The sequence below is a fragment of the Aythya ferina genome (assembly GCF_964211825.1).
Source record: "Aythya ferina genome assembly, chromosome: 4".
Taxonomy (NCBI): Eukaryota; Metazoa; Chordata; class Aves; order Anseriformes; family Anatidae; genus Aythya; species Aythya ferina.
Window position 1 is genome coordinate 7991220 of NC_140300.1, and position 72089 is coordinate 8063308.

Sequence of the window (72089 nt, forward strand, 5' to 3'; positions counted from 1 at the left end):
TAGGTCCACTTTGCCCACAAGGATGGTGACAAATTTTCCACTGATTAAAAACATCTCTGTTTTGTCCCTTTTCCATCCTAAACTGAACACATTTTGTCTTGTTTGTGCCAAGAAGCAAAGCAGCATTAGAGTTGTATAAAACTTGAATAGGTGACCGCATGGAGAATTCAGCTACTGTGGGAATAAGTCAAGGACACGAGGGCAAACCCTTAGTAAACACTAGACCACAAGCACTGGATGTTCTTGTCTGCAGCATCATTTGAGGGCTGCCTGGAAGTTCTCTTCAAGACCAGATTTGCTGTCCTTATGAAGAGTGCACCTCGAGGCCACAGACTAAATAGGGAGGTGGACACTTCTGAGAAGATGCTTGGGCAAGCTTAAAGCTTCGTCTGCTGTTCTCCAGCCTTGCTGCCTCTGAAACCATTTCAATACATAAGGGCAATGAGCTGAGAGCATTCTCTACTTGCACCCAGACATCACAGGCTCTGTATATCTCATCAATGACTGTTTTGTCCTGCTATATGAACTAATCTGTGAAGAACACAGGAGAAAGATTTTCTATGGCCCAGCTCCTGTAGGCAGGTAGAAGGCACTATGGCACATCACTAGCTCAGTGGCTGCATGGACATCTCACAGTGGAAATCATGGTGTGTGCATTCAGGCATCTGAGTCTTTTGCTGCAAATTCATCTCAAGAGGCTGGGTCATCCCGAAGTCCCCCAAACGTGACTTTGGACTGGAGCATTTAGTACAACTGTTGAAAAAGCAAGAAATTTTGTTAAGCAGATGCCATTTGGCCCTTGCCTTCAGCCAACTGGGTTACAAAAGTACCATGTTCATGAGCCAGCTGCTGCAACTGGCTCAGAGAGAAGTGGTGGTGGTATCAGACACCCCACAGTCTCTGATTGGGCATCTGGGTTGAAAAACTAAATATCTAATGGAACATAAATTAAATAGATCTTCTAAATAAGGTCCCAGTCCAGCTTCCAACTTGTCATGAAATTTCCATGGTCTTAAAAGGAAGAAAATGAATAAACCAAACACCCAGCATGAAGCCTATGCAGACTGCAGGTTAATTTTGCCCTAAGTAGCACTTTGGAGTTGTGTAGACCTTGCTCCATCGGATATACGTGTTTTGCCATAACCAAAGTAAAAAGAAGTACTGACTTCTAAAAAAAACAGTTAGAAAACAAATTCAGTGATTTGTATTTGTCAGATGAAAGAGGGGGGAGCGTGTGTGGTGAGAGCTCGGTGCTGTTGTGCTTGGCCTCCTACTAAAGAAATTATTTTTTTTTTTGCAAGTGTTGAATGTGTTTTTGGTACTGTTCACGAGGCTGGCACTTCACACAAGTGTGTGTAGCCCTCTTCTGTTTCAAATTTGCCAAATTTTGGGTATGGTAAAAAGTTTTTTTTCTTTCTCTCAAATATTTTGCTTCCTCTTGGGCTTAGGAAAATAATTAAAAGAGGAATTCTCTCTGTCACTCTTTGCAAGGGCATGATATGTTTTCTGCTCTCTCATCAGTTACTGTGCTAATTTTTTGGAAAGGCTTCCCTTATTCTTCTTGTAAGTAGAAGGTGTTGGTAGCCAAAACAAACACAGAAAGAAGCCAAGGAAAGAATAAGATATAACTACTCGTACAAATGATCCAAAAAGGGAAATCTCCAAAAACTACTGTAAGTGCTATAAGATTTCAGATGGTGAACTCATCCAAAATTAATGGTTAGCAAAAAATTCAGTTCTTAAACACCAGTAGGATAAAAAGAACAGCTTCTAACAGTAATAAAATAAAATAATTAAAATAAAATAAAATATATTATTCTTTTAGTGTGGAAGTACTGTTTTGTGGTTGAGGCACTGGGCTTGGATTCAGGAGACCAAGGTTTAGTGCTTCTCTCTCCAGAGAGACCCCATGTAAGTCCCATTATATCTTCATTCTTTCTCTAAAAACAGTGCTAGCACTTCTTTCTTAACTATTTATTTCCCTCAGATAACCACTGTGAGCTCACCATTATTATATTTGTATGGCACCTTAAACTAGAGGCCTTGATCTTATTTTGAGTTTTCCAAAAAAGGGTGGAAACACTTTTTTTTTTTTTTTTTCAATTAGATACAGTATTTTTTAATAGAAAATCATCTTCGCTGAAAGTTTTTGTTTATGACCCCCAAATTACACTTTTGTAAAAATTCAGAAGACGTATATTACATTGCGAAAGTATCATGAAATCTCAGGATCTATCTGAATTTATATTTTTTCTCACATGCAGTTTTCCACAAGAAAGGAGCTGAACTGCCATAATGTTCTATAACTATTTTATAAATTTCATCTTGTTATAAATTACCTCTTAAGAAAGTTGATTAGTGCCAAATGTAGCGTTAAGTCAGAGGGAATATATGCTTCCTCTGTAAAAAAAAGTGACCTTTTAATTTTGCTCTTCATGGTGTCACTTTTATTTACAGAGAAAGAAGAAAGAATAAAACCAACACAACATGTACTCCTATTTTTGCATGCAAGGGACAGAGACCTAAGAAAATCCTATTGTACACGAACCACGAAACATTCAGCCTGAATAAACAGAGCTTCCAATCTGTTGATGACACACACATGAAACTGGGACTATGTATTGTATTGCATGATAATATTTATGAAAGCAAGTGTAGTCTGAATAAACTCAGTCCGTCCCGTAGACTGAGAATGAAGCAGCATTTCAACGGGAAAACATGAGCAGGGTTTTCTGACACACCCCAGGTTGAGCGGTGCATTGGTGGGGCGATGGCGTGTGTTGACATTTTCCTTTAACAGGTCACCAGTTGGCTGAAACCAAACACAGAAAGCATTAACCTCCAGAGAACTGCTCTGTGAAAGTTAGCTGAGCTGGATTTGCCTTTTCACAACAATTTCAGCCACCGGTCCTACTGCCCTGTCTCTATCCCACCTGAGTTTTCAGATGGATGCTTGGGAAAATCCACTGGGCAGTACAGATTTTATCAACTCCTTTATAAACAGCTCTGACATTGTCCTTGACAAAATCACTTTCTTTTAAAAATATATTATACTTTGGATGCTGTTCTGGCAGGTCACATACAAATTCCTGCTAAGAAGAAGATCTGAAGAGTAAATAAGCTTCCTAGACAGGATGGATGGAGAACAGAGGAGTTATTTATTCACCTTTCAGTCAGAGTTAATGCTGTAAAAAGCAGGCTCTGGAGGGGTATCCCCAGGTCCGTGTGGCCAGGCAGTGGGAGGACACCAGGAAACCTGTCTGCCCTCTGCTAACCTGACCCACCTTTCCCCACCCGGCTGGCCTGGCTGACCTCCTGCTGTTACCACAAACTTGGACTTGGATCCGTCTCTATTTTTTTTTTTTTTAAATATGTGGCAGTTTGTTTTTAAATAGGAACTGATGAAAGCTGTTGCTGTTCTTATTTTCCTTTCTATGAACTGAAGTGATGACAACAGTTTCTAGTAAATTATAACATAGGCAGTCAGTTCCAGAGTTCCAGATTAGTTTTGAAGTTGAACTTTTTTTCTTTTTCTTTTTCTTTTTTTTTTTTTTTCTTCATTTGGGAGGGTACAAAATACAGCCAGACAAGATTTAATTAAATACTTGTATTTCATAACTGTAATTTATCTAGCTCAGTATGTCCTTTCCCATGGGTTTGTTTGGATATGAGGAATTTTTAGATTTCAGACTGCCAGGCCTGGAAAGTTCTGTGTGTCCACGGGACAGGTAGAAAACAAGGAGTAGCTATGCTTGCATGCCCACACTGCCCTCTTCAAGGGTGTTCAAGACCCTCCTTGTTGCTCTTCTCCCTCACTCAAAGTAACCACCTCGAGGGATGCGAGGATCATTTCTAGGCCATTTAGCATCTGGTCTCTCCCTTAGCCTGCCAAGACTGTATGTTTACCAACCGAAACAAGCCAACATATTTTCATTGTATCTCTTACTACTGTGGCTCAGAAATAATTCCATATGGTTGCAGTCTTGCTACAGCTCTTTATGGGCTGGATCTGGAGCTTGCTGGTGTCAGTGGAGAAAGTCCCAGTGATTTCAGTGAGCTTTGGAACAGACTTGTGTACTTGAGTAAACAAGAGTTAGAAAAGGTTATATGTGGTACGTTATCTTTGATCCTGTTAGTTAAGATGTCACTGCTCATCACATTTACAACCCAGCTCTTTGTTCCTCCCTACCTATGAGTCCTAACCTGGTGGTGGTAGCTCCTAAATGTAGCCTCCTGGCATGACTGGTGCTTGGTGCTGCTGTCTTTGTGGGGTGCATTGCTACACCTGGGTCTGCAGCTTTCTGAGACCTGAAGTGGGTTAGTTAAGAGCTGGATCCAGACCTTCTCCCACCCCTTTCACATGCCTACCCCTTTATTGGAGAGTGGCTGAAATATGGAACATCTCCCTTCCGTGGAATATTACTACACTTTCCTAACTAGCAGAATAGCACTTGCAGTTCATCATTCATCCGTAACAACCACATTAGCTGCTCTTGCCTTTCTCCAGATCAGCTTCAGAAAAGTGCAGTTTTCCTGCCAGCCATCCCACAAATGCCTAAGACATGTATGTCCATACATACTTTCCTATCTAATACTTTCTGTATGAAATTCATTCGAAGAATTCATTTGTCTGGCAGCCTGGAAAATGCCAGTTTTCCTGTGCGTAATGAGGATAAATGAAGAGTTACGTCTTGCTTGTCATTTCTGTTGAGTGGTCAGCATGGAAGGAGATTGCTATTGCTTGTCCAGTCCCCTGTGGACCAGTGCCTTCCGCACAAGGAAGAGCTGGCAACATGCCCTGAGGCCACATAGAGGGGAATCACGCAACTCTTCTTCTCCAGAGATGATTCCTCTGGGAGAAGATGGGGGCCCATGGGCACAGTGTTGAGGGAAAACTCTATTGCAGGGGATAAGTAGAGGACTTTAGTGTTCATGACCTTTTACCTGGCAGCCCTCTTCAACCCGCAGTCCTAAATAAATTAATTGCCTGGAAAAGATATGAAACAGGATGGAGTTCCTCAAAGGGACTCTCCTCTCGGCTGCTGCAGGACCTGCTGACTGCACACATTCTGTCCTCTCTCCTGCCTGGCTCCTAGTTATCTCCTTCCCTCCTCAAAAGATTACAAGTTTGCTTTTGCGAAATTTCTGAGCCTTGCACTTGGGGACTGAAGGATGTTTCATGAATAGAAACAGAGTGAGTGACTTTCCCTATAACAGATGATACTGGATATCAACAGGCAAAGAAAAAAATGTAGGGAGACTGCCATAGACATAATCAAAGTATGGCTGCGATTTTCAAGGGGAAAAAGATAACGAGAGGTTTGTCTGTGCTGAGATTTTCTTTCTTTTTTGTCCAGGAAAATTTTTGATATCAGGAGCTGTAGATAGGACATGCGGTTGGAATGGGGCATCTATTCCAGATGTTAGAGGCTGGTCTTGCTTGTTACTCAGCCCTTACAAGAAAGCACCAAATACCTTCAAACCATGTTGACATTAATGGAAACCAAAGGAACTCAGCACCTCGTGGGGCTAGATCTTTAATGGCAGGACAAGGACAAATGGAAAGGACATTGGTGTCGCAAAGTTACACATCCTGATTTTAAACACTTATGTGCTTTGCTTCAAGAGTGTTTTGTATGGAATAATTTGAGCCTGGGGTTGATCAAAGGCTTGGAGAGTCAAGGGGCAAGGTACATCACAGCTCAATTTATAGTGCTGTTGGGTGTTATAAAAGTGTTTTGTACTGTTGGGCTTGCTCTCCAGAGAAGCTGTGGGCTCCTGGCTCCTGTTGAAGATGACAACCACTTTCTAAAAGTCATGGTCTTTGCATTTTTTAAGAAATCTTTTCCCCCCAACTTTCTTTATTTTCCTGATGTTTCATTTTAGAGAAAGACCTTGATTCAAAACCAACAAGATTTGACCCTATCTCTGTACAGGATCAATACAGGCTCCCACGATTGATATTGCAAAGAATGGGTCCACTTTTTGCACTGTGTGACTGAAGATGGGCTAAAAACTGTGGCAAGGCCACAAGGTTTTGAGGTAAGACACATCTTATTTCTTCTTTCTAGGGCTGTACTGCAGTTTTAGTGAAGGGAAATGTAAAAATATTGCTTGGATCCTGTTGCACAGCAATTCATAGCAATTTACAATATTAATTTATGGAAGAGATTATTATATGACCTGCTTTATAAAAGTTCACTATTAGTTCAATGTTTAATGCTTACAGACTTGGCAGAGTTTCATGCAAACTGGATGCTGAACACCCAGTGAACTTCACTTGTGAACACAGTGTATGGAGGTTAGGGGTCTTGTAGACAGAGGCCACCACCCAGTTGTGTGTCAGCTAATGAGCCCACTTGTCAGAAGGAATGAAAGGATCCTGTGCAAGGGTTTAGAAAGGCTAATAACAGTAAAAAATATATCTTCATAGTATCAGTTCTGTGCCTGAAACATAGAGAAAAAAGAAGAGGAGAATCTGCCAAGCACAGGGAGGATAATGTTGTCACACTCTGAACTTGTGTCATTGCCCCCTAAAGAGGACTGAAGGGCTTCCTCATAGGTGCTTCTGATGGGCTGTGAGTAGAAAATTGTGGATGGTCAATTGATCATAACGCAAAGAAACTATCAGAAAGCTAAGGGGGAGGCTGACTTGGAAAGAAACACTTCCGTTGTTTTGTCTTCCCCTTTTGTTTGGCTGGATTTTATGGCACAATGATTGACTGCAGGCTCTTTTTTGCTAAGATGTTTATATTGGAATGGCGCTATCACTGTCATGTCCCAGTTATTGTCTATAGCTTGTTTTGATCTTAAAGAAGCCCAGAACAAATTGAATACTTCATAGACCTATAGCTCATGCATGTAGCTGTGGTTGCAAGGGGAGAGCTCCAAACCATTGGCTTATGTTTAAAATAGACTGTTTGCACAAGCATCCCCCAAAATTGTGGACAAATTGTGCCTATTTCATATTTATAAGTATTAGCAAGCACAGAGTCTGCTCTGCATCTCTGCACTGAAGCCCGACCATGTCTCAAGAGGACCTTTTTTTATGAGGGTACGGACAATAGTGTTACACTCTGGGGAATGCACATTACTTCCTTAGGGCATGAAAGAAAGAGGGACACTTTTGCTGGTGGGAATTCAGAGCGCTAACTTAGGTTTTATCTTGAGTTACCCTTCTGCTGTTTCCTTTAAATATAAAAGGGGACCAGTTTCTGAATTCAGATGTTCAAATTAGGCATATAAAGTTAAAAGGTGTGACCACTCCCAACTCATTTCCTTGTCTCTTGCATTCAGTCTTGAGAGGAAAATCTTTGTAATGGATGTTTAAGGAGTAATAACGTTAATTTACAGGATTCTTTGGGAGGCTATTACTCAAACTTGCTCCAGAGATTTGGCCACCCATGGGAACTGTCCTTTCTGCTGTAAAACATCACCCCTTGCCAAGTACCTTCCTGCATGTGACCCTGGCAATACCTTGGGCATGCTCTTCAGGTGGTGCACCCAAATGGAACCTAGAAATGCAAATGGAAACCCAAATGGAAGCCTGCATGGAACTTCACAGCTGAGAGCACACACTTTTCTGTAGGGATTATGTCCTTTTTTTTCCTAGCCCTGATGATCAATAGGAAAAGAGACATCTCCTGGTAAAAAGATACCCAGACAGAGCTGGAAATCACTGCAAAAGCATCGCATTTTTGAATGGATCAAAATGGTCTGTCTTCAGGGGTTCATATATATGCTTATTTTAAACTCTTGTGGCCTTGAATTATGAAATGGAGGTGGGTTTTACTCTATTTCCTACATTTCTGGTTTGATTTTTTTTTTCCTGAGTTGCTGGCAGTGATAACGACCTTGTTTATAACAAAACTGGAGTGGGGATAGAAAAGTGAGGTTAGGTTGTTTGGCCACTTTGAGCATGGTTTCACTTATTTCAGAAGATAAGCAAACATTAACGATTGTTAACACTTACATGCGCCCAGACCTTATACATACACAGACACAAAAGCTATTAATAAATATATTTCTTAATGTTACCGAATTGTTCTTGTGGTAAAAATTTGGGTGGCTTCCAGCTTTTCATAACTAGGGCAGGCTTAGCTAATTGGGATGAAATGAAAACCATCCTCAAGCTTCCATGAAAAATGTTGAGATAAAAAGAAAGATCTGTTCAATATTTCCCCCCTCCTTATTTTTCATTTTCTCTTGCCTTTGCTCTGGTCACTAGCCAAATCTTAAATATATATGCATATCCAGACTATTCGGTTATAATTAATGATAACAAACATTTTGGGAGGGATATTAAACCTAGAATTGCAGGATTTATAGTACTCTTTCTAAACATTAGAAGCCAGACCTCTGTCCTTCTGTCTCTGCTGTGGCTTTAGGTCTACCTCTGAATCAGCTCTTTCAAGCACTCAGAGATGATTCAGAGGTAGAATACTAAACTGCATGAATGCCAACCCAGTAAGTTCTTGTTTCTAAATGAAAATGAGGAAGAATTGAATAGCAATAATATTCCTCTAATTCAGGTCTTGATGCTTTTAGTCTGGAAGAGGTAGGTCTGCAGGTCCTGGTTCTGGTGTGTGCATACAATTGATCAGCATTGCTTGCCCAAGTTTGAGGAAGATCAGGCATCAGTGACAGCGTATACAAGACAGAGCTGATAAGCAGATGGAGAGTAATGTTTTTTTCCCAACTACCAGTATCTGGGGTATTTAGGTTGCTAGAAGATCTATGGACAAGCTGTGCTCCACTTAAATCCTGTTTAGGCTTGAGCATCAGCTGAGATGTAGTAACTGTCAGGGTGTGTGCCCATGGCTAATGTGAGAGAATCAACTTATCTTAGACTCCTTCCACTGTGGACTGAGCTAAACTGCAATAATTCACATTTTCTGGGTGAGCATAGCCTACCTCAGCTACCACAGCTAAGCCGATCTGCTGCTAAATCAGAGGAACGTGCTTCAGTGTCTGTGCCTGCAGTAATACCAGCATCCTTTGGACCTAATCTTGTGATCCAACTGGAAACACTTGGTCCTGTTGAGCTCTGACAAGCACCATCATCTCCTCAGTGCCTGGCAGAATCAGAGCTTTCATAATCTTTGAAGAGCTCTGGTGGTTAGAGATGAAGCAGGTCTGCATATGCACATAGCTACAAAGACCCAAATGCCTTTTACAGTAAATTATTCAATCTCTTTCCTTCCCCCAAAAGTTCAGCACCCTGTGATTTATACCAGCTCAGAGGAAACACATCTATCTGGCTGAACTGCAGATTACCCTATATCCTATCCAGACATTTTGGGCAAATGCAACATACCAACGAGTTGTATCTGCATCAGGCTGAGTAATACTTCCTCACAACACAACTTCCTTTGTTCAACCAAGATAAACAGTGGAAGAGCATCCTGTTGGGCCACTGGGATGAGAGGCTTCAGTTCTTATTTATTTTAAAAATATTTAGATTTAGTAAATACCTACAGCAAGTAGGAAGTGCATAGTTTACCCAAGCAGCCCATCACATGCCTGTGCTTGCCAGCAGTATGTTGTTCAGTCACTAGATGTCTCTGTGGGCTACCAACCTTGGGGTCTCTGGTAAGCAAAGACGAAGCTGGGACTTGGGCAGGATATAAAGCCTCTCTGGGTGTGGGTCTGCCTGCCAGGCACAGTTGTTTGTGCTTAATAAATCATTTGGGAAGGTCTGTGTTCCTTCAATAGCGTTGGTCCCTGTTGTATAATCCCATCAGCCGTATGATTCAACAGGTAGCGCTTACTATATGCGGCTTTATGTTTATAAAGCATGTAAAGAACAAGGAGAAATCCAGTTTCAGGTGTGTCTCTGAGAATTTGGATAACAAGTATCGCAGGAAGAAAATCAGGCAGAGAGCACATGTAGAGACTGAGCCAGTTCCTTAGGGAGGCTGGAGAACAAAGAGGGCCACAACCCAATGTACCCAAGTCCTCTGTATGGGAACACCACCCAGCGATGCAATGAGAAGATGATTGCACCAGAAATCTCACAGCAAAACCCAGGCATTGAGATCTTCAAGTAAGTCATGACATTTTGCTTCGTCAGCTGGGAAATGTTATACAGAGAAGAAAAACAAAATGCCAGCTCTCATTGCATGTCTGGGGACGTCTCTGAGGAGAGGTGAAGGATGTAAAGCATGAATTCATGCATGTCTTTCCTTCTGAGAGAGTGTGAGGAAAGAAACAAGCATTTCACTTCCTCTGGGAAGAAGTAGAAAGAAAAAAATCATAGATGAGAAAAGTACAGTCTAGAAAATTGTAGGTGAAAGCTCCTTTGAGCCACAGCGGGAAGATGCAGGGTAGGCAGAGCTGTGATTCACTACAGTCACAATATTGCAACTTGCTGGTGCCACAGGATGTGTGTATGTGTATACACATGTTAAAATTATATCCCTCTTAACTCTTGTAAGCGAGTGTTTGCATTTCTAGATAGGCAGATAACTAGATGCTTGGATGTTTGCATCTATTTCTGGCTTTCCTGGGGTAATCAAGTGTATTGCAACAGCACAAAGGTTTAAAAGGCCTTTGATAGGAAAGTAAGGCGAGCACTCAGTAGCAGAAGAACAGATAGACAGCAAAACAAGATACAAGAATAGAAATTAGATATAATCCAGACTGGTGGCAAAGGGACTGTCCCATTTCCATCAGAGCAGTGTGTGGCCTTTGAAGAATGTAAAGAGAAAAAAAATCAGCTCCCAAGATTACCATGGAGTAATCAATGTCGTATTAATTATACTTGACACTTCAGAGCCAAACGAGGCAACTATTTAATTAAAAGCACAGCATCACCTTAATGAGAACAACCCACACTTGTCACATCACAGGAGGGTTTATAGCCTCCCTCCCCACCCTCTATTCTTTGAATCCAAGTTCAAATTCAAGGGAAAGTTTGCCCATGGATTATGTCCAGATGTGTCTGATGTTTTAACTCTTGTTTTTAGCAGTTCCCTCTGCAGGAAAGATTTGTGCTGTTCCTGAGCAGGCTCTGGTTTTCTGTGACAGAAAGCCTTAGAGTTTTCTAGGGGCTGTGAAGCAAGCCTTAGGCTGGAACGCGGTGACAGTGTCACTTCCAAATTCTGCTGAAATGGACCATATCAAAAGGTCCCATCCAGACCATCAATTCATATTAATTGCCCTCTGTCCAATTACAGTTTGAAGCTCTTTGGCTCTACAACTGGAATTGACAGGACACTACTTTGAATAAGGTAAATCTCCCTGGATTTAGGCCATCTGGTCCAAGATGAAGCCCTGCCAGGAGGGTCTGAATGGTATTCCTAACAGTATTTGGGGCACTGAAGAATCTCCATGGGCGTCCTAGTTATGAGGATGGATGCCTTAGCTACGGCAGCTCAACTTTTATGGGTCTCAGAAGTACTTCCAGAATCCATGGTGGTCCATGAACGTGTAGGGGGACGTCAACCTCCATGATGCCACTGATATCACGGACATAGGACACAGAACATGGACATAGGACAACTCTGGAGTTATGTCTCTAATTACTCCTTCAGCATGTGTCCCACCAGTGCTAAGGAGGTCTCCTGTGCTCTTTTTTTTTAATTATTTTTATTTTATTTTATTTTATTTTATTTTATTTTATTTTATTTTATTTTATTTTATTTTATTTTATTTTATTTTATTTTATTTTATTTTATTTTATTTTTTTCTACCCATGTTTCCCAAGAAACTCTTCTACAGTCACAGGTTCAGAAACTACTATTTTTGATATCTACCATTCATCCAGGAGAACTTCAAAACCAGCAGAGATCATTTTCCCAATCTATTATGTATGTTATGTTGCTGGCAGTTGCCAGGAGCAGCAGTAAGAGAGAAATTTTGCAGCACACACCTATCAAAAGCCTGGAGCATGCATGGCTTTGGGTGACATTAATACACCAATGGGGTTTTATCCTCTGGTAAATCTGGTCCATGGGAACATAGTTTTCGGGACTGGAAGGGTTCCAGAAGAGGTAAACTCCAGCTGACAGAGGCAACAGACATGTATAATCTGGTCATAAATATATCAAATCCCTTTAATTATTTTTTTCTCCAGTTGCCCCTGTTAGGATGTTAGGATGTCTGGTTAGGGACTTTAACTTGTACCTTACATTAGTTCTTACATTAACTTCCAGTCAACAGTTCCTTCTTTGCTACCATTTTTGGGTTAAATATTTGAAGTGTTCACTCTTTCTCTACTAACACGATGTTCTTTGCTTTGAGTTACAGCAGAGACATGGCTGAAGATGAGGGAAGGGTTTAGGAGCTGTGGCTTACTGGATAATATATGAGTGTTCCTTCTATTGGAAACCTTTTCTCTTGATCTTAGTTTTACTTGTTGATTGCAGGTTGATGACCTCCAGCAGCCTTGGCTAATGCAACTGGCTGAGGGAAGAATGTTAAGAGAATGAGTTTAAAATTACAAAATTGTCCACTTAGCTTGAATATTGATACTGTCTTTGATATTTTATAGGATTTTCCTTGCAAGATCTACAGAACTCAATGTCAGTGAGTCAGGGTCTTGGTCAAACTTGCGTAAATATAGTGTAGTTTGCTGGGTTCATTATTTTCCCCAGGAGTCTGGAAATGTCTGATTTTCTTCTAGTGGTCTGGACGAAATCTTGTCTGGCAACTCTGGTATTTTATCTTCCTTAAGTTTTTGACCTGAGAGTCATTTCACTGGTAGCACAGATTCTCTTTGGAATTGTTTTCTTTAAAAATTCAATTACAATTCCTCCTTTTGATGAAAGGAAGTGAATCATTAACAGGCAACTCTCCAAAGTTTCCTAGAGTTTGTCCCAAACCAGCAGTGCTGCCCTCTCTTCGGTGGACTGCATCTTAAGCAAATCCTAACATAATTACTAGACATCCTGGGATTTAGCTTGTAGGACAATATATGTATATTTCTTATTATTGGCCATTCAAAAAAAAATCAAAGGCATTAGTAACCACATGATGTATCCCAAAGACCTCATCAAGAGTAAATTACCAGATGTCTGAGAAGCCTTGCTGAGTGGACATTTTGAATTTGTGGGGAACCTGAAAAGTATCACAATAGGTGGCAAATACACTGCTGTTGCTACAGTACTGTGAGGTTCAAGCCAATACCACATGCATTTCGACAGAATCTTGCCTTAAGCTCCTGTATCTTTGCTGTCATAACATCTCTCTCCTGAGATGGTGTTGTCCCTCTTACAGCTGGATAACTCCACAGCCGATCTCCAGAGGACGCTTTGTATTCCCCAGCAAAATGGAAACCACAGTCCTTGCATTACTGAGGGGGTCTAGGACAGTGACTTTAAGTTATGAGGGCTTATCCTATTGGTTGGGAATAAGCTTGTTAGGACAACCTACAACCATGGGATTGAAATCTCTTTTGGGATTAATGTCCTTTAACACCAGCTGTATGTTGGCATTTACACAAACCTCAGCTTACTGCAAATATGGTCTTAGCTGTCCTTTAAACACATAAGAAAGAGACATTGGATTTAGGGTACTGGAAAGGCTCATTTTGGATCTGGGATATACAAGTTCTGGTATGGAACCAGGGGTTTCAATTTTCTCTTTGTAAAAGTAAGACATCCAGTGCAAAAATTCTTAATATAAAATTGTCAGTATAAGATTCTTAGACCAAAAGACTAAGTGCCAAGTTGAAGTTCAAGTGGTTGTTCAGGCCTCTTATCCTGGTGCAGGCTTGTCTCTGGATCCTTGGATGGAAGTTGAATAATTTAATATATGACAGTGTAACTACATCCAGTTGTAATCTCTTTAATTTTAAAAGAAAGTATCATAACACCTTCAATGTTCAACTCTGTAGAAGAAAATCTAAAGGAAAAAGTCATTTATAATCACAGCTGTTAGCTGGCTTTTCTTCTGAAGCATGACAGCTTCTGTTTTCCTGATGTTAAAGGCAGTTTTCCCAGTAGGTCTTTGGGCTAGGCTAAAAGACATATGCAAAACTGACAGAAGAAAAATCTCCTGTGTTCTCTAAAGTATTAACAAAACAGACTTAACAGACTTAGATTTTTTTTTTTTTAAGCTTCTAATAATTTTGTTGCATCTTTCCTGTGGCAAGGACACAGGGGAGAATATTTTAAGCAGTAACTAACTGGAAGTGCATGCACCTGTGCAAAGACAGCACATGTTTGCTTGTGCCAACTGGATAATTAAGCACACATCTGCTTCTGCAGTTATCTGCGTTGTACATGCAGACGCTTTTTTGGGAGGAGAAATGGAAGCGCCAGCCATGCAGGTGTGTGGTGCAAGTTTTATGACTGTTTCTGGAGATGTGCTCCTACTCTCAGCAATATGCAGCCCACATGGGAGTAGGACACTGTGAACAAACAAACCTGTAGTCCCCTTTGGAGGTATTTACAAACTGATGGAAGCTCCCCCCCCGCCTTTGTTATGGGTCTCAGAGCTATATAACCTCACTCACATCACTGTCTTGAGCATAGAAGTGGGTTAACCTCTGCTACATGCCTCCCAAAGCTGCTTCACATCTTCATGTAAAGACAGGGAGATGTGGTCATAAGAACTGAGGGTCCTTGACAAATGCTGTCCAGCTGTCATCAAGCATGACTTACCTCTCCATCATTAATGCTACAGCTGACATCAATATCTTGCAGCTGGGGAAGGTAGGAAAACTTCCTCAGGAGAGGTGAGAACTAGCTGGGAATTTGTTATTCCTAATGTCCTGCTTCCCACTGCTCTCCCAGTTTGAAGAGGGAGTGGGGTAAGAAGCAGTGCAGTCAGCTGTCATTTTGCTGAGGTGGCACAGGCAGATGTTATGTTTTTGTTTGAATCAGAAAAGGGGAAAAACTAAAAGATGCAATTCTTTTCTAGGTTTTCACCAACTAGGACAGGGTTCAGTGATTTTCTGTGTTCATCCTTGCTGTTTCATGCAGGCATACATCTCCATCTGAACCACTAAATGCACAGGTGTCTTCAGGAGCACAGAGAACATGGTGGCTAGTAACACAGCAATGCTGACCATACTGAAAAACCCCACCAGGGCAAAAACTGTACCAAGAATCATATTTTTCAGCTATAATTATTAGAAAATATCTGTGTGCTGTGGTTTTATTTTACACAGTTGACTTTTGTTGTTGTTGTTGCAAGGTTCCCATGCCTAAAAATTTCCTAGATGGAATGCTTCTGCTTTTGGTTTGACAATTAAATTCTGTACATTTTCTTCTAATTTCTAAAAAGCCACACTGCTCCACTGAAGTGTCTTTTTATTTGTGTCCACTAGAAGCCTGTAAATGGGTGCTCAGCAAGAGTTTTGGTGCAACCAAGGGAGAAGTAAAGTCATTAAGGCACCATCAAAGTTTTTCTTTCAAGTGAAGACACCATGACTGACATTTCCTCACTATTTTATTGTAGGGATGCTTAAAACACTGAACAAAATGTAAAAAATATTTGTGCTGATATATAAACCCTGATAGGTCAGAAGCAGGTAGCCATGAGCCTCAGAATCCTGCTTTAAAAATATATATATTTTAATTTTAATTGCTGTTCTGTGTCAGGACAACAATCTTATCATCATGCTGGAAAAAAAACTCTTCCCATGGAGCAGATTTCCCAGGCAGCTTGAGCAGAGCTCCTGACAGTATTGCCTTCTCTCCCCGCAAAGCCACTTGTAGTGCTACTCATTGCCTAATGCTTCTCTGTCATTAAGGTACTTTCAATGGAATGAAATTGTTAGCATTTAATCCTAAAGGCTCCCCACAACTCTAACCTACTGTGTTTATCATGTTTGGCTCCATTCCTCAGATACAAGGATCTTCTTAGCAGTCTTTTGGAGAGCAAATGGGAAACCTTAGGAAAGAATCTTCTGGTATCCATGGCAAAGTCCTCCTTAGCACAGTATCTGCACAGCAAAGGTAGTGATTTACTAATGTAGTAGACTGACTGATAATCTACAGATACTTTCTGTTAGTGGTGGAGACTGTAGGAAGGAGAAACACCCAACTGCTGCAAATAATTGTTCAAGCAAAGACTCCTGGTGGAGATGTTTCTGATGCACATAAAACATGGGAAACTGTGAGAAAGACGTAGACAGTTTCTTAGCTGAAACGGAAAATTCCTTACACAGAAAATGTGTGAAAATTCTTAGGGATGCAGAGAAGGATTAACTTGGAATGTTACCTTCATCACTGTAAAATATCTGTGGTACTGGATTCCCAAGCTCTTTTTCCCTCTTCTCCCAGTAAAGTCAGCCTTCTGCTTTCTGAAGCGTGTCATTTTCTAGATTCAGAAAATATGTATGTACTGGCATATCCTTTTAATTAACCTAAATTTACATAATTTCATATTACCAACTACTGAGGCATTCAAAAAATCCCACAGTCTTATTTTCTGGAATTTTGGGCCTGTTTCTCATTTGTACTGGGGATGCTTGCTATCATCTGACAGTGTGAGGGCGTTGAAAAGGAGTGGGCAAGTAATTCATGCTTGTCATTCTGTGAAATACTACCTGGAAGGTGGGAAAAATCCTTCTCCTGAGGGGTTTCCTGTTACTATCCATGCTGTACCAGTTTCTAGAAGTCCAGGTCCTTTACGGGGTTTTGACTGTGGTATGAGTTGTGTAAATGAAGCACCATTGGAAATGAAGGGCTCAGAAGGCTTTGCCTTTCTCCCCTTGGTCTTTCTTATGCCAGAGTGGGGGATAAATTACTTTTGGCTTTTAGCAGCTACTCTGAATTTTTTCATTTCCCTCACCACTTACCTAAAGCAACTCACTGAGATAATTTTCCATGTCAGCAACTAATCTGATCTATCAGAGATTGCATTACTAAACTTTCTATACAAATCTGCTCTCTCTTTTTTCTTTCTTTCTTTCTTTCTTTTTTTTTTTTTTCCACAGTCCTCATAAAAATCTAACTTGCTGTTACCACTGTCTACATCCAAAGGATACAATTAGGTATTAGCCAACAGTATGCACCAGATGTCACTGACCTGTTTCTTTGTGCTTTTTTCTCTCTATCTGGGGACATAAGAAAGCTCTAGTCCTCCTTAACTTCTGGTTGCATAAAGGATTAAATCATTATATTTTGTTGCAAGAGGCTTCTCTCTGGGTCTGAGCACCCCAGGTCTAATCTTGCTTACCATTTGTGTGCTGAAAGAACTTGAATGATTTCAGAACAACTGCTCATGAGTTAAATTGGTCCAGCTGAATGGGGTGTCAGGCCCCTGTTGATTTATTTATTCGCTAAGTCACTAGTCATCTTAGTCCTTGATTCAGCCAAACTAAATACTTCCTGATCTGCATAACCAGAAAATAGCTACACAGTGAAAGGATTTTTGCTTTTAGGTATGTTTCCCGAATAAATTTATGATCCCTCTTTGTCCCTCTGTATAGTGGACACAAATGCATTGCTCTCCTCTTTAACCTAGACTTTTCAGATGAATTACCTATAATCTCATCCTATTGCTTTCTGTGCTTCAGTGCAGACATACCTCCAGACCACAAATCCTTCCTGATCTACCAGGGCTTCTCCACTGCTCAGTATTTCACATTCTTCTTTATCCATTGGGGAAAATGAACTTCCAATTAAATTAACATTATTATAAAGAGCAGTTTCTTTCTCTAGAATGTTTGCTCTAAAACTTAAAAAAAAAACAAAAACAAACAAACACAAAAAACAAAAACCAACACATTTTTAAAAATGTTTGTCTGAAAATTTATACTCTATTTTTATCTGACTGGAAAACATTCATTTCACTTAAATGTTTCCTCATAAATATCTCCTGCCTTCACACTTCAGTGACTTGTCATCTCCATATTTAATGTCAAAATGAAGCAAAACCTTTGTTATGAACATTCTTGAACTCTAATGTTTCAGCCAAAATCCAGATCACAGTTTTATAATTTGAGCTCAACTCCTGCAAACATACATAACACTCACTCAGGGATCATTTAACTGTTTGTAGACACTTGTATTTGCTTTGAGCTAGGTTGTCAGTGGGGTTAATTTGGAGTAGTTCCATTGCATTAAGTTGCTTCCATTAATGATCTACTTCTACCATTTCAAAGGAATTGTTCCCCCCAAAATGGAAACAAATATTATCTGTACTTTACATTTTCCTGGGAAAGTTATGATAGTGACCTAATTCCACCATCCTTCTATTCCATATTATTATTATTATTAATAATAATAACTGTTATATCCTTTCATAGCAGAGCGGTAGCAGAATTCACAGCCTCAAAGACCACCACTCAAAAATGAATGGCATATTACTCCTACAGTTTAGGCCTGTTTGTTTATTTATTTATTTAATCCTGCTCCAATTTTTTATTTTTGACAGCAGGAAGCTGGAATTTCAAGCTGCTCTTGGCAGCTTCCCTTTAGCATACATTGCCTCCTTACATAGCTAGTGTGTGGTATCAAGGAAGCTCAGAGCTTCTGCTCACAGGTAAAGTACCATTTTTTCACCTATACAAATCTTTGTGACTTCCACTGTTCTCATTTTAGATGATTCAACTGACACGAAATGTCACTAGTGCACAGGCTAGGCCAGCAGTTGTTTCAGGCCACTTTAGACCTGGCCTTGCTCAGTCCTGATTTGTTTTGGCATTATGGCTGGCTCTGAGATGTTGAATGGTTAAAAAATAAAAAAGTTGCATTCACTTGTGTTTAATGAAGGAAGAAATTGCTAGGACAAGGAAAAATCTATCTTCATCCTCTCTCCCCATCATGCTTCACTTCTTAGAAAGCTTATCTTGGATTTTTAACAGAGATTCAGGTGTGTGCTCCAGACCTGCCTCATTCCTGAGCTCTGAGATGTGCCTTGGGACACAAAACAATTGCTTGTTATTTCACTGGGAGGTTGCTTCCAGTTTCTCTAGCTGAAGCCACTCCTTCATCTCTGACTGTCTTTAAATATGCAAAAGGAGACAGACTCAGACAATTCTGCTCCCAAATTTCAGGTGGATGATTTCACTACTGCATTAGGAGTCACCCATTCTCCAGCTGACTGAACAATTACTGTTTCATCATGGTGAATGCTATTCTGTCCCCAAAGCCAGAAGTCCCATGGAGCTGTGATGGGAAGAGCCCTCATTATACTTCAATGAGCAACAAGCTGGAGCAAGGCTGAAGTATCCTTTAGCTTTATGTCTGTCCGTACAGGAGTTTCTAGACTAAGACTCTGAGTCCTGCTTAGCTCCTGACGGGGCTGGAAGGGATTGACTTTACTGTTTTGGTCAGCAAACATTTCCTGGCTTCCCACTAAAAGCCCCAAGCAGGCATGTCCCCTCCCAGATGCTGGGAGAAGCTCTATCGCAGAAAATGCTTGGGGCAGACATCGTTACTGCCCAGACAGAAAGCAGAACTGCTGGGGTGCATCATGCCGTTGGCTGCAGGATGGGAATTGCCTTTCTTGCTTCTCCATTGAGAAGTACCATGAGGTGCTAAATAAGCTCAGGTCATTGCTCCTTCAAAGGTGGTCCTGCAGGCTGGGCTCACGCATTGATAGGGAAACTGAGGGGTAATGCAGTGCTGCAGCTGGTTCTGGGTGCCTAAGTCTATGCAGGCAATGAGATCAACTAAAAAATGTATTTTTCATTATTGTATAATTTAAAAAAAATGCAATATACTAGTATATCCATATCTATACCTGCATCTGTATCCATATCTGTATCTGTCTACACCTAAACCTACACCTGTATCTATATCTATGTCCATATCTACATTTTGCACTGAGACACACCCATACAACCCAAGGACTTGTGTCCTCATTGGGATTTCTGTCCTTCTCCTTGTTGCTCTGTGTGTGACCTTTGCCACTTTCTTTCAGGTCCAGGGAACAACCCACATCTTGTATCTCTTAGATGTGGGGCAGGAAGGGAAAAATTGGCTACAGCCCCAGATGTTACTCATGGGTAACGATGGCAGGGCCAGAACTGCAGTCCACACCCTGGAGAGCATTTGTTCCACCTCTGCATCATGACTTAACTAACATAAAAACTGTTCCCAGGCTTAACAAACATAAAAACTGCTGCCATCAAAAGCTTAATATTGACACATATAGGATTTGTGCTTCTTCTGCAAACTTACAGGAAAAAGTGCATTAAGCCATAGCATCTGTGCGTGAAATAGTTTAGCAGTCAGTGATTTAAACAAGTCGACGGTGTAGCGGTGGTGTGTGTATGTGATGTAAAATAATTTGTTCTGTGGGATGTGGGTGCAGAGACCAAAGGTTAGTGTCTGTTTTGGAAGGCAATTTTTTTGAACTGCAGGCAGCAAAACAGACGGGTTGTTGAAGTTTACAAAAGACTGTCATTGCTCTGCTATGTAATTTTTAAATAAACACATTTTAGTCATTAAATACACACTCTTCAAGCCTCAGTAAGAAGAACATCAGAGTTGTTAGTCAATCTTTAATTCATCTGGTATGGGTTACGGCTGAGCTAAGGCATGTTACAAATAAGAGGAGATATTTTCCAAGGACAATCTATCTGTGATAACCTCTAACACAGCAGGAGGCCAAACTCTAGACTGTATCCCCTTTATTTATGCATTTTGGTTTTGGTCTTCTTGTTGCTATTATTTATTATATAACTCCAGAGAAGACTAGGGGATGAAATTGATCTCTTGAGGTTCCTTTGAGACTTCCATTTCCATGATTAAACAAGTCTATAAATTGTTGAAGAGGTCACCACACAAATGAATGCTTTATTAGGCACCAGTAAATGACTACAATAGCAAACCGAAGTTGTGTTTGTACAATATTTCATAAATTACAGACAACGAGGAGTATCTTTCATATGTGGGCACATTCATTCCTCCCCCATCCCCAGACCCCTGTGGGTTCTTGTTTCATTTGGTTTGCAGTGTATGTGAATGGGTCCTGTTTCTCTGAAGGAATATCTTTTTCAAACTGAGGTTGTTAATTTAGAAGTGGTTTGCTGGTAAGCTCATCTGGTGTGCCCAGCTTTAAACCCACCTATGCAGTCCACAAAGAATTGAGGGGGAGTCAAGAAGGAGGATAAGCATTGCCTAGATAGGGCATGTGGTGGAATATATTTCATCTCTCTGAATGTAATGACACTAATTTAATTAAAAATCCAGGCTGGCCAGTACAATTTACAGAACAACATGACTAATATTGTTATGCTTATGTAAGCAGAGAAATTAATTAAAACTTTGAAGCTTACTCGTTGGCATAATGAAAACTCATTTTATGCTGGTGAGAGATTAAGGAAACCTTCTCGGTGGGTTCTTTTGCAGAAAGGGACAGAAACCCTCCCTGCCCCATTTTCACAACCAGGGAGCATTTAATTAAACTCAGCGGAGAATGTAACAGTGGGAAAATGAAAGCAGCAAGAAATATTTTTGTTAATATATTAGTTCTGGAAAAAAGAGCTTTGGAATAGCCAGAAGGAGCTTGACACGAGCTCTGCTGGTGTGAGAGATAAAGGGGAGAGTCATTTGTTATGGGAGCTGCAGTGATGTGATGCCGAAGGAAGGGTGCAGCCAGGGGAGCACTGGTGTGGGGGGTGAGCTCCCTCATGGCAACGTTACAAGATTCTGCAGGCAATGACTTAGATGGGTTAACTCCCTGCTTGTTTTCAGGTAAGGGATGCCAAGGTTGGATCCTCCTCCCTGGGGCTCCCAGCCTTCACTTCTTTCTGTTAGTTCCCATACCTGCTTTTACTCACCTTTCTGAACAGTATGAAGATACCACTGCGAACTACATAGCCATAGGAAATATCTGTAGTAGTCACAATGATTGTAATTCAGTTAAAGATCTATCTAGCACTGCAAAATGACCATGTATTTGGCCATATACATATATATATGTGTATATATATGTACATGCACGTACATGTACACATAAATGTAGAATGTAGCTGTTGACATGGGTTCCTTATTAACATGTATCCAGATTTCCTCACTAAAGCAACTGGACTCACAGCAGAGTTGTCTGAACTAACACAAAAAAATGAGGATGTTCTGATTCATGACAAGGATGGGTGCAGGTCTTCCCAATTGCTTGGGCTGAGAAAGGAGTAAATGGTAAGGGATAACTGCACCACACAAAAGATCTGGAGCCTAAGCTCCTCTGTTGGATGAGAGTCTTCAGTTTTCCTAAGGAATAATGCCTGAGAGGTTTAAAGTCACTTGGGTGGAAGGAGGGGAACAAAATTCCAGATGTTAAATGGCTGAAATTGCAAAATTTTCTAGTTTTGAATATTGCTCAGGACTTTCTTCCATCAGAAATTTCCCTTTCAACACAATGATACAAAAACTTAGTAAAAAAGAAAAGAAACAAAATTCTCTTCACTTCTAACCTGATCAGCAAGGTAAACATAAACACGTTGTATATTCAGAGACAATGTAGAAAGAGTGCTCTTGGCAGGAGAGGGAGCTCTTTGTACCTTATGTGGTCATCTGAATCTTCCCAGTCTGAATGTCTTGCTCAAAACCCATGTGCCAGAGCTTACACCTGGGCATCCCAAATCTCCATGAAATCAGAAAGGTCCATGCTGGCTGGTTCAATCAAGTTTGCTGAGGAAAGATCCAACACAGGTAAGTGGATTTCAGGATTTGCAAAGGGTAAGTAAATAAATAAATAAATCCAGCATTTATTAAGAATCAGCTTATTATTTCTGGGGACCATCATGTGAAGCCAATGCCCAAAGGTCTGATTTTAAGTGGATGTGGTTGGTATTACCATTCTCTGCCATGGGAGTATGAGAGGTTGTCCCTTGGCTGCTGTGGGTGATGCTGTACGTGTCTGGATTCACTTCTCTCTCCCCTTCTGGCCCTACTGCATGCCAAATGTGCTCTTCCCAACATCTGGATGATGGGAGCTACTGCTATTCGCAAGAATTAGATATCCTCCATATCCAGGTGTCTTTACCAAGCTCTGTTTCAGCCTCAGGGCTCCCCAGCAGTGTGATTCCCCATGATGACAGGCAAGATGAGCCTTTTTTATGAGGTTTTAGCACAATATGAACACACTGTAGCAGTTACTGTCAGGTCCATTTTCAAAATGGCAAATGTGGTTAATATTTTAGCTAGGGCTGAGAGTCTGTTTGCCTAGACAGAGCCACTCTTCCCTTGCTTGTGTCTTTTGCTCGTATATCTTCAGAAATTGCTACTCCAGAAGAGCTCTCATTTACTTTGTGTCTCTGTACAGTCTTGGGATGGCATTTCCCAGGTACAAGCTCTGAGGTTTCATCTATAGCAGCGAGTAAAATGAACAGGGGCTTGTTTCCCTGGCCTTCAGGCAAGTAACGTGGTGGAGATCATGACTTTGCAGCTAAATCAGTTTCCTTCCCAAAACAGCGTGGTTTTTGTCCGCATGTTGGTTGGACACAGTCCTTGGCCTGTGCTCTCCCATACCAGGAGTGGTGCCAGCAAATGAACGGTGCATATTATCAAGGGACAGTGCACAAGGCTCACTCCGTGAGCTTGCATGGACACAGGTACTTAAATACCAGTCTGGAGATGTTAACAGTGAGTCTCACAGATTGCCTATGGAAGTGTCTGAACACTGCATGTGTATACATGTATATCTGTATTGTAGGGTGAAGAGTTCAACTGGACCTCAGAAATATCCAGGGAGAGGACACTCCTGAAGGTCTTGGAAAACAGAATTTCCTCAAAATGGAGGAAACTGTCTCTGTTTCAGGAGAGAGTCAATGGATCTGTCAGGGCAGCAGTGGGAAGGTGAGCATGGAGATTAGGGTGGCAGCACTATGTGAAACAAGAAGCTAACATCTCAGTGTGTCTTGGAGGTATGGAAGGAAGGACTACATTCTCCACCTACACAAATAGCCAGAGGCACAGTTAGCAGTTCCTCCTTGCACCCAAAAAAGGTTAACCACTAATTGTAAGTTACTGACTGTATGCATAGGGAAGTGAGATGAAACTTTTACCTTCCCATAGGAGGTCCCTCCAAACCTGTCATGTAATTTTTTCACCTGCTTCATGGTCTCTTCATTTTTTCATCTCCTACCATCAGTACCAAGCATGAAATATGTTCAGGTTTTTAGGAGAGTCTCTGAACTCAAGAGCTCCTGTTATGGAAACAGGTACAGTATTTCTGGGTAACTGATAAACAGATAGGTATGTTATTGGAGGAGTCATTGTTAATATTTGACACGCCTCATGGTTGACAAGTGTTATAATAATTGTTTCCTTTAACTGGTTGCATGAAGTATTGCGTATTTCTACTACCGGGAAATTAAGACAATTAAAGAACGCAACCACCAGGCAAGAAATTTACAGTGACATCTGAATGACTGTTGTTTTCCTGTCCACCCAAAGAACAAAGTCCCCAGGCACAGCAGGTGATCAGCAATACTAATGAAACAGCTGATGCACACGGGAGTCCTTCCCTTGTGCACTCCACCAACCTGCCTGAAACGCCTTTAATCAAAATTTCCCTGCTGGACCACGTGGCAGTGCTGTGCTGATATTTTCTGGAGGGAGCACTAGAGAGGGTTGTGAGTGTATATGTTTTTCATTGGGAAACTCTACTTCAACTAGCAAGTTCATGTTTCCAAATTGTGGGATTTTAAGAAAATAAATCAATTTGGGGCTTGCCATTTGCCACAAAGTGCTGCTTTGTCATTTCAGAAATTCAAAAACAACCTTTTGTTGCATCTAAGGCTTTTTTGTTTGTTTGTTTTGCTTTCATGCTCCTCAGCTGAATTCTTGTTTTGGGACTTTTATTTATTTAGTTAGTATTTTGATTGCTATTTCCATTCTGTAATAGAATCTAATTTGGATATCTTAACATGTGTAGCAGAATGAAAATATGTTTTCCCAGACAACATGAGTTGTGAGTGCTTCTCTTACAGATGGGTCTCAACCAGCCCCGCAGCAGTGAACTTGCAAACTGTCTCAGCGTAAGCTTGAACTCCCTCCATGGCTCCTAAATTTTGTGATGGACAAAGCCAAAACCTTGAATTTTTGTCCCTGAAACAATGTGAATATTTTTCATTAGAATAACTGGGATCCTGGCATAGAGTAAAAAGATGATCTCTATACAAAGCTTTATGATTTACACACCTTTGGAAGATGTCAATGGATGTGTAGAGATGAGAAAACTTTGGTTAGAATGATGGATAGCAAAATAAGCAAGCTAAACATTGTCTTTTTCTTTGATGTTTGTTTCAGTTTTGTTTTGTTTTTGTTTTGGAGCACCCAGGATAAAAGGAAGTTTTTCAGAGATTTTGGAGCTAGAAACCTAGAATCATATAATTGTTGAATATCTGGAGTTGGAAGGGACCCACAAGGACCATCAAGTCCAACTCCTGGCTCCTCACAGGGCTACATATTTCATAACACAGATTTTTCTAGATTTCATCTTTTGTTTAAGCCAGGTCTTCAGGAAAGCAGTTCATCCTCAGAAACACTATAGGCTAATTCAAAAGTTAATTTATTTCTCAGCTTAATGCCAAGGCGGGGTAAAATGTAGAGCATTTTCTTCTCCTTACTTTCTCGCTATTTATCAAAGGGCAACAGCTGAGAAGAACAATGCTGAGCAGCTCCTGCCTGTTGTGTAGCAGAGAGCTGTAATCAGGGGATGAGAGGTTACACCAGGTGCAGCCAAATATCTTGTGCCAGGGCGGGCTGGCCCCAGGGCACCCCATACAGCCATGAATAAAGAGCACGTGCTGTGCCACATCTCTATCAGCACCAAAACTTTCCAAGTGAAGATGGACATAAAGAAACCTCCCCAGCATCCAACTTTTGCTGCTCCCAACATTTGTTCTGGTGTGAGTGAGGACTTTGAGGTTAGCTGCATGTTTATTTGTTTTTGGTCCTGGGATGCTGTGTGATCTTTTTTAAGCCTGGAGATGCAAAACACAGCTTTGTCTTCAACGGTTTCTGCCAGTGGCAGTGACTGATGCCTTTTGCAAGGGCACCCTGGGGGCCAGGAGATGTGTGTAGCTGAGTGTTTGTCCGGGTATTGGTTAGCAGCATTTGTACCGAGCTGCCTTCTATTATTCCATATGTCAGGAAGAACATTTGCGCTTCCAGGCCACTAGATGATGATGGTACTGTAATTACAGCTGCATCTTAATTAACATTCCCACATGAATAAAACATTAGCATGATTATTCTTAGGATTTTATCCAGTGGGCTGTGGTCTTATCTTATTATAGCTACTTTCTTAACCAAACCAAACCGCACACCCTAACAAATGAAGAAGAGAAGTAAGCACGGAGCACCCATGAAGTACAGCTCACCTTTTTCACATTTACAACTTGGAGTTGAGCAGGGGATTGGTTAAATAATAATGATCACTGTGTGGACAAAATCAGTCCCATAACATGAAACCTATGAATTTTAACCCTTTACTACATGCCTCTGCTAAGTGTGTGATGGTTAAAACTGCAACTGAGGACTGCCAATTGCAAATATTGGACATGTAATTATAGCTTTTTCAAATGGAAAAACAGTTTTCACATGCAAATATTAGCACATTGCATTTACACAAAAAGTTAGGGCCACAGGCATCTGTGTATGAACTTGGAGTCCCAAACAGCACAAAGCCAGGTTGAGGTCCCATTTGTGATGTGCTTGGGGTGGAGGGGTTGCCTTTCATCTGCGTTGCTGCCCTGCATTCCTTACGCCGTGGGCTGGACCAGCAACAGCCTACGGGAGCCTCAGGCTTGAAAAGATTTTTCAGGTGTTCATAAGCTGGAGCCAAAGGTGTGACTACACCTCACAGAAATGTACCTGAGGTAGCTTCACGTGGCATGGCCCAAGTACTGATAGCAATGTGGCTACAGCAGCGTGCAGGTGGGCATGAGCTGCAGAAAACCACAGAAATGCACTAGTTCTCTTGCCTAAATTCAGTGTTGTTGTGGATGTCTGGTTTTCAGTCCCAGTTGGCTCTTGCTGTAATTTTATCTTTGCATTAGTGGAGGAAGAAAGGTATTTGTAGGTTTGTGAGTTAGTGGCTCTCATGCTAGGTGAACCTCCCATTGATGTGAAATCAAATTTGGTAAAAACAAGTACAAAACAAAGATGATGATTTCTGTCTTTCTGAGAAATCCATTAATGGCATCATAATCTTCTTTGATGGTTTTTGGAATTTTAGATTTTCCAGTCTTTACTGGCCCCCTTTAACTTCATTTTTATCTATAGAAACTTTTGAATCCTCTTGCCAGTTTCATCCAAAACTGACAGAGCCATAAAGGTCTTGAAGACACCAAGTTTTAGAGTTTTCATTTAAAATGGTGTTTCAGTAGACAAGAAAGAGAGAAGCCTCATCATCTTGCTGTCAGAGAAAACATCGGTAGCATGAATACAATTCTGCTATTGCACACCAGGGAATCTTCACCTGACAAAATGTGAGAGGAGAGGCTAGGGTTGCTTCAAAGGGCAGAGAAGCATTAATCAGAGCTCCTATTTTCTTAGATACAGAGGTCAGCTAATGACAAGACACCAAGCAACCACGTTCGGCTGCTCATGAACCTACACAGATAATTTAAGAAAGTCAGGTGAACTTCAGACTCAGCACATATATGCAGAGTGTTGGGAATAAGGGGCTTTTCCATTGTTCACAAAGCCTCAGGATGTGAAGGAGAGCACAGACACTGTCAGTATCTTTCAGTATTGGTTTGAGAAAAAATTGAACCCTATAGAGAGTCCACAGTGTAAAATCTGATCATAATGATAGGTTAGAAGTTAGTACCATAATTGCTGTGAATAGCCTGAACCCGAGTTTGAATCATTATAAGAATAATACATGTAATAGGTAGCTACATGTTCTCATTTTGGCTAGTGATAGTCTTCCAGGGGACACATGGCTGTGGCCACACTTTGCTGAGTGGTTTGGTTTCTTGAACACTGACCACAGAGTTGATTTGGCAATTATGTGAGCAAAGTAGAGCCATAGCTTCTTTTTATAGCAATCTCAAACTAGATCCACATACCAGCCTAGATGACATGAGTGGTAAAGCACAGCATCCCTAACAAATACTACAAAGTGGGTACCAGTGCATCTGTCTTAAAGGATTCAGCTGTTTCCATCATTAGCCTTTTAACTTTGGCTTATTATAAGCAACTTCACATCACATACAATGAAAATTAGTCATCTAACATGCCTTTGAGCAACTGAGTCTTAGCCCTGAATCTTTTACTTTGTGCAAGAATTTCCAGTAGCTATTCAGGACAAGGGATGACAAGAAAGTAAAGTGAAGTAGTGGCTGCAAGTAGAAGATAAGGTTCTTTGGGTTTTAGTATGGTTTCACAGCTCATATTTATGTCAGGCTCACATTTAAACGGGGGTTGTCAAAGGTCTTGTCTTTGCTGTTCCTTTAACCATATTTAGAATAATGTGACTTAAGAGTGTACCTTTTCTGCTGTGGAGATATAGCCTAACTAGATAAGGAAGAAGGTAAATAGAAGAAAAATGACAGCAAGTAATTTCTCATCTAGGCTTGAAGGAAGGGAATGTCTAGGTTCTTTGTGGCACTGTTGGCTTCAGGGGTTTGAGGGTCACCCAACAAAGAAAATGTGCATTGCTTTAAGTTGTTCTTTCCTCTTCTTTCCAATTTTTAACATTTCCCCAAGCTTGAGTGTTGTCAAATCCTGTTTGCATTTATTCTGGGTGCCCAAGAAGGGGAAATTCCACCTGTGGTTTACATGGGATTGAGTCACCTGAAGTCTGGGAAACTTGAAAGAATATGAGTTATGCTTTGACACAGTGAGGCGCTTACCTTGCAAGTCCCTTCCTCCTATTCTATCCTTCTGTCCTTTCTGAGCCATCAAGAATTACAACAATGGAATTACTGACCTATCACAAATACCTGCTTGGGCTCACAGATTTTGCATGTAGCCAAAAGAAGCTGTACATGGTAGAAATGTTTAGGGAATATTCTCCCTCCTACATCTCAGCACAGAAAGCAGAAAACAAATTCCTTGTAGTCTAGAATGGCATACATATGCAACAGGAATGGTGTTCTCCTCCCTCTCAGACATCAGCAACAACCCACAAGGAATTGTGGAGCCTCCTGACACAGAAAATTTCAAATGTCAAGTATATGAAGTAAACTAAAAAAGACTAAAATTTGACACATTAATGGGAGGCAACTCCATCAGGACCATTAAACACACTGCTGTGGGTGCAGCCTCAGGCCAGAAATACTTATCTGCAAATTGCCATTCCCTAAGAAGGTACCAATGGGAAAGGTCTGCAGTGTTCCTGTCTGTTTATTTCCAGTTTCTCCTAAGCAGCTGCCTCTGGATTCTGACAGCAAGTGAACGGACATTTGGTCAAGGATCGTATAGCTGCTCTCACATCTTTTCTTTCAGGCAGGTCTGAAATAAGCACATGAATTCAGGACTGAAATTTTAAGGCATGTTTAAATACACCATAATGAAGGTTCCATAATTCTGTAATTCTTCTTCTCTTTTCCTCAGCAATTGATCAGTTCTCACCTATGTAATTGGGTGATGGGAAGTTTCATTCTTCATCAAGTCTACTGTTTATTTCAGATGACTTTCTTACACTCCTAGATGTTCAGTCCTACTGCAACCTAAGGTCAATATTATTCAGATTTAACCTGGAAACTGGACCAAGAATGAAACTATCACTGCATCTCCATCCTACTCTGGAACCAGGACGTGAACCCAAACTTCATGGAGGCCTTTATCTTTGTCATATCTTTGTTGCTGTCTGCCATCAACCTTTGGAACGTGATGCTGAACCTCTAAGCGAGGGTAGTTTTTAGCTAAACCACAGAAAAGGCAAATGAGTGTAAATTGAAACTGCCTTGGCTTGCCTTTTGTCCATTTCCTGGTATCATGGCTTTAGGGCTTTCTCCACTAAGGTATGTGTCCAGCCAACAAGTAGATGAAGAGATGTTTGAGAGCACATGGGCCAAGTTGAGCCTGAATCTCATCAGCTCATGGTCACCAGAATGACTGGGGTCTGGGAAACACCTTTATTACAATGAAATCTGAATTTTCTTGGTTTCCTATTCCACTGAGGGAGAAATCAAACTCTTCAGAGACTAAAAATGCAAGTTATAGAAGTCTTCTGGGGAGGATGATAGCTTTGATCACTGAAGCTTTCTTCCATAGTAATTTATCTTGTTTTTGTTTATTTACTTGTTTGATTTTAACAGTCACATTGGCTATAACAGGAGAAAGAACACCTTTGTGTTAGAAAAAAAACAAGCTGGATTAACCTCCTGAGAAACTGGCATGAGAATCTGTCTTTGCCCTCCCTTAAATTATATACTTGTTCTCCCCCACTGCTAAGATAAAATACAATGAAAAAGAGTCTTTTCAATTTTTCTTTCACCAGCGTGTTAAGATATTGTCAGGTCAGCCCTGGTGGTAGGGTAGCAGATGACTAATAGCTATGTTTTTTAATTAAACACTATCAGAAGCGGATGATAGATTAGCATTCCCACCCCCTGCATTTCCCAGAACATTTCAAAATTACTTTTTGAAAAATGGACTTAAAAAAAAAAAAAAAAAAAAAAAAAGGCATGAAACAATGATGGGAATTCCTTGTCCTTCTTTCTGGACTAGAATAAAAGCTTTCTAGCTGTCAGAGAAGGAAAACTTCATTTGTTTATTTATTTATTACATTTCAACCCAGTGCAGGCCTGACTTGTACCTGGTTGGGATTTCTGCAGCAAAGCTGGATCTCGCCTTCATAGGTCTCTGCTTTACTGCAAGTATTTCTACTGCCACAGGAAAGTTTTTATCCTATAAATCCTTGCAGCAAACTATCCTATAAATTATCCTGTAAAAGATTTTATCCTATAAATCCCTGCAGCAAGCTCTGGTGACTCTGCTGGTGTAAACGATTTTGGATCCCACATCAGGTAAGTGGGAAGAAGCTGGCCCAGAGGTTTTATCCTGCTCTGCTTTGCAGGGCACGTTAATTCAAGACTTCCAATGATATTTAGTTAAGTTGCATGTTTTGTTCTGCTGCAGATGAACACTGAATACATCCTAGAGGAGACGGCATAACAGGCACGATTCATGTCAATAACTCTTACATCTGCAGTGCTGAATCTTGACTAAAGAGCCCTAATTCTCTCTATGGGCATGGGGAGAAAAAGCTCATTCTGGACAGTCCCAGGGTTCATACATGAGCCCAAGGACTTTTCCCACACCACAGCTGTAAAGTGGGAGAATTACACCAGAGTTATTTAATTTGGGCATAGTGATGAACATGGTGCTGTGGTCACATAAGCAGCTGCTTACAGACAACTCTCTGTAAGCACACAGGTGGTGACCATGTATGAAAGGCAAACTCTGTTGCCTATTTTTTCTTTACCTCTCCAGCAGAAGCGCTACAAAAAAAAAAAAAAAAAAAAAAAAAAAAAGAAAAGAAAAGAAAAAAAAAAAAAAGAAAGCATTGTATCCACAAAAGGAGATGCTGGCTTTCATGATATTTAGAGTGTAACCCCTGAAAATAATAAAACATGGGACGCTGAGTGAGCCTCACATTTCTACTGCTGGGATTTACTGTAGTGAATGGGGAGATTTACTGGGAGTGAATGGGGTAACGTCTGAACTCATGGAATGTAAAAGCTCTCTTTCATATCCAGAAGTAACTCATAATTCAGGGCTACAGTTCTGCACCCAGAAGAAATAAGGGTCCAGAGTCTGAGACTGTGAGGCAAGAAACCAAATATCTCAGTGCAAGCTGAGTGGATCACCATTTTCTCTTGAAAGAACTCTGGCCTGTTTTGTTATGGCTATCAGTTAGAGCACTCAAGCCATGAAGACAGACGTGAGGTCTAGACTCTCCATCAGTTTGAACAGAAAGCTAAGAATGCTATCACCAGAAAGTAAAGTCCATTAAAGTGACTAGAGACTAAAGGGTTTAGTTTTAGGTCAAGCCCTAAAGGGTTAGTTTTGGGTTGCTTTTCTCAATATAGAAGCTTAGATTCTTCCTGAGCTAAACTTTAGGTCCCTGAGTGCTATTCTGGATATTATCCAGAATGAACAAGTGGTGGAGAATAGGGATGTAAATAAAATGGGCACATCATTATCTTTTTATCTTATTTTTTATTTCTATTATTCAAGATTTTAGCCTCCAGAAGTTGGTGTTTTTGTAATGAAGGAGATGCAAGCAGTTTGTAAGGCACACTATAGATCTTGGAAAAGATTGGAAAACTGGGCTAGTGCCTACATAGATGATTATTTTTTAAAAAATATGTATTTATCTCTCTCTCTTTCAATGAAAAGTTGTGTCAGTGCTTAGAGACAGGAAAACGTTTTTTATACTTTTCTCTGCTAAATATCTTATTTAAAAAAAAAATATTTTATTTTATTTTATTTTATTTTATTTTATTTTATTTTATTTTATATTTTTCTGAGACTTCTCCATCCTCAGATACAGCATGCATGTGCCATATAACACACAATGTTTCAAAGCATCAGAGTCCTATCTATATGATGAGAGCTATCTATATGATGGTGCTAACTTCCTGGATGCCTTGTGCAGTTCAACAAATCCTGAACTGCAGCACACATGCCAATAAACTCCTGCTTACATGCAGTGGTGAGTGAAAATACGATCTAGGCTCTTCCCACTGCCAGCTGTATAACTTCTGTCCAAGAAAATTCAAGTGAGGTACAGTTCTCCTGGAGATGCCAATTCATTTCTAGGCCCATCTCAAGTGTGTTGTTGCAAGAAAAAACAGAAGAAACTATAGGGTTTGGTATTTCCTTGATTTTTTTTTTTTTTTTTTTTTTTTTCCACTGGACCTGTTCTGAACTCATTTTGATCGCACCAAAATACCACTTCAGGAGTGAAATAAAAGGAAAAGGCTGCTACGTTGCTGGAAAAGCATCTGCGTCAGAGTTTACCTGCTTTGCATGTAACGTGGTGACACAAACAGAGGGGCCTTGTATGCTGGTCACAGTGCCCTGTGGCCAGCAACAGAAACGGGTATTTCTAAATTAATAGACCATTTCTGTATTAATTTATCACTCAGGTACACACAGGGCTAACTATTTTCCAGAAGCTGGCTACTGCACCTCATATAGCTGACTGAGCTTAAAACGGTATGAAAGAAATACAGTTGCTTTCTTGATGTGATGTATTTGGCCTCATGAAAGGGCATTTTGTTGAGGTAGCGCATAGAAATCTTAGAAAGTGCCTATGGACACAGATACGATCCCTGGGGGAAGGCAGCAAACCTGAGCAGGGAAAGTGGCGTAAATCATAGGACTTAATGTGCAGCTCGTAAATCCTGTGCTTGTACGGAGCCCTGATAAGGCAGGATGATGTCTGAGGGCTTTTGCTTCGCGTAACGCAATGCATGGCATTTGCATCCACACAGCAGCGAAACGAGCTGAGATTTGCATCTCATTTTGACTCCTCCACACTATGGGTGGGTCAGACTCCGATCTTGACTACATCAGTATAAATATGAGAAAAGCCCTTGGTTTCACAAGAGCTACTCCAAAAATAACCCCCCTATTTGAGATGAGGGTCTGACCCCCTTCCAGTTCCAAATTATGCTCGTTTGACGTAAGATAATAATATCAACCTACAAATTTATGTCAAACATCTGTGCTTGCTACTCACAATAATTTGTATATATGCATATAAATGCTTATTTTATATTTGCATATTGTGTATTTGCATATTTGGAGGGCAGAATGCTAGATATTTGCACCAATAAGTTTTCATGTGCCTGGGGCTGTCTGAGAGGTCAGGTTGTTACTAGAGGATGGCTGGATGTTGCTTAGACAGCAAGAGTCTGGTGGCCACATAAAGTAGGCAGTGCATAACTCCTGGGGATTTGGGCATGGGATTTGGGCCTTTCTAGATAGCAAAATTTGCAATACTTTGGGTTTCTGGTGTTGTCAGTGTTCCCTTCTAAATTTCTTAAATAAACCTTCCTGGATATCTTCTTTTTATCAAAGGTGTGACCAATGTCAAAGGAGAGGTAAGAAGAGCACTTTGTCACTCTCTGTCCTGCCATCTGAGGAACATTTTCATGAATAACCTCCGTGTCCAAGGTAAGTTACCTGTGTGACCTGTTGTAAGGTGAGGGAGTTGCCATATGCTCCCTCTTCCTCTCCCTACATAGTGAAAAAAACCATTTTTTTTCTCAGCTCCCAGCATTACCTATGGTGACTCGGAGTGAATTATGATTTATATCATCTCTGCAGATGCCCCCACCATAGAGAGAGCCCAGCAGGTGTTAGGGCTGTGGGTTTAGGCCCTCCTGTGTGCTTTGTGTTCTCCACTCATGTGCAGTAGAAACGGGATGGGATGCTGCCCACCACCCTGTGATCCCAGGGGATGTGGTCATAGCTCTGACAGATGAAGTGATCGAGGTCCGCAGGCCGGATGCTTGTTTTTGTTTATGCTCATGTAAATTAGGAGACAGACCAAGGCCCCCCAGGCTTATTCCTGACCTACATCAGAGTGTGTCAATAGATTTTGACCCCAGGGACTGGACATTTTAAACATATTCTAGCTGGCATCATGCAGGCTAAACAAGTAATCAAATATCCTGTCCTCTTCATTATTTCTTCCTGTTCAGGCATTGGTAGATTTATTAAATAATCCCTCTAAATTAAATCTCTCCCTTTTGTAAGCCCAACATGGATATCTATGCTTTCAGGACTTAACTGAAAGAGTGTCTCTGAAGCTAATTCATTTTCCTTATCCACTTTCACATGTTAACCATGGAAGGCAGTAAATGCTTTTTTCTTCTCCAGCACAATTAGCTGTAACATATGTTTGTTGCATAGTAATTTATTCTAATGCAGCAAGACAGTATTTCCCTAATGATGTATGCTTCTGAGAAAAGATGAAGCGTCTCTCCTTTAACAAGCATAGGCAGTTGGATGAGAAGCCACTGTTTCCTTTAATCTGTCTCAGGCAGACCCAACCAAGTCATAAAAATGGGTCCAATTCTCTGTGTTCTCAATAAGCATAGCAGTGATCTCTTCTTCTTGTAGCATCCAGCATTTAACTTGTACTTTATGTGAGAGGAAATGATAAGGGAAGTTAGCCTAGAAGAATTTTTGTCTATTTACTGTCTACTATAAAGTTGTTTTATCTTCTGCAGCAAGCTGTCATGTAAAGTTTTGTGATTTGGACTTTAATTTAAAGAATTAGCCCCGTTTAAACAAAATGCTCTCCGAAGCATGTCTAGGTGCTGCACAGTTCTCCATATAGAAGAGAAAACTAGAGAAAACTACATAATAAATCTGGAAGTGTATGTTGTTCATTCCCACTTTTTTTTTTTTTTTTCTAGTGTCTAAAAGACTTTTTCCTAATTTCCAAACTACTTTTTAAAAAATAATAAGTATTTGTGCCTCTAGGGATCTCACTTTACTCTGGTTGATGGAGGAGCCTCAAAAAAGTCATTGGAGGACCTATACAATGAAAAAACATATTAGCTCTTACTCCACGTTAAGAAAGGAAGGATGCTCGTTATGCTGTCTGAATGCTAGAAGCCTGATCAAATTCCTGGAAGACTAGCAAATATCTGTATCATCAGAAAACCATTGCTTCTTAAACAGTGCCAGCATGCAGTGAGCAGCAACAACTCAGATGTCAGCACCTTCCAGTGATCTAACCATTTACAGCTTCATGAAATCAAAGACGCCAAAAGTGATCAAAAAACAGCAGATGCCCAGAACAGTGACACAGCAGTGGAGCTGCAGATAGGGAAAGCCAACATCTGCCTTGTGCTGCTCTTTTGTACAGCGTAATGCCTCCACATGAGCACATGGGGAGATGCCTGAGCAGGTGCTCCCACTTCTGCAGATCTCTCACTTTCTATTCTGCCCCTGTTGCCTCCAAGGCTAGGAGCAATGCCTTGGCTTAGGCTTAGTTTTTGGCCCACATTTTTGGCCCACTGTTGCAGATATAAACTTTTAATCTCTCTGTGATACACTGCCTTTTCATTTTTTTTAGGAGAAATGCTGCTCCAACACAATAAAACAGAATCTGTAAAACAGATTTCCTTTCATTTCTTTTATTTCTTTTCTTTTATTTCCTTATTTCTTTATTTTTTTTTCCACTTTTCTCCATTATGGTGTTCCTCCTGGGAATTATTTAGGGATACAGAGGTATCTCTCTTTCATGAGTTCTTAAAACTTTAAATGCTTGTTGTCTGGGAAAAAGAAGCATTTTTCTGATCTAATGATGGTCCAGAATCAGCCTGTATTCAGCTTGATGGCATTTTAAAGGATTGGGAGTCCTAGCATGGCTTGTTGTAAAAGGCTTTTTTGGCAATGACTTGTACAAAACTCAGCAGTTCCAACAGTGTTGAGGGGCAAGGCTGGGCACATAAGTGCCCCCAGCCCAAGGTGAGGCCAGACAGAGCAATGCATTGCACAGACAAGGCCTACAGCACCTCAGCCTGTGTAGAATGAGTTGCTATGAAGTTGGAAAAAATCATTGAAGTGCAAAGAAATATAATGCAAAGGATGAATCCCCTGGTGGAGAGCTCACAGGTGGTCACCAGACAGTGCCTAGAGGGAAGATGTAGTGTGTGGGATCTGGTGGCACCAACTGGTGGTCCCTGGTCCACACAGCCTTTCCAAACCTCTGGTGGGGCCTGGGTCCCTCCTGGAGTTTTGAGTAGCTGAGTTTCGGAGTATCAGGCTTCATTTATTCTGGGGATTTTCTTCTCTTTCTGCCCCTCCCCCCCCCCCCCCCCCCCCCCCCCGCTTGCAGAGGTGCTAAGTATTAAAATAACAGTGAGGAAGGGGAGAAATCACATCTTGGCATTTCTCAGTGAAAGCCTGCCAGACATTTAATAAACTGTTTTATGTTGAAAACATTTGAAGAATGACTCTGCAAACAGTGATAATACTTAATCGTTAAGCTTTCAAACAGCCTGGCCTGACAGCCTTAACCTTTGCACTGTGCAAGTGAAAACATAAGGCACAAGTGAAACCCCTTCCTGTAGTAACTCCACTGGGCTGCGTAGCGGATTACACCAGGTATGAATTCACCCCCTGGCATTTGGTTCGTTTCTAGCACCAAGTCATCGTGGCTTAGATTAAACCCCAGTGCCCTGATATAAGGCTCCCAATAGAGTTAATTACTCAGCTCTTTATAATAATCCATCGCCCAGTCAACCCACAAAACATTTCATCACAGTAGCAGCCTGAATGTTCAGTTAGGGGGCCAATTAATCAAGTTGGCATTTAAAAAATATAAGACTGCATTTTATAATAGTATAAAACATCAAGGTATTAATTTTAGTTGCATTTGGCATGCACAGCCGCGTATACACAGTATCTCTCTACCATTTGATTTATTACATTTAAGACTGAATGGCTTTGGAAATCAATTTTATTAGACTTCATTATTTTCAAACATAAAATAAAGTGAAAGCATTAGTTAATAATAGCTTTTAAATTCTAGATAAAGATGCCCAAAGGGAAAATATATAAACCCTGGTGCATTGTATATTGTACATTTTTGCACGAAGCAGCTTGGTGATTTGGAGAAAGAAATGGTGCAAATTAAAGAGCATATAAGGGGATGGAGTTTGTAGGTATTACCACTCATCCAGCATGCCCAGGAATGAATGGAAATCATTTCATTGTCCCCAATGTGCTTTGGATCAGAAAACATAAATGCGTGGCATCTGTCTCATTTAACTACAACAATAACAACAGAAAGAGAAAATGAATGAGGAGTTGTCCTTTAAGAGACAAGAGAAAATCCCTTCTTTATTTGCAGATGTTTCCCCATCCAGAGCTATACTGGGGGGAGGAAGGGGTAGATTAGAAATTAATGAAAGAGAGAGAGAGATCTGTGCCGCAGCACTGAGAAACTGGCCCACAAGTCATTCCCAGCAGCCTGTAACGCGATCTCTCCCGACTATCGGCACCTGTGCGATGGAGAGGCCAAGAGCAGAGGTTTGTTGGAGGTTTGTAGCAGCTAGGTGGGCAGCAATTCCCATCGAGGCAGTCGATGTGCAGGTTGGTTGAGCAATCAGCACAGGTCACCATGTGGGGATCAGTGCAAGGCCTTCATTGGCAAGGTCTTGCTAGACAGTGAGCACGGCCTAGGGGTTTAAAAACTTTAAACACACACACAGGTATGTGTGTATGTGTATATGTGCATTTATATATACATTTTCCTATCCAAACATGACTAGAATGAAATGAATATTATCTATGGCTATTCTGTGCCTCCAAAGTAGACAAATGTGTATATAACATATTTTTTTAACAACTTACAGGTGTAAGTACACTTAATTTTGAGGTCTGCTGCTGCTGACATTACCACTGGGAGGAAGGACATGGCTCAGGAGCGAGGTCAGAGGGAACACAGGACAGCTGGACACAGTTTGATGCTGACAGAGGTGCTGCAGCAGGTGGCGGGTATATATATATTTGGCCATGGAAAGATGAAAAGTCAAAGGCTGATTATAGCTTTACTGGTGAAGTTCATGTTACCCAGATTAACCTGTCCTGGCAAGAAATGCGTGTATGAATCCAGATCTTGAAAAGCAGAAATGGACCGTGCTGTTTTATACCTACTATTTGGTTAGTTGTTGTTGTTGTTGTTTGTTTGTTTGTTTGTTTGTTTTTAAATTAGAATTTGAAGAGAGAAGAGATTCACCTGCTTTAGGGTGAGTCCTCAACAAACTCTGGGTAATGAGCTCAGCAGGAGAGTCTGAATTTATGGCTGAGATCAATCACTGTATTATCATATCAGTCTAATCCTGTCAGCATTACTAATGCTTTGCACCAAGGAACAGAGCAGGACCAGTGGTGTTGGCAAACCAAGACCTGCCTGAAACCTGAACTCAGTTTTTTTCCCCATTGCTTGCAGTGGGCAGCTTCCCCGTGTGCTGCTGATACGGTGTGGTTTTACCCTCGGAGGGTTCCTATATTTCCAGTAAGCCTCCTTCCTTTTGCTGCAGTTTCAAATTCTCAAAATGCAGATTTATATCTTTTTTTTTTTTTTTTTTTGGAGACGGCCTAATCTCAGGACCTCATCTGAACTCTCTTGTGCTAAGACATTAATCTGCATTGCATAACGTTTCAGAGCAAACAGCGCTGGAGTGAAAGCAAGCTCTCCCCATCTGTATTTTACTCACTTTTCTCCTCTCGGCAAACACAGATGACATTTTTTGTGCACAATAGGCCAACACAAGAAATAGAGGGGCTCATTCTGGGAGGGTTTTTGTGTTTGCAAAGTCCTCCCACTATTTTATAAAATGAAGACAAGTCCAGCTGGGCCTCAAATGCCAAACAACATACCAAACAGCTTATTAGTTAAGGGGCAGCATCAGCCCCTTTGGGATGAGGTTAGAGGACAGCGGAAAATTGATTTAGGAGAAATGTGAACAAATAAATTATCTACCTAGGATTTATTAAGTGTATGCTTTGTTTTCTTTAATCTTTGTTTTATTTTCATCCCAAGGTTCTTCCCAGGGTTTGCAGCTGCTACCTGCTCTGCTGACTGGTGCTTGCTTGAGATCCAACATTAGTTATCCAATATTATAACTAATTGGATATTCATGAGGGTTGTACTACTGGGAGTTGCCTCAACATGGCCACTCCAGGTGCTGATCTGGGTGGCAGCTCCCTTAGCCTCAGGCAGGGACTTTTTCCCAGTTAAGCTGTCTCTTCTCCAGGAAAAAAAAGTCTTTTGGTGTCACAGAGCTGAGAAAGGGCCTTGTTGGCACCAGGAGCAGCCCAGGGCTGCGAGGAGACACAGAGTTGGCTGGGAAGGGAAGGGAAAGGGCAAGGCTGACGTCTGTGAGACAGCGACTCCTTCTCCAATTAGCATCCCTCCAGCCAGGGCTGCAGCAGCTCAGCTCTCTCCTATCTCAGTTTTATCCTTTTTGTCTTTTCCTGCCTTCTTGTGAGATGGTCACAAAAGAGGGTCTTGGCATCCTTGATTCGGCAGCTTTCAGTGTTGCACATAGGGCTGAGCTTGTCCTGTTGAGCACAGGACATTGGAGCCAGTCTGGGCTTGCTGAGAGTGGCTGTAGGATGTAGACTCCTCACTCATTATTTAGTCTTGACTTGCCTTCAGCACTTGCTTTGAAAGTGTTATCATCCTCTGCTTCTTACTTCCAAAAGCTCGCATGAACAATTCCCTACACAAACTGGCATCATCTGGAAACTGCAAGTGGGAAAAAGGACCTCATTGAAAAAAATCTCATTGTCTTGTGACATGGACAAATGTGCTACAAGGATCTGAACCCACACAACATTTCCTATCCCAGCGTATTTTAAAAATACCTTTTTGAAAGGCAGAATTAGAGTAAAAGGAGAATACATCTCCACTGGCACCACTAAAGATGGCCAGGACATGCCTCTCAGAGCACAAGCTAACCATACCCAGCACTGTTTCCTTCATGTGCTTTTATTTCTGGCTTTTCTGTAGCACTGAGATATATTTCTGCATTCCTGCGATGGAACTGTGATTGTCCTGCTGTTGGGAGGAGCTACCCAAATGTAGTAGTGACCCGGTACCTCCAGACCACTTGGGATTGTTTCAGCAGTGCACCCCTGGGAAGGGTGACGTGGAGGTCAGGCTGCCCTGGGCCACATTTGGCCACTGCCTAGGTTGCCTCTGGTCACAGCTGACCCTTGATAATGCTGTTGGCAGCACTGTCCAGGGAGGGCATGGCCCAGAGAAAGCTTATTTAAGTCTAGGTCCTGGTCACATGTGGCTGGGCACAAATGGAGGAGAGGAATTGCAGGTGGTTTTGCATGATCTTCTCTCAAAAGATCCATTTGCCATTGCTAGGACACTGGTTCCCTTAGAGAAAAAAATCCCTGCCCTCTTTGAGAGCTCCCCAAAAGAGCTGAAATCCCTCCCTCCTGCACGCTGCAGAAGTCCAAGCCCGTGAGACGAGCTGTAATCAGGCTCTAGCTGCAAAGTACAGCCCCAGACTTGAATTCTCTTGGAGTCTGGTGGATTCAGTGCTGGGAATTTCCTTCCACTCACGCCAGGGGTAAAAGGATTAGCTGCGAAGCCCTGATCCCACTCTGTGCTCCTCCCAAAACTCAGGGCAGCCTGGGCTCCCGGGCTGAGGTTCAGGCCTCTGAAAGTGGTTAAATGGGAACGTCCATCACTCGGGCCGAATAAAAGCGAGTGTGGCTCTTTTAAAAGAGAGCGATGACTTGATCAAAATGCTGCTTTGTCATATCTGTTTCATAAAAATTTGCCCCCTCCGGGCCAATCCGGCTTGATGTCAATGGCGAACGCCAACCACAGCCTTGTCTCGGTGAGTGCCGCACAAAGCCTTAATTTCACAGCCTTCAAACAACAGTGAAAAATCACCAGGAACTCTCTCCCCGGCTCTGGGATCTCCCTAGCAACCTCAGGCCAAGCATACTGTAATTCAATTTACGCCTTGAACTCCCTCAGGAGCCTCTTCTTTAAAATCTGTCACAGTCAACGTGCCTTGGGAAACTATTACGAGCGCCTGAACCTTTGACCAGCCGGAGGGAGCGAGCGTCGGTATAAATCTCCGCGAGCACGTTTGGCCTGCTTTTTTTTTTTTATGTTTGCTGTGCGGTGCGTTTAACATTCAGCCCGTGGCCTCCCATCTCCTTTTCTGCTTGGGAAAGGCACCCCGCATCTGTCACGCCGTCCGGACGGAGGCGCGGGGGAAATGCCTCCGCTCAGCCAGAAGAATGGCTTTGTGCGGAGATGCACGGACACGGCCCCGGGCGCGTCAGGAGACGGGGTGTCATGGGAAAGATAAGCAGGAGTGACCTGGCAGGTTTGGGAATGTCTCAATCCGGGGCTCGGAGTGGGCTCACAAAAGAGTGAAAGCTTAGCAGGGGAACACAAGCGATAATGAACTGCTCGCTGTGTTTAAATAGCCGTCCCCCGAATAGGGCTGCAGCGAACATTGTCAAGTTGCCTCAGTCAAAGTGAGGTTTGGAAGCCCGTAATTTTCAGGGCTATTTGCTCAGGAGCCCTGTGTGAGCATCTTGAAAAAATTGCCGCTTTCGCTGACAAATGCCATTTTTAAATTAGCCATATGACACAATATCTTATAAATAGGATCCTTTGCTCTGCGTTAGCTCCATGTCTCGAGTGTGGTCAGAAAGAGAAGGGACAGCCTCTCAATGAGAAATGCTTGACGGTAAACGGGTTGGTGTTGTAAATCCGGGGGCAGATTTAGGCTAGGGTCAATCAGGGAAGAAGGAGGAGGAGGATTAGGAGGAAGATCTGCCCCCGTGAAGGTGCCGGGACACTCTCACTCATATAGGCTTTGATGGGATGGGCAGGTGCTTTGCACCTCTGATTTGGCTGCTGAAGATTTGCGAGTAATTGCTATCTGGCTGTATTCCAGCCCAATCTGAGCATTTTATCCCTCTCTCCATCACACTGGGTTGGCCAGGAATAGTGACGGGATTTTCCAGCAGGATCAAAAATAGACATCCCGTTTATACCCTGTTGTCTTGCTGAGCTGCAGAAAGGCATCCTAAGTAAAATGGTGTGGTGTGATAACACACCTAAGTGCTGGCAATTACCAACAGCTCATGTGAATTGAAATTGCTGCTTCCAGAGCTGAAGGAGGGGACCACGCTCAGCCCATGCAGCCCCTGCTCATGGACTGGGGAGGGTTCAATGTTCAGCACAGGCACAGATCTGATCTCGGCACTCTTTCCTCACATTCCTTAATATGACCATATTTATATTTTCAGGCCTGCTGTTTGCTTTGATCTTGGGGAAGCTCTGTAATGCAGGTTGGGGATGGTATTTGGCCGGGCGGTATCTCCATCTACTGTCAGAGAACAACAGCCTGCAGCTTTTTCCAACACTTGGAGAAGTGCTGAGATAAGGACAGCATAAAATCAGTAAGGGTCTGAATTCTCATCTGCAGCTGAGTAGAGACTTGGCATCGCTTTATGCTGGAAGAACCTGCTCTGACTTTAGTGAGGCTTATGGGGATTTGGCATTGCAAAATAAGTGGCTGCTGAAAGGCAGACAAGGCCCTTAAGAAATGACAGGGTAACATGCAAAGCCATGGGGCTGGAAACTGCAGTGCTGCGATTTAGTGCAGCAAAGCTGGAGCAAATGCCAGCTCAGGGCAAATGCAAATCTGTTGTGAGTTTTGCTTTCCCCCCCCCCGGCATTTCTTGCTTTTGTAGATCTGTGCAGAGCCGCTTTGCTCTGTGCTGTGTCCCTGTGTATAGTGACTGGTACGGCGTGGTGCTGGCACGGGGAGTGCGGAGGTGCAGTAACACCGTGTCACTATTCATCCATCACAAGCACACAGACATCACTGGAGTACCCCCGGGTTCCCATGGGGCAGGGCTGTCCTTCATCAGGCTGTCTCCAGTTTAAATAATTCCTCCCCGCTCAAAACTGAGCTGTAGGAAAAGCATGCATATTACTAATTAACCAGAGATCATTGTTTTGCCCCAAACAATGATATCAAAACTCATCAGTTTCAATGGAACAGGACTATTTAGAGAGAGATTAATTAGTGTCACATTAGCAATGTTCCCTTAACTGTTTGTGCCCTGAACAGCAGCCTAATCATTACACAGGACACCGGGACAGATTTCATTCCCAAAATGGGTTACACCATCAGCGTTAAAGCTGGGCTCCCATTTATTTAAGATAAACCGTGCACAAGCAGCAGACAGAGTTGGGTAACTTCATGAGCTGCCCAGGGCTGCCAGCACTGCTCTCAGCAGAGATTTCAGCAGCCAGCCGGGGCACGGGGGATGCCTGGTGCTTCAGACCCAAACCTGAACATTTGCAAAGCCAGGGAAGCAGATCATAATAGCTGCTTTGCACCAGGGACACTTTGTTGGCTCTACATCAAGAGAAAAAAAAATTAAATATCATTTATCTTTCTCTGGGGAGTTTATGGGCCAAGTTTTGAGGGAATTATCTTTTTCGCATCGCCTGTTCGCTTGACTGTATAAATACAATACCTGCTTGAGAAAGGAACAACAGTGCTCCTTTCAGCCTTGCAGGATTTCAATTCACAGTAAGTTTATCTGACATCTCTCATGATTAGCTGTGAACTTATCTCAAGCAAGAGAGAGGGGTGGGGAGAGAGCAAGAGCGAAGAAGATAAGTACCAAACAAAAGATTTTTGTCTATCTCTGTTTGCTGCCTTAAACAAGCCCAGTCTGTCAGGTACTGAAATGCAAAGCAGCATGTAAATTTTGGAGCAGGGAGCAAGAAGAAAGCATGATATAGGAACCCATTCTGGACACCAAATACATCTTAAAGGTTATTTGTGTCCCTTAACAAATTGTAGGGCTAAGTTCATGTAGTCAGCGGGAAAAATTATGTGAGCAGGTAAGACCTTGCTTTGAGGTGCAGTGGAAGATTCTCAGTGATTTGGGTAGGTGTGGGTCAGAGCAGGACTGGGGCAATTTGCAGCTGAGTCCTGCAGCTTGCTGCAAGGTGGAGCTGTCCCTCTAAGAACTGCAGGAATCTGGAGGTGACCAGCTTTAGAGCCTGATCCACCTCCCAGTGGAGGTAATGAGAAAGATCCAGGTTACCTGAGTGGTTTGAGGAGTCAAGTGGGCATTTTTTACCATTTGTAAGGCCAGGGATTACTGTTGTTTCCACCACTTACAAATCAGAGGACATCAAATGAAATGATCACAGAGACATCCTAAAGCACACCAAACTGAGTACCTTTTCCCACCACCCATAGCCTCATAGTAGAATTCACCTCCACAGGGTGTTATGTCAAAAATTTACATTTATTCAAATATGTTTAGACAAAGCTGTGAAGGAGCTTCAAGAGCAAGTAAACACATAGATGCAAATCCATCCCCAATGAATTTCCTGAGCTAGGCCCTGATATTTGGACACATGTAGGAAGCATTGTGCTCATCTGATTGAGGCTTCTGTTAGCATCTGCTGCTGGTCACCTCTGAAGGAGGACACCAGCTGAGCTGTACATTGGTTCTATCTCTATTAATAAATCCAAAATAGAAGCAGAACATCTTTTACCAAAATTGCTTATAATTTTTCAATAGAAAAGAAAAATAGCTTTATTTTCAGTGAAGTGAAGCAGTGCAGTGTACACTACTGGCTCGATGCCTGCAAGATAGCTGTTTCCAGGATGCTCCACACTGTGGTGCCTTATATTATTCAGGGCCTTCTCCCACTGTAGACAAGAAGTTATTCCAGAAGAGCCCTGAAGGAATAGTTGTTCCAGAGATAACTGTCCCTGAGTAACTCCATATGTAGACGTTGTTACTTCTGGTTACCAGCATCTTCTGCGGGACTAATCTAAAATGTCTCTCTGTTCTCAAATATGAGTTTTCACCCATGTGTAATTCAATTATTATTGCTCTCTGAATTCACCTTGCCTTTACCATGAGAGGCCTATAAGTATAAAGGGGCCCAAGGACAGAAGTTCATGTGGTAACAGCTGGCACGTGTTGATTGCTCATCATTTCACAATATTAATTACGTTTTGTTCACAAATGGCTTGTGCTGGAGTCGCTGAATGTACTTTGAGAAATCACAGTGGAGTAAGCAGTCTTACTTCCATTGCACAATCAGGGAAAAGTGAGGAACAAACACAATAAGGCACAATTTTCCAAAATGATTATTAAGATGAGATATTCCATTTTGGGCAAAACTGAAGTGCAGAACAAGAAGAGTTGGACTTTGAGATAACGGTGAGCATCTCCACTTGGAAAGCAAGAACTTCTAAAGGGTCTAAGAATGGAGGCAACAAAGCTTTCTTGTCCCTCCTGATTATGTTGGCTGATACAACTTGTCACGCAGATATTATTAGCATCATTAATGTAGTTACAGACAAATATAGATCTGGGGATTCTCATTGCTCTACACACTCAGCAAACATATGTCAAAGAGTGGTCCTTTGCCCTAAAACCTTCTTCTCCAGACAGCAACACATAATCACAGGGCTGAAAGTGGGTCAAAGAAAAATAACAGTTGTGCAGTTGGGAGATGCTCAGGAAGACGAGAGCGGCACACTACCTGCTCAGCTGCAGTTTGGCTGCAGTTTCTTGCCAGCTGTATAGAAGAGGAGGGAGCTGGCAGGAATCACGGGGCAGGCTTTGCAGTGCTTTGGTGGGAACCTTTCCTGTTTCCCCATGTGGCAGGAAAAAATGGTCTGAAAAGTGATTGTTAGAAAGAGCGGAGCAGGCGAGTGGGGCTGGCCTCATCTCCCCCACCTGCCTAGCAACTTTGGGGAAGATTTGGGAAGCAGCACAAAACCGTTTTCTTTCTCCCTCAGCCTTTTCCCCCTCTCGCAGGCCATAACCTGAATTGAATTCTGTCTCCTTCCCACTGTCTTTCTTCTGTTGCAACTCCAGTGGCGTATCCTGGCACTTTCCGAAGTGAAGTCAGATTTTGGCAGCATCCCTTCAGCAGTGATGAAAGTTACAACAGGGAGGATAAGTGGAATTTGATAACAAAAAGCCTCTCGAGGCCTTTTCATCTTTGAACCACTGGCAGTCCCAATAAAGTCCTGTTTCTGCCTCAACATCAACATTCACAGTTCTGCAGGAAAAAAAAAAAAGAAAATGGAAGATAAAATAAATAGGAATTACCACAGCAGATCCCCTAAAAGATTTTCCTTTTACTAGATTCCAACAAATTGCTTAAAACACATCTTAAACTGCCTGTATTCTCAGGAATGTAAATATACCGAAGGACAGATTATACAGTCACAGCTTTCGGGGCCGGCATGTCAGAAGTACCAAAGACGGGGTTGTAATCCTCCCCCTTGTTCTTCCTGGCAAAATATTCTTATGTGGTCAGAGTGACCTACCGTGCAGTCATGTCAGCTCCTAAGTGGTTTAAGATAAGTGTCCCTTGATCACAAGGGAAAATGTGTGGAAATTTTCCAAGACATAAGTGTTTGGAAAAGCTATTGACGGTTTGCAATGAAGAAAATACATTCTCAATCCCCACTTATTGCTGAATTTCTATGCTCAAATGTAAATATAATTTAAGTATAAAGCAATACTTTTTTCTTCAAGCACCAACCTAAACAACTGCTAGAAAAGAGAAAAAAAATCAGACTGAACTCTAATGACCTTTGTGTATGTGTATTTGACAATATAGCATCTGTAGCCAAGGTTTAAAAATGGTTCAGTCTTGCATCAGAGGGTAGACTGGACCATATTTCTAAACTGTGCTGCAGTATTAGACATACTCATTTATCTTCTGTTTCTGCAGTTAGATTTCACAGAAATAAAGAGGACGTACTTGCCAAAGCACATGTTTCAGAGTAAATAACGATGAAAAAATGTCGTGTTTTGTTTGCCAAAGTGCAGTATTTTGTGTTAATGCACAGAGGACTCCCATGGTGGGAATGTCCAAACTGGGAGAATATCCTGGCTCAGCAAGAGTGGTGGTGGGGCTGCTTAGAGGAGCTCAGAAGGTCCAACACCAACCTGGAGAGGAGGCACAGGGCTGGCAGCAGCCTTCATTTTGCTCCTTGGATGGGGTCCCTTTGCCTCTGCCAACCCCTACCATCACAGTCTGCAAGAACTGAGGTAGAACTGAGATCGTTGGAACAACCTTCCTTGGAAAAATAGCTAGAAGTGCAACTTGGTATTTTCTATTTTGGTATTACTACATGCCCTTCTTCAAGAGCACTGTGTTGGCTACCTGGAGAAGATCAGAAGATTGTCAATGTTGAGTTTCCCTCTCTTTCCCTGCATGTCTCCAGCTATATGTAGAGGAGAAAACTCTGGGTGAGCTCATTTCTCTACATGGTCATTACCATGGTGTTCTCTTATTGATGGCCAAAGCATTTGCCATCAATTGCTAGTCTCTGAACACTGGGAGAAGAGAATTAGACAGCCTGTGCTGCACACCCTGCTAAGCACTCTTGACTCTGGTTTTGTCAGCCTGAGACAAACTTCTGAGCAATAACTGTGAAAATGCTTACTCAGAAACCTCTGGAAACTCATTGTCCATCAGGCTTTTGAGTCTGGGGAGCTTCAGGAATATGTCCTCAGGGTTTGCAGAACCATGCTGTCTCCTCTATGGTCTATTCACCCTCTCACATCTCAGAAGAGGAGTGAAGAAAACTGCCAAGTTACCTGAGCCATTTTTCCACTGAAGATTTAGATATCTCATCATTATTCCAGAGGCAACTAAAATCCAGTATCTGTTAATAAAAACTTATTGTATATGAATCCCGTTTGGGCTGGAATATATAAAGCTGCTCTGCTGCAATAGATTGTGTTGACGTGATTAAAAAAAAAATAAAATACAAGATTCCAAGTGGAAGGACAATTTTCCACTCGATTTTGTTTTCATTGTTGTGGTGATAGTGATAGTGGTGATAGCAATAGTGATAGTGCTCTCCCCCTTCTACTGGTGTACTTTGCTGGCACTGCCCAGCTGCAGGGCTTCAGTGGCCACCAGACTTTGCCTTGTAGTTTTCCCGGACTTCAAGTTTCTTTGCGAAAGTCTTTGATATGAGTAATACATCCGCAATACAGTGACATCAGCCCAGGTTGGAAAGGGAAAAATGCTCTCAGGCCTTCCTTGTTTATAAGACAGGCGATAAGCCAGATTTCACCCTGGCTTACATCAAATTCAGGGCTGGATGACGTAATGTAGGTCAGGATTCAGCTGTGCAAAACCTGGGAGAGGACAGAAAAGACGATACTGACTTCCAAATGCCTTAATAAGGGCATCTTTTTTTAAAGGGAGAGTTAGTCTAAAGTAACTACTCTTATGCTAACAGTTATGACTAGGCAACTCTAAGTGTTTAAATCAAGTGGGATTTTCTATTCAAGGCACTGTGAAAGACCACAGTTTTTAACTGCTTAATCTGGTAGCCCAGGCCTGCTTGGGAGTGTCATTTGTTAGGGAGAGCAAGATTTAAAGTGGAGAAACGTATGTAAATGGCTTTAGTCATAAAAAGCAGCCCGGATAGTTCATGAGCATCTTAACGTAAAAGTATAAATTACTAAACCCACAGCTATGCTTTAGGGAAAAAAATAAATTAGAAGCTTTAATTCAGCAAGGCCTGCAAAGCTTCATGCTTTCTGTAATTATCTGAAATATTTCAGAGAAGACTTTATGCTCACAGCACACACACATGCACACTCATACATGCAGATACATGGAAACTCACTAGTAATGGGTGTTTTGAACTGCTGTAACATCCCCAAAGCCTACAGAGCCCTTAGCAGAAGGGAATTGGAAATGTTTCACCTGCATTGCTCTTGCTGGGTTGCAACTGCATATTCATGCATTATAATGCCAGCTCCAATCTGATGAGAGTTTAATTCACCTCCTCTCTTGATTCAAGAAGTTGGGCTCTCAGAGACTGCTGAGACTTGAAGGGCAGGGGAGAGCCTTGCTGAGGGTTCCCAAAGTCAGTGCTTTGCCCAAAAGGTGCATTTGCCTCGCACCTTTGTTCTGCAGCTGTCCAACAGAGGATAAAATAAGGGAAAATAATCAGGGAAAGACGCCAGTTGGTCTACAGCTTGCAGTTCGTTTTCACCTGGTATAGACGTAGCTGTGTGGGCAAAGATTTATTTCCATTAACATTAAATATGCCCAGCCCACCTCTGATCTGTTGCACTAATGCCTGTCCACAAGAGAAGCATTGATGCAGGGGGCTCATTTCACCCCCTTGCTCCAGCATAATATTGGTGGGTCTGAGAAGAGATTTGCCCTGACACCTTTTGTCTGCAGCTCATGGACACCATTGTCTGTGGTGCATAATCTGATTTAGCCTAATCCAGTCCTAATGGGAAGGAACTCCCACCTAGGAGATGGGGGAATAGAGATACTGTGGGATTTCCACTAGGTCATGGTGGTCTGTTTTGTTTTCAGTTTTTGTTACTTTTTAGTAGCAAAATAAATAAATAAATAAGTCATGCCTGAGCTCTTGATGGATAGCATTGATAGTAAAGAAATCCCTAAATGTACCTTTTGTCTCCTTCCTCTGCAAATAGGTTTCACCTAAGACATGTCTCCTTTTAAAGTACAAAAGGCAATATTCAGTTCTGTTTACTATATCATGCTGATTCCAAGAAATAAAGAAACTCTCACAAATGAAACCCCTGGATAACATTAAATATATTTATCATCAGACTACTAACTGTTGTAGTACTAAATACATAAGTGAATATGTATTACATCAAAATTATTTCCAGAAGCAAAAGTGAATCTTCTTTCTGTGGAAACAAACAGCATTTTTAGACATTCTTTTTTTTTTATGTGCCCAAATGCTAATCATTTATTCTCCATTTTTATTATTTCTTTTTCCTCCTGTTAATCATCCAGGCTTCATTAGTTGTCACAACGTCTGTGTTTCTGTCAGAGACAGTTGCACACAGATTGCAGCCCTCTGAGGATGGTCCCAGATGAGGCTGAGACGGCAGACTGAAGGAAATGAGTAAAATATCACTTTTTCTTCTGAGAGAGCCTTCCCTGGCAGGGAGCATGAGAGGAAGCTCAGCTTCTTGCCTGCATCTCAGATTCATTGCTGTCTGCTCCCATCACTGGGGCTTTGATCTAGCGAAAGCCTTAAGTGTGCTCTTACCTTCGGATTCATGATGAAGTGCCACGAACTTTGCAGGGTCTCGAGCACCCACTCAAAAACAGGCACGTGCCAGAGTGCTCAGCTGAACAGGAATCCAAGGCCCAGATCCAGCCTGACGCACTTGGGAACCAAAATTAGTTCTCCCTATATAGTCAAAGAAAGGAAGAAAGTATTTCTCCAAAACCTTCAGGGATAATCCAGCCTGTCACCTGAATTAGACGTATTGGAGAGGAGCCCAATTTTTTACACTTGCTCCCGTTCTGCAGATTGTTGGCTGGCTGTACAGTGCTAAGAATAAATACCAAAAAATACTCACTCAGAGACACGGTGGCTTTCAGAGAGGGTGTGTGGGGGAGGGTGTCCTGCCACCCTGGGCAGGATGGTGGCAACCTGCAGAAGGTGGTCCCCTTTACTACTGCTGTACCCATTCCCACCCATTTATCCCACATCCCACAGCAAGGTCATGACAGGTCATGAATTTATCCCTAAGGTTGCTGAACCTCCTGCTCACCCTTTGGAGGGGAGAGAAGCATGGCCCATGGGCCTGGCAGCCCCAAAAAGTGTGTGTGGAAGGAGGCACGGTACCAGCATGACCCTGGGAGATGAGTGTGCTCCTGGGGGGATCAGTGATCCCCAGCAACTCCCCCTGGTCCCCAGCAGAAGAGGAGGGAGGCACAGGGTGCCCGCACTTCTCCCCAGCAGCCCCTCTGTTTGGCTCCTGATGTCCTTTCACTTGGCACTTAGCAGAAAGTGATAACAACAACAAAACAAACTTTCAGCAGCTCCAATTAAATGAAAAAAGAGCCCAGTGTTTTCTCACTCAGAAGCACCGAGAGCTGAGATGTCACCCGCCTATCAGCGATACCTGGAAAACACTGTGCTCAGTGCCAGAGAACGTGATGTGTTTTTTTTTTTTTTTTTTTTTTTTTTTTTTTTTTTTATTTTAATGGCAGCACTCTGAAAGAACTAGTTGTTAGGTGCATTGTACACCATGGGAATGAGGTGTGGGGTCGTGTTGGCCCTGGCATTCTGTATTTCTTTTCACTTATCCCAGCAATCTCTAAGGGGGGGAAGGAGGCAGTGGGTGCTCTGGGTCAGCCGGAGGGGCTCTGCCTGCTGTTCCCATCACACCTGTGTGGCTGAAGGGATGAGGAACTTCTGTTACACACACCAGTGTTTCACGGGGTGATTAAATCAAACGTTTTGTGCTGGCACAATAGACACAGAAAGATGTGCAAAGATTAGCGCATCACGCAACAGGAGAAACCTTAGAGCAGAGTAAGATGTAACCAGTAACGGATGGCATTGTCTCCTGTGTCCCCACGGAGTGCACGTTTGGGGTCAGATAAGGCATCCTGAACTTCTAGAAGAAAGAGCTGAGTTTAACATTGCTTGGGATAAATATCAGCTATTCTACTAAACTCATTCACTTGCTGTAAAACCTGTTCCCTGGCAGAAAACCTGGGATAGTGCATCTGCTTACAGGGCAGCAGACTCCAAATATTGATTGTTACTCTAAGAAGTCCTCTCCTCTCCTCTCCTCTCCTCTCCTCTCCTCTCCTCTCCTCTCCTCTCCTCTCCTCTCCTCTCCTCTCCTCTCCTCTCCTCTCCTCTCCTCTCCTCTCCTCTCCTCTCCTCTCCTCTCCTCTCCTCTCCTCTCCTCTCCTCTCCTCTCCTCTCCTCTCCTCTCCTCTCCTCTCCTCTCCTCTCCTCTCCTCTCCTCTCCTCTCCTCTCCTCTCCTCTCCTCTCCTCTCCTCTCCTCTCCTCTCCTCTCCTCTCCTCTCCTCTCCTCTCCTCTCCTCTCCTCTCCTCTCCTCTCCTCTCCTCTCCTCTCCTCTCCTCCCATAGCACAATTCTCCAGGAAAACCATCTCCAATCATATATATTTCCCAGCTCTATCCTGAGACACAAACAGGAAATTAGCTTATTTTTCTCAGTGCTTTGTTCTAGAGTTTCTCCCAACCAAGCAAAGCAGTGATTGATGATTAGATACAACTTTTAGCTTTTAAGCACCCTTATAAGGCGCTGCCATTATTTCTGATTTCTGCTTTTTTCCCCAGGTGGACTGTGAGCTCTCATCTGTACCAAGGTCACCGCTGTGCACATTCACCAATTACAGGGCTAAGGATCCCACAGAAACCTCTGGGCAGCTGCAGGTAAGAGGTGGTGGCATTATCTACCCCTAGTTATATGTTTCAGGGCAGTATGAGCTGAGTTAAACCTCCTTGGAGCTCTGCACTGAAATGAGTCCTGCTGGTGAGCAATGCACGTGAGCAAGTGCCGAGTTAAGCCTTAAATAATTAGAAAAATTCCGAACAAATCCCTCCTCTGGGTTTCTCAGTCACATCCTGCCTTTCTGAGGCTTGACACGTAGAGTGCAAGTCCTGGGAGACAGCACTGTCTCCGTTAGAGCATCCTGGCCAGCACCGAGCAGGCTGCCAGCATTTAACTAAACGCAAAGCATCCATAACCGTAACAGCTCCCATGGTGCAGCCCACGCAGATATCGATTTATTCATAGCGTGCCCTGTTCTCTGCAACCAGCAGGCTAACACACAGCTATATTTAACAGCCCTGTACTACGGGCTGCAGTCTCAGACACAAGCACTTATGGTCCCAAAGAACAGGATGCATTATTTTATGAGGAATTGCTACTCTCACATAGAGTTAAGCTTCCCTTCATCAACCTGATGCTCTTGACAATGAACTTGCACCGTTCAAAGCTTAGAAGAGCATCTCTTCATCGTAAGGTGCTTCTACAAGGGTGACTTTGTGACACAAAGCTGCTGCTTAAAGTTAATTTTGAAAATAATTTGTTTTAAGCCCTGATGGCCTTACCCAGGAATAATCCCTCTTCTTTGTCCTAATATGAGTTTCTTCAGAAGTTGCCTCTTCAGAAATTCTTCAGAACTGCTTTCTTTTTCTCTTGGGTATTTAACAAAAATGAAAGCAGCATTGTTTTCTTAGTATCTTCTGCAGGAAAGTTTAATCTTCTCTCAATAAAGGGTAATTTATTTTCAGCAGAATACTGTGTTTTGTTTTGTTTTTTTTTTTTAAATTTTATTATTTTATTTTATTTTTTTAAAGTCAGAAATGCTAACATTCCACTGTGCAGGAATTGCTATGTAAGTGCCTTATACTCACATTTGCCTCAATCAACCAGACTTGCTCAGATTCTCTTTCCTGTGATATACCGCAGTCTTCTGTCATGATGTGAGAAAACAGTTATGTTGTGGGAGATAAAACTTGGCCAAGCTCATAAAAGAGAAGAGGGGCAAAAAGGAAAGGATCTGAAAGTCCCACCATTTGCTGTGGAAAACAAGCTGGATCTAAAGATTTTTCTTTCAAAGTAAATATTTCAATTAAAGGAGTACTTGGCATCTTCCTCAAAAAGAAGAACTTTTGGAAATAAATTAGTTCAGAAAAGAAAAAGAAAAAAAAAAAAAGAAAGAAGAAAAAAACCTTCCCCTCCCTCCCCCCTTCTCCCCAAATACCTAACAGCTAATTTTCCACTGGAAAACATTTTTTGGTGGAAAGTTCTGATGATCTCCATGCTTGTGTGCTTGAACCTACGCATGTGCTAAAGTGGCTTTGCTGATCAGGACCTCAAAATTTTGTATGATGTAGAATTCATATGTTTGATTCCAGCCAAACCATACCATATAAAAGCTGGCTTATTAGTAGCAATATTGAAGCAACTGGCTAACAAGGCATCTTGGATACTGCACACATACGGATGCTCTTTATAGAATAAATTCTCTGTGCTCTGATGTGGCAAATGAGGTCATTTGAGTGCACTAACTCCAGTCTTCCTCTCCCTGTTCTACTTGAAAGAGATTTGAATGTGAAAAGGTTTTGGCACTCAGGGCTCCATGGTTTGGAACGGTTTTCAAAATTGGAGGCTTAAAGGTCACTTTTCTCTGAAGAATTAAGGGACACAACCCCAATACTAGCCATCAAAGAAACTATTTAAAAAAAGATGTTTTTAAAAAACACACTGAGTCGGCTAGGGACGAAGTTATTCCCAATAAACATGCGAGACCTCTGCATTGAGAGTATATTGTTTTATCCCTGCAGCATGACCCCGTCTGTCAGATAAGGAGAAGCAGTAAACCAGGGAGGATGTGGTCTCTGTCTTGAAAGTTGGAAAACAAACTGAAGCACAGAAGGGTTGTTTTTTCTCCCCTAAAATTAAAACCAGCATTCCTGTTAGCTTTCTAAACTCCATCCAAACTCAGCTGATACTCCGACAGAGAAAAACAAGATTTCAAAAGCTATTCCACATTTGCCAGTGGTGACAGCTGGCAGGGAGGTGCTGGCGAAGGCACAGGACAGTAAGATTGCCTCGTACCACCTTTACATTCTCATTTTACACCTATACATTCTCCCTCATCTACCACCTGTCAGCTCTAAGGCTCAGCTCTGTGTCCCTGGCTCTGTGACTTGTTGAGGCTAATCCTGTAACAGTGACATGTATGGCCTGAACTGAGGAATATACAAGATAACACAAGTGTTAAAGATTACCAGTTTCTTTTACACAAATTGTAAATGCTGCAGTTTTCCTATTTTGACTCTACTGAAAATTATAGCTGATAATTTTCCTTTTACCGTAATGTCGACTTTTAAATTTTATTTCCTGAGCCTGGAGTCATATCTCAGACAAGTTTTGGGGATTATCAAATTGATTGACAGACTCTCACCCACATTCAGGAAGAGGTACAGTAGACAGCTTGCTGCTCTTTGAGGACTGAGTTGGTGGTAGAGTGAGGAAATTGCTTCTGAACCCCCCAAACCGCCTTTTCCATCACGCACTAGGCTGCACCCCTGTTGGGTGGGCTGACAGCAAATCTCCATGTTCAAGCCTACTGCACATTGAGCTGGTTTTAAATTTCCTGCTCTCTAAACCATGCTGCAAAACGAATCAAAACACTTTCATTAGAGGGATGAAAATAAATCCCAGTGAAGCTGGATTTTATCTTACGGATCTATCAGAGACTAGAAGACCGGGTTATGTGGGGTTCAAGGACATGGCCATCAGTCGCAGGAGCCACATGTGAAGCTGTGGAGGATCCATGCTGCATGCCCGGAGACCAGACTCAGTGACCAGTGCCACCAGCTAGGAGAGCCAAAACTGGCACACAATCACGCCATTCAGTTTTTGGGAAAAATTCATTCCCATCAATGGAAATGGGTCTGGCAGAATCATAAAAACAGCTTTGAATTTTGCTGAATTTCCAGAACTAAAGAAACATCTTGGTGGCATTTCTGATTGCCATCTAAATGCAAATTTAAGCCTTGCAGCACACTTTTGAGTAGGGGGGTGGGTTCTTTCAGGCATGCCTTCACATCAGGATGAGCACAAGCTCTAGCTTGGGAGCTGCTCCAAACCTTTTCCTTGCCCCCACTGAGAAATCATTCTGGTTAGCTGGTGCTCCCAGCTGGTACAAGCTGCCCCAGCAGGATGCATTGCCTGGAGCATTTTTTTGCTTTCACTTAGAAATCTGCCACTGCTCCGGGGAAGATTTGGATTACATTACTCAGCTGATAATAACTCTCCCATCCCTTCCTGCCACCTCCACCCATCCCCAGGGGAACAGTCCCAGTGTGCTGGGACAGCCCCACAAGGCACAGAGCAGTGTGGGACACACGTTGCAGCAAGAAGGCAGCTCAGCAGGACAAATAAGCACTTAATTTGGGGGTTGTGGCTGGGCTAATTTGGGGCTGATCCAACCAACATCATAGGTGGAGATGTTGCTGTTTGGAGACAGGTCTTTCTGGGAGGCAGGAGAAGGTGTTGTTAGCTTAGCACCACTCTGCCCTGATCATGCAAGCACTGGCTGTTTGCAAGAACAATTTCAAAATACCGTATAATGTTCTTAAGTCAGTGACTGTATTCGTTGCTACAACAGCAAAAATGTACAAGCATGTAGACACAAACGTACACAAATGCATATTATTATGATTTGCAGCTGTCAGAGCAGTTCCTATCACCGAAAGAACTAAATTTAATTACCAATCTGGAACGAATCATGATCTTAAAATAAAAAAGAGCAAGCTGCTTAAGTGTATCCACATTCTTTCATTATAAATCACTTGCCAAGAATAGAGGGCTGAATCCTCAGTTGGTGTAGACTGGTGTCAAATTTTGACAGCTAAATCAAGTCAAAAGAAGCTGTTTTTTCCTGATGGTGCTAGCTGCAGATCTGATTCTGCACATTTTCTAATCTATTCATGAGGAAGCCTTTCAAATGCTATGAGAATATCATAAGGGTGATGTTTATTAGGGGCCACTTGCTTCCTCCAGCACCCATTTGCCTTGGCATCTAGTTGGGACTGAAGAAGTCTGGGTTTTATTCCTGACTGAGCCCCTAATGTTCAGCATGACCTTGAGCATGTCCTTCACCACCAGCCATAACATTCAGACCAGAGTCATCAAACTTCAGGTCACTACACAGAGCAAAAGACGCCCTAGCTCAAGACTAACCATTGCACAAATACGAGGCTGTACCCAACCTTATCCATCCCTGCCACATATGTTACTAGTTTCCAAGCTCAGACTCTGGATTGATGGCTCCAAGTACTCCTGCAAACCTCCCCTCCTATTGCGTTCCCTCTTACCAGCACCCTCAGATGACCCATGCTGGACATTTCTTGGTGCCTGAAGGAAGCATCTCCCCCAAAATGCAGGTTGATGCTCCTGTGTTCACCCTGGAGGTGGCTGGCACACCACTAGCAACACATGAGGCACAGTTTGCAGCCCCCTTTTTTCAACTGTGAGCCCTTCATCAGGGCTGTCCTCCTCACTATGTGTTTGTACAAGACTTCATGCACTGAGGCCCCGCTATAAAACCAGCAATAAATAACAGCAGACCAGGACAGGGTGTTAAACTCACCGATGGCATCTGAGTCATCACTTCTCCCTCTCGATGGCATGACCTTGGAGGTAGGCTGTTAAGTCTGTAAAAAACGTTTAGAAAAATACTAAAAAGTCTCTCAGGTCCAGTGTCGTGCTTCAGTGATAGCACAGAGGGTAACAGGGTAACAGGAGATTGTTGTTTTAATGTTGTGCAGCCTTTTGAGATCTTGTTTTTGTTTTTGTGCAACGAGCAGGACTTTATTGGCTTGTTTCTGCGTGCACACACGAAGTCTTTCATCAGTGCGTGTTTCGGTAACGGGCCCCTGGATATCAGTAACATTGACACATTCATACAATATCCCGCTCCGTGATTTGCAGTGCTCCTATGACTTGGCCCTATTAATGTATGAGTGACTCTTTTCATTACCTTGCCATAGATCAAGTGCTGGCCTCTAATTTTGACAGATGATTCAAATACATCTGGTTTTCCTAACTTGAGCCCATTCAGCTCCTCCAGCTAGTGCTAAATGATGTTGTTTGCCAGAGAAGAATAAACTATTTTGGAGGGACGTACAAAAGGCACTTTGATGGCTGAGCTGTGGCCGGAGCTGGGAGCAAACGTGGCTGTGTCTGAAAGGGGGAGCTCAATGGGGAGAAAATCTGCTTGTGTGAATTTTTCTCCAGGACTGTTAATGTTTTGCTGGGGACAGACAAGCTTCGCATGAAGAAAATCAACAACGGTCCCATTTATAACCTAGGATGACCATGAGAGTTTCATTTTCTGCATCCAGTGAAAGGTCCCTCTATCTGTTGGGATTCCCCCAGACATTATGTGACAAACGCACCCCAGCGTGATGCCAGCGACTGCATTTTTCTTCCACTTCTGACATACCACATCCTAAGTTTAATTGCTTTAATTTGTGAACATTATTTTATACTTGACAAGCATCCTTTCTAAGGTGCTCACTGAGCCATGGCAGCTCACTCTCCACCTTAACGCCAGTGAGAAACTGAGAGACCCCTGTTGAAGTCTGCTCCGGTGCTGCTGACTGATGCAGCTACTTGAACTAGTCTATGTATTTGTTTTAAATAGGAATAGGATAAAATTCTGGAACAAACTCCAAGAGGAAAAAACACGCTTTACTTCCCCTAGAGGAACCCAAGCTATCCGGGCACAGAGGTGTTCTCCTGTACTGCTTCTGCTCTCCCCAGCACCATACAGCTTGAATGCTCTCCTCCAAACTGGAGCAGTTGTAAGCAGGAGAGTTGAAACGGGCCCTTGTCACCCTCCACATGTTGTAGGGGAGGCAGGCACTGCCCCCCAAGATGGGAAAATAGGTGTTTGCACTCTCTAAGCCAAAGGAAGGAACTGAACATGGGTTTCTCAACTCCTGAGAAGGGGCTCAGCTGATGTACAAAGGATGGGCAGCAAGGGCAGAGGAGGAAGGATGACTTCTCAAAGGAAGTATTCCTGGCTGTGTTTTGGGGATTGTGTTCTAATGGTTGTAAGGAGGATACGGTTCTGTACAACAGCTCTGTCTCCCTGGAGAATGCTTGCACTTTTGCCTCAAGCCAAAGACCCATCACTGAACGACTCTGGTACCAGTGACTAGCCCTGAAATGGGCATAAAACAGAGAGAAGGGCACCGAAGTTTACCAACAGTGACAAATTAAAGCTACATGCTGATCATACAGTGCCTTCTACTTCAAAGTCTTCTGTCTCCAACAGCATCCCCAGTGCATAGAACATCTCTAAGGCTCTACCAGTGCCCTGTCCATCTGTATGCCTCTGGTTGTGTCTACACTTCAAGGACCACATATTATATGTCAAACAAAAGTGGAGCTGAAGAAACTTTTCAGTTGGCTTGTTTGGGCACTGGAAATAGGGTACTCGGCATGGACTGGGTGTGGAGCTGACTGAGAGGCTGAACAAGTAGCCAAGGTAGCCTGAGCTAAAACTGACCTGGTCATATCCACATCCATGCACATCTTAGCCCCTGCACTGTCTGAGTGGTTGGCTCTTTGCAGCATCCCTGCACAGGGTAAGAGGGCCAGGCTGTGGTGACATTCAACGTCAGCTCTCAGGCTCGACCAGGGCAGAGTCGTACATCAGAGCAGGCTTTGCATTCATTCTCAGTGTCAAAGCATCCTGACAGCCACAGCTCTTCTAGGTGGATTTTAAGCTGAGGAATGAGTAGCTAAGATAAATATATCTCACAGAAATGTATATACTGCTCAGCCAAAAATAAAATCTTCAGGAATACAAAGGGCCAGGAAAGATGGACTTTGCAACCCTAGAAACTTAATGTGAGGAAATCCTTATCCTACTCAGCTCTTACCATTGGCCTCAGAGAGACAGCACTTCACCCTGGAACTCTGGCAAGGCTCCTACCAAGTACCTGATGAGCTACAGAGGGCTTAAACTACCCAAAGACTTTCAGGAAAGCCTCGAAGGCATTTGGATTTGCAGGGATGCAGAGGGGAAATCTTAGGTACTTAGGTAGTTACATGCTTGACTACCTCTAAAGTCCACCACCTCACATGCAGTTAGAGAGAGCAGTCCAGGCCTCCTCATGGAGGCATTTATGCCACCCAGCTGGCATAAATGCAGTCCCTTGCCCTTGCTACCCACGGCAAAGCCTCCAAAACCTGTGCGAACAGAGTCTTTGCCCAGCTCAGGGCATTGGCTTGAGGCATGGCCAAAACCAGGAGAAAAAAACACAAAAAAGGAGCCAGGAGTTGTCCTATAGAACAGTGGTTGCCAGATCAACCTGGCATTAAATCCAATAAGCAATAAAAATGTTCACACTTTGGAGCCTAAACCCATTCCCTCTAATCGTCCACTAGAGGGTTTCTTGTACTTTCCAGTGAAATGCCTGGCATGGCTGGCTCTTAGAGACAGGGTTCAGGGACCCCAGAGGTGGGATGGCCAGCCCTGTGTGGTGATGGATGCAGGGACAGCCCAGGTACCAAGGACCACCAGAGCCTGAGCCCACACTGGCATCCAGACGAGGGACTGGTGTGTGTAGACACATACCCACGCAGGCTTACCTGGGAGCTTGGGTGATGGCAAGGGCAAGTGCAGCCCCATCAGAAATACCAAATCCAGAAGTCCCAGGGTCCCAGGGCAGGGGCATAGAGAAGGGAGAGTAAAATGATCATTTTTGAGCTGGTGCCTAGAAGAGTGTTTAGCAGATGCCGTCGTTCAGATTAATTCCTTGCTGCTGCTGGGCTTACAGGCGCCAGTCACACACACTTCAATTACTTCATGGGTGTGAGGACTTGACAGGTAGAGGGATGGATATGAGAAACAGTGGTGTAAAATACATCAGTGGACATTTTTACCAACGCTGTAGGTACAGGGTGGTAGGGTGTGGTACTGAAAGCTTTATTAGCTCCTGTGTATATACCCATAGACTTTCTCCATCTATCAGGAGTGTGAGCATTTTAATCTTCAAGCACTTACCAAGCATGTCAGTATCACTTTCCCCTTTAACCAGCAACAGAACAGATCTGGAAGGAGGTGACGTGTTTTGATTCAGGCCATCCAGCGGGCTGCTGACAAAGGTGGAGCAGACCTTGGCAAACATGAGAAAAAAATACTCTAAGTTCAATGAGATATTTTGAGGGTGTTTTTTTTTTTTTTTTTTTTTTTTTTTTTTTTTTTTTTTTTGTTAATGAAAACATGAAATTTAAAACAATTTAGATGGGAAAAGAATCTTAAAAAAAAAATAAAAAAATCAACATTTCCTTAAAGAGTTTAAGTAAAATGTTTTGATTTTTTGAAAAATAACCATCAAACATGAGCGCCTGGTTTTCTCCTGATGCAATCCGGGAAACCTGATTTTTTTTTTCACAGCAAAGTGGCACATTTCTGCAGATGTGATGGTAATCTCAGGCTCCTTGGCTGGCAGCTCCTTCAGGCTGTACCTGGACAGCAGAGCCTCACTTATAGGGTGCAAGCCCATCCCCGAATAGCTGCACTGGCAAAGCCCCAAGCCTGGGCTGCGTCTACGCTGGGAGCACTTTGCCTGTATGACTATGCCATTATCATCAGACTTGTTTGTAAAATGTCTAGCCGACACTGAGCACGAGGGTCAGATTTTTAAAGCACGTAGTGTTCGTAATTGGAGCCAGATTTCTGGAGGAGCTCTGCTCCCATCTAAACACCTCCGGAGAGTGACTGGGTTGTCTCCCCCAGCTGTTCCCGCTGCGGGAAATGAGAGCTGCTACAGGCTGACTCTGGCCCTAGATAAATAATAATGAATGAAAGTCATTATAGGGGATGAATTTGCAAATATTTAAGGTTTCAAAGCATGAATTTTGTTAATTAAATAATGCTAATAATGCAACGTTGGTCTGACCTGAAGGTTAATGTGAAATCGCCGACGTTGGTGAGAATCTCTCTCCTCACAAATTCCCTGGGGTAAAAGAAACTTTTTTTCAGATTTCATCTGGCTTTGAAAGCTGAACTGATTGAACTGAAACCTTTCTATGGGGTTCATTCATCCCTCCTGTATGCCTCCAGACAAACCAGTAGCCATCAAGAAATAATATCGCCTGCACAGAGTATGGATTCAAAAGTTTATCTTTCTTTATAGCTTTGATCAATTCTTTTCTAGCTTGTTTTACACTGGGAAGGCTGATTTATAGCGAACCCATGTTAGGATGTTGGAAAACCTCGTTACTTGTGCAGAAAAAAAAAAAAAAAAGAAAGAAAAGGAGCAGTCTTTCAATATGCAATGTAATTTAGTTTAAGTACTACCAAAATAATTCTGTGGCTCTAGTTTAATTTGTCTGGTTTTCCCCAGACCTTTCCATATGCAGTGAGAGACAGATACCATAGTGCCATGTGCTCTAAGGAAACTTTAGCTACAATATTAGAAAACTCTATTTAATTTGATTATGGATGTCGCTAGGTTCAGTAATATTTATATGATTTTGTAGCTGTTACAAAAAAATTGTTTGTAAATCCAGGATTGTATTTTTACTTTAGTGCCTTAAAGGGTCTGAATTAAAATTAACAAAAAGTGTTTTAAAGGCAGAAAAAATGCTGTGACTTTAGAGAGAGATTCGGGACACAAAGTCCCAGCTCTATCAGAGTCATCTTTGGTCGTTTTTGTGGAACTGGATTTTTTTTAAATACAAATATGCTTTTTATGCTTTATGCTTTTGTAATCTTTTCAAAGCCTGACCCAAGACTTTGTGCTTCAAAAATCTTACCTCTAATCCCATATCTCAGAGGGTCGATGTGATGATAAACACATTCAAATTTGGGAAATGATTAGACACTACAATACTGGGAGAGGTGTGTTTGCCCCCTGCCTACAACTCAAAAACAACTCACAGCACAGACGCCAGAAACATACAGTTAGTGGCACAGCATTTACCCTGAGATATCCTGATTTTGCTAAGGGAGGCTGATGATTTCCAGCTGTGAATGTGAGCTCCTAGCTCACTTCTCCAGGCTGTAAAGTGTGTGCTGAGGGATGTGCATCACACCGAGTGCCCTCTGGCCATGCAGCCCTCCTGCAGGTTGAAGCATGCTTCATCTCAGATCTCAAATGCCTGTGAGAAATAAGAAAAAGAGCAGAAATGTAAATCTCTGCTTAAAATTTTGGAGAGAAACCCTGGCTCCATCTCTAACCTGATTACAATATTTAGAAAGGTTGGAGTATTTTGAAGCCCCCTCCTAAATTCTGCATGAGTAGAGCTGTTAGGCTAATGCAGGTGTACTCTTTTCGAGGTCCAAGCTGGTGCCAGTGAACTGTTACGTTTGGGCACTTGTAGTTTTCTCTCCCTGGGGCTCTTCATGCATCAGCTTACAGAAATGGGCTCTGCATCAGATGCAATTGGTGTTTAAAGTCAATGGATTCCACTATCCCTTTCCAAGCCCCTTGAAGACACTCCAGATAAGAAGCAGCTTTTGAAAGCCTGTGACTACATAGCCCTTATCATTCCCCTCTAAACACCCATCAGATTTGCTGTGCTGCTTTGGTCTGGCAGGGCTTGTATCTGAATATAGTATTTTAGGTCACACCGCAAGCTTGATATCACGGGTCTGCAGAGGAATCGAAGACCACACCGTCTAATTGCAACCTTGTCCAACCACTAAATAGCATTCTGTGGAGCAAAAACCTATCTTTAGTCCTTCCCAAAAAACACTGAGCCTTTGCCAGGAGGTGAAAATGCTGGGAACATAAACAGAACTGAAGAACAAAAAATGGCAAGACTGAGAGGAGATTTTCCAATAGACAGCCTGTAATTTGCCATGGATGTGGTAATATAGCCAAAATAATTGAATTCTATGTGTTTCCAAAGGGTTTCTGTTAATTTTGTTGGCACACTTGGATTGGGTGGTTGGTAATGTGATATGAAATCTTTCATCTTGGGTTTGCTGCTCTGAACACCACCCCAATCATCACCAACAATAAGCATCGCCCAATCATAAACATCACAGTTGTTCCCCTCGGGTGGCTTTTTTCGGTGGTATACATGAAATGCATGAACATTTCTCATTCTCCAAATGGAGGAATGCTCCCCACATCCAAGAACACCATTGGTAACTGGTAATCTCATTGGACTTCAAGTTACCCAGCTCCTCTTTAGGAGTTTTATTCAAAATGGATGGGAGCCAGCTAATACGTTCAAGGGGTTTGAAGAGAAAGCTTTCTGCTGAGTGGACAGACAGCTTCCCAACTGCTTCTTAAGGGAAAATAAGAAACAAAGACATCCTAGTTGACTGAAAATATTTAGTAGGAGGAAAAATGGAAAATAAGGCTAGAAGAGAACTTGAGAAAGCTTTTTATCCATTCCCTGTCCTGAGGCAAGATTTTTTAGACCTGGCCAAGTCATTACAGAGATGTGCCTAGTCTCATGATGGGCACTGCATGACTTGCCCAAACTCAGCCATTGGCCTCCTCTGGTCTTCTAGTTAGAAAGGCTTTTTTTCTAATGTCTAAATGAAATATTTCTTTTTGCAGTGTCAGCACCCCTCTTCTTGTGCCAAGGGAAAAACAGACAATGGTTTATTGCATTCCTGAGGTAGTGCTTTTTTTCAGTCCAAGGTCAACTGATAACGATGGGAAATGATTTGACACACTCTCCCTGTGTGTGCAATGTCTTCCTATACCATAGGCATGGTGCATAATTAAGCTAAACTGCTCCCAGCCCCCTTTTAGTGCTCCTGGAAACTTGCTGGTCTCACAGAGGATGCCATGTCCCATACTAATCTAGGCTCCCATTAAAAGGTAGTCAATGGGTTTATTTTAGGTAATGATATCTCCCTAATTCTCATATGAATATCTCTGCCACTGATGCATATAAGTGGACATCCTAAATCTTACTTCTTATCCACGATCAGGAGAATATAACATACACATCCCCATGGCACAGACAAACACAGCAGGTTCCTAGGATTGGAGTTTTTTCTTCCTTTTTATATTAAAGGAACACATTATTTTTATGGCCAGTAATTAAATGAGCTTTCTTGGGTACCACAAAGAGAGTGAGTGAAAACCTGAGTCTTTAGTTACTTATTGGAGTAATTTTCACCCTTTTTAAGATCAAAGGAACCCAATTCACTACTGTTTGCATTAAAAAGTAATTTAAAGTTACTTCACATGGAAATAAAATTTTGGATAATGGAGACTTTTGCTCAGTGTGTTGCAAGAGATGCATAGAAGGAAAAGATGAGGTGTGTACGTCTCCTGTATGTAGTCCTGGCAGCTTTGTGTGAGTAGTGGACCTATAGGTGCAAACAGGGAGTTTCAAAGTGCTATCAGTAATCTGCTGAGTGATCCTAGGTAAATTCAGTTCATCCCTTTAAGTGTCATGAAGTGGGGGTCATTTTTACTTAATTTTCCCTGTTTGAAACTAAGGGAAATTGTACCTATCAGTTTGAGCCATCCCTAAACCCTGAATTTTGCAGCTGGTTCTCTTCCAAATCATCATTTCTCACAGAGAAATGATGATTTGGAAGAGAACAAGATACCATCACAAAATACACCTCTGTTGGGTTGTGAAGATGCCTTCCTTGCTGATGCAAGAAGGCAGAGCTCAAGCTAAGGTGTTAAGTAGTCCCTCTCTCCCCTAGGAATGCTGCTTCTTGTCTGTCTGCTGCTGTGCCTTGGTTTGCACCCATGCATGGCTGAGGGCTGGGTCCCCAGCAGGGCTTGGGTGTTTTGCTGCCCCTTCCAATTTCTGTGCTGCATCCCCCTCCCAACTCAGCAAGGCTATGGAACTTGGCTTGAGAAACTCACAGGTGTTTAAATGAAAAAATAAAAACCACCCCGAGGCTGGAAAAGCCCAGACATGCCTTGTTGCCTTTCAGCTTTACCATGGCGGTACTGCCACTCACCTTATGTGACTTTCTCTGCTGTGGGCAAAAGGAGAAACAGAGCCAACCTCTCAGACTGGTCCATCCCTCAGCGATGTTATCTGCCTTTTTCTTGCTTTTATCAGCCTGACCAAATGAAGTTCCCAGCACGGGTATGGCACCATCTGTAGGAGCAGACTCTATTGTTCTCTGGGCTGAGACCCGCTGGCTATTTAAATAAAACAACTTGTTATCTATGACTTCCTACTCTGTAGCCTACTGGTAATTTTGAATTGCTGTCAGAACATACTGTCCCCACAATCACTTCCCTCCTGCTGAGACATCTTTTCCTGTGTTTACCCATGTCTTTTAAGTAATACTTAGAGCCAAGTGTCCATGCTGTGAGAGAAACACATATTTTAATGGTTTAGCTTCTGTAATGCTAGGAGCACTCAGCAGAAAGGAGAGGGATCATTAAACTGCAGTGACATGCCTACAAATCCTGCTTTGAGACTACAAGGACGGAAACGAAAGTCATTTTGATAAGGACATGCTCAAACCGAACAATCTTCCTTCATCTTGCTAAGTGATTTTTGCCCCACTCAGAGGAAAACTGCACAGCCAAGCCTCGGAAACAGGTCCTGTAACGCAAGGCATCTGTGCAATATCATCTGGGTATGCAGTGAGACGCTGAAGTGTCTGAAGAGTCCCTAATGTGATACAGCCACTGATCTTAATGTAGGATATTCAGGGAAGGTGGAATCGTGGGGTAGATTCTGATATTGGTGGAGCCATTCCTGTGACACCCAGGACCACCCTCCCCACCCCTACCATGTTTTAAAATCATGATGAGTCAGAAGCATCAACCTCTTTAGCATGCCACTGAAGCCTTCTCTCCTCAAAATGCTATTAAGGGGTTGTCTGCAAATAGGTACAGGGCAATATGTTTTAAAATATGTGGACCATTAGGGCACATATATGGGAGCTTCTGCCACAGATTTTAGGGGGGGGGGGATGAGCTTCATCTCTCCTGCCATGTGCAGAAAAAAAAAAAAAAATAAAATAAAATAAAATAAAATAAAATAAAATAAAATAAAATAAAATAAAATAAAATCAACAGCTTCTGCCCTTGGAAATTCCCTGCATGGGAGAAGCAGAGCAGGTGGCTTTACACAGGCATTGGATCTACGTAACTGTGCTTTGATCCTCATGTGAATACAAATGAAATAGTGCCTAGACACACTGCTTTTATTTCTACCTTGTTGGAAAGATGTGAAGGAAAGTGGCAAAAAAAATATTCTTTCAGTATTGGTGACTGAAATTCTTCACACTGCATCATGCATTGCAGTCACGGAATGATGCATTTTAACTAGGGCTGTAACCAGAGCAGTTTGTTGCTTCCCTTAGCCCGAGCCTATAATGTGCACGTGAAATTGTACTTCAAAGCCAGCAGTAATGTAATGCTCAATAAAACTTATGCCAAGATCGAGCTTAATATGACATGGATCATGCAGTAAAACAGCAATGTGGGGAGTGTAAGTGGCTTTTTTAAAAATGACACTATATAAAATTAAAGCTGAAACATAATTTATCCCTTTACAGAAGAAGTAAAGAACTACTGACTGTACTATGATAAAACTAAATTGCATTGGCCCATGACCGTATCAAGTACTGTTACAGACTTTTTGTTCGTGATGGGCTATGACTGGAAACATATGACACTTTGCTACTGTTTTAACAATTGGTAGAGACAAACACACAGAGGATCATTGTTGGTTTGTTGTTGCTTTTTTTTTTTTCTTTTTTTTTTTCACACTTAAGTGTGATTTCTGATTATCATCATGATGTAATTCCAAAAGGGAGTTGCTTTTGTCATTATGTTTGGTCCTTTCCAGGGGACTATTTTTGTTTCATGTCCCTGTTTCAGCAGCTCCCTTCTGATTTTGGCTCTCCATCAGCCATGCTGAGGGCTCCGGGCTCGAGGAGTTGTGAAGTAATTCTATATCCTCTGAGGCTTCAGAGAGGAAATAGTCACCGATTTATTGGGCTTTAAGGGAATTCTGGGGGAAACCAGATGAAGGCATCCTGCATCCTGGATTAAATTCAGAAGAAAGTCAATATGTTATTTTATATAAAAGATGTCACTTAGGAAAGTTATTTTAGAATAAAAGTAAGATTGAGACTCAGAAAAAAGTAGCTGACAAAATATATTCTTATGTGTAAAATTCAGCATATAATTTATATCTGTGGGGGTAGAAATTTCATGTCATCTGATCATATGCACTTTTATTATGAAATTACAAACTCTGATTAAAGTCTTTTATTTATGAAATTTTCATACTGACTTCTATTTGTAACCTCAACTAAAGAAGAGATGATCTTTAAGGTGATGAGTATTTCAGCAGGAGGTAGTTGTGTTCCTGTCTTGCCTTTCTGTGAAGAACAGTTGACTTGTCCTGCAACTCGGGGTGAACACAACCCTGCCTGTCACCATGCCCAAAGAAAGACACCATAGCTGCTGCTGCAATGGTGCAAGTGTCCAGTGCATGGCCAGCTGCTGCAGAAGCCAGCAATCCAGAATGATCGACAGAGAGTAATCCCCTCTCCTTTGGCTCATGCATTGCTGACCCCTGTTTGTTGTGGTTCATCTGGTTTTCATTCGTTTTCCCCAGGTGCCCTCACTGAACGCTTCAATGGCTGTTTAGGAAGAGAGTAGGAAGGTTTCAAGAGATATCTCAAAGGCAGATCTTCAGACCTTCCATAGTGTCATTACTCACAGTGATGACCTTCAGTGCTTTTCTTTTCCCTCACGGTTCAATAATAAATTGAGCTATAGTGTTTGACCCATGTTGTCCCCTAAAGGAGATGGAAACTATGCGTGCAGAGGAATAGCTATCCCCTCCTGTTAAAGAGCACTAACTGTGCTTCTTTGGTGTGTTTTGCCTGCCTTCACAGCTCCTGCTTGCCCAGAGCTATTTCTCCCTCTTAGCTCCTGGCAGGCAATTTGTTGAATTCATCAGGTAATCAATGGAGGAGCAAAGAAAAACAGTGCAAACCTTTTGGAAAGCTGCGCGTGAGGTTATCCCTTATTTAACCAGGATAAGCAACATCACAAACTTTTATTTTTGAACAAAAGAAGAAGAGAATGAGAGAAAGGAAGGAATATTTTGGGTTGAAGAGCACAGCTGCAAAAAGGGAAAATGGACACAACTTGGATTCTTGGTGATGGAGTCCAGCCACACCGCAATTCCTGGGAGGAGAAGCTGCACAGTGAGGGCATATCTGCTCTGATAACAAGAGCTGCTAGACAGTATCTCATCCAAAACTTGCATCAAACACGGTGATTTATCCTTGCTGTGGAGGAGCTGGTGCTGGTGCACTCAAGGCCTTAGGACATCCTCTGTCTGCAATGTTTATTGTAGTGTTGTTTGTTTGTTGTTTTTTGATTATTTGTTTGCATATATAAGCACCAGAGCTCTGTGGAAGGCAGTGGGGAGTCTACACATGAGAGAGGTTGATCCTAATTTCAGCAGTGCCTCACAGATGTAACTACTGCCCCTGAACAAAGAAGTGGGTAGACTGAAACTCTTTCTACCTGAAAGCAACCAAAATCTTGGAGAAAGAGTTAGCTGCAGATTAATTTTCTGGAGGACTGACCAGACAGGTAATCTAAAATGCTGCTGTACTCTGAAACACTCCTGGGTAAAGGTGACTCCTTCATATGGTGCAGACCTGGTCTTGGGCCTTTTCTTGGACTGGGATAAATAGAGTTACAAGATTTGAAAACTGTTAAAATGTGTAAACACAGTGCAAGAGCTCAGCTGGTTTTAGTTGGATGGCAAAGCTCTTCATCTGTGCTCACAAGCGTGTCCACCAGCTAGTCACACCACCAGTCAGCAAAAATGAAATGTTCTTTAAAGGGATAAATCTGAAATTCAATCACAAAAATAAGTTGTGGTGCTTCTTGGATAAACTTAATTTAACCAAACTTTAGGTGTAAACTATATAGTGAGTTGCCCTTGGCTCATCTTAGGGAAAGAAAAGTCTTGTCCTTTTCTAGGACAAGATTCATTTTGCTGGAAAGAACCACATGAAGTTAGACAGCCTGAACTGTGGAAGCTCCTATTTTTCTCCATGGAACATAAAGTGAGCTGAGGGAGGCTAGCTCTTCTGCAGTCAGGTCAGAAAGATTTGTTTGAGTCTGGGACCTCTGAGATGGTTCCTGTGACAGACGAACCAGTAAAATTTACAATTTCAAAGGTTCTCAATTTTCTATTAAAAAATACAGAGTTGAGCTTCAAAGATGGCTTAGAAGCAAAAGTTTCTGAAAATAAAGGTTTAACCTTATTCTGCAAATGCGTTAGGGATATACTTAAAAACCAGCCACAGATCTCATTACCATTTTCCAAAAGCTGTGGCTCTGAGTCCTCTTCTCCTCTCAAAAATTCTAGTCATGATTTTGTCCTGAGAGGACAGTTAGAGTTTGCCAGACTTGTCTAAGCCCATCCGAAGTAACAGAGTTGATAAAATGTCAGCAAGAACTGAATCTGGACATCATGAGGTTGAACATAATGAAGAGTATTTGGCTTCCTTCACTGGTGGTGATGAGGCAAAAGAGGGAATGAATCCAGCTGGGATGTTGCAGGGCTGCCAGGAGAGGGAAAAAATGTGTAAACATAAAGCATTTGCTACAAAATGAAGGGAAAGACTAGGAAGATGGAGTCCCAGGAGAGGTGTCCTGACAGTTGCCGTTTGGAGGAGAGATGGGTTTTGCATTAGACGATCTTCAGTGCATCTCAGCATGACCTGCCTTACTCAGGAAAATGGGTGAAGATTGATCTGCAGCATCCTGATACGCTTGCCCAGATGTGAAAATGTCTTTTCACACTTTCAAAAAGACCCAGTCATGCCTACCAAAAATGTGGCAGAGCTTACAGCCAAGTAGTTTCCTGTCATGTTGCCCAAGATCATCTCACTGTTCCCCGTCCATCTACACCCCAGTTGGTTCTTGTCCTGTTTATGTTATAAATATTTGATGGTGGGGACTTTCTTTTGGTAATATGTTTGCAGAGTGACGTGCACTTCAGAGCTCCCAGGGGGTCACTGCAACAATAGTATTATGTTTTGTTAACTTAGTACAACCTGCCCTTGTTCCCTGGTACAATCAGAGAAGCTCAGAGAAAGACAGGAAGTAATTTTGTAGAAAATGTGTTATTTTGCAATTCTAGGACCCTGTGATCCTCAGCATGACATTTATACATCACTGGGAAATTTGTACACTGAAGCTGTGCTTGTAACAGTGAAATAAATGTCTTTGGGAACATCTCTGGTCCCACAACCAGCCACCTGCTGGGAATGGTTCCTGGAGCACTTCAGCCTTGCTTGGGCACTTCCCAGGGGAGTTTTAGCTGGCACAGGGTGAAAGTTTGCAGAGGACCTCTTTGCTGGCTTTACAGGGTGGATGGTGGAGTTTCATTTAAAACAGGCACAGCCATGAGTCAGAGCAAGCGGTCTTAGCTGCAACAAAGTTTGAAAGATATGGGAGCCTTCTTGCTACCATTTCTGTACACTTACCAACAGAAAGTTTGATCATGTCAGGCACATTAGGCTTCTTGAGTGGTGATGAATGCATTCATCTGTCAGTGAAGTCAATTGCTTCCAGATCGCTCACTGACAGAAGACAAGAGTTGGAATTGGCTGTTCATAAGGTCCCAGAGGACTGGAGGCTTGCTGATGTGTCTCCCATCTACAAGAAGGGCCGTAAGGAGGACCCAGGGAACTACAGGCCTGTCAGCCTGCCCTCGGTTCCAGGGAAAGTTACAGAGCAAATCATCTTGGGTGAGATCACACGTGGCATCCAAGGGATCAGGCCTAGCCAGCAAGGGTTCATGAAAGGCAGGTTGTGCTTGTCTAACCTTATCTCCTTCTATGACTGTGTGACCAGACTGGAAGATGAGGGGAAGGCTGTTGATGTAGACTTCAGCTGATGGGAACAATAAACTCCCAGTTAACCCTGAACTTGTGTGGGATTTGCTGCTGCACCTGAATGCATAGAGGTCCATGGTACCTGATGGGAGTCATCCCAGAGTACTCAGACAGCTGGTGGATGTTACCGCGGGACCTCTCTCAATTATTTTTCAATGACCTTGGGGATCTGGAGAGGTCCCAGTTGACCGAAAGCTGGCAAATGTGATCCCAGTTTTCAAGAAGGGCAAGAAAGAAGATCTTGGATCACCTCTCCTGAGCTGCCAGCAATGCCATTCCCAATGCAGCCCAGGACAGCATTTGCTTGCTCTACGGCCAAGCGTCGTTGCTAGTTCATGGACAAGTTGGTGTGCGGCAGGACTCCTGGGTCCTTTCCAAGCACATGTCCCCAGTTTGTCCTGGTGCTGGGCTTGTTCCTCCCCAGGTGCAGCAATTTGCCCTTCTCCTCGCTGAGCAACTTGGGG

The 72089-nt window shown here is 42.4% G+C and overlaps 2 long non-coding RNA genes across 3 annotated transcripts; both read left to right on the plus strand.

Annotated features, from left to right (window-relative positions):
• Nucleotides 1–14473: 14473 nt before the first annotated feature.
• Nucleotides 14474–24033, plus strand: LOC311436468. The gene is made up of 4 exons (XR_014692879.1): nt 14474–14657; nt 18953–19123; nt 22465–22556; nt 23560–24033. It is a non-coding gene; the product is annotated as an uncharacterized lncRNA (long non-coding RNA).
• Nucleotides 24034–25642: 1609 nt separating this feature from the next.
• LOC311436658 lies at nt 25643–52612 on the plus strand. Of its 2 annotated transcripts, XR_014693006.1 has the most exons (4): nt 25643–25777; nt 33900–33995; nt 38198–38320; nt 52529–52612. It is a non-coding gene; the product is annotated as an uncharacterized lncRNA (long non-coding RNA). The 2 variants fall into 2 exon arrangements; XR_014693007.1 differs by lacking the exon at nt 52529–52612 and having other exon boundaries at nt 38198–39333.
• Nucleotides 52613–72089: the final 19477 nt, after the last annotated feature.